Below are 72089 nucleotides of genomic sequence, written 5' to 3'. Positions count from 1 at the left end.
ATGAGAATCGAGGATTTCTACTAGTGCAGCTTTCAGAGAATTCCAGTTATCATCTGAAATATCAGATTCCTTAATCAGGCAGGAATCAACCCAAGCAATGTCTTCTGGAGAACCTACCTTGCCTTTCTGAGTAGACTCGAGGGAATCATTAATGTGAGAAGAAATAGTGTTTTCCATAACTTCATCTCCAGTGTCCATAGCTACAAATATTTGAGGAACAATGTCAGTGGAAATAAGTACAAGTCATAATTGATTGTTGTAAATGCAAAACAATGATCATATATATTAGATGTTCAAAAACAAGTTTTCATCATCCTGTTCCATTCTGTCACGAAAGTTTAGACCAATACATATATACCAAAAGCAACAGACGAAGCTTCTCGTGTGTAATTCTGAGTGAAAACAAGAACCAGTGACAATCAATTTGGACAAATTTCAGTGTGATGACCTGATCTATCTAAGACCCTTTTGAACTGTCACTCCAATACCGGCCAGAAAGCTTCGCACATAGTTTTTACATATTCAAGTATTAACCAAAACTAAAACATAAAGACCAGAAGCTGATACAACAGCCAAGCATGCATACAATGGAATGCTGGGGCACTTGGCCAAACATGTTGATTGGAAAAGAGTACCTTTTGAGTCATATTTTCGAACTAAATATGCCGAGAGGAGTAATGGAAGAGGTATTCAACTTCGTTAATATTCTAACACCAATCATTTACTCATGCTTCAGAAGGACTGTCTAGGTTGAGGGCAAGATACATCAAGTGAATACACTCAGATCAACCGTAAAAGTCCCCAACTTTCCAACATAATCAGCAAAACAACTCGATTATCTAAAGAAAGTTATGACTGGATAAATGCTCATATATCAAATCTCCAACTATCCCAATTGGAACAATATCCCTGTTTCTCATAAGCTTCAACAACAATGCTTGTATCGAAACAACGAAGACTGATATCCAAGTAGATCATTCAAATTTCAACAAATGCAATCATACATACATACAAGTAAGGACCATTTGACTCTTTTTGCTTGTATAAATTTTGGGCTACTGTTCTTTGCAGGAGAATTATTGATATTTCGAATTAACCAATCCTCAGTCCTCATTTCAGACTCAAACGCAGACAATAGAGATCGTACAAACTGTTCCGAATTTAAAATAGTAAACCCTAAACCCTTACGGGGGGAAGTTGCAGGAATATGAAAACTAAACAAAGAAAGAGATGAAGAGAGCTTTTGGGGACGAAAAGCTTAAGCGTACCTTCTGCCATTGGAGACCCTAATTCGGAGCTACAATTTTGGGGAAGAAGAAGACGGAATCTTTGGGAAGGAGAAGAATCAAGAAACCCTGTAAATTGTTCTGATGAAGAATTGAAAATTCAGGAACTGATTAAGTAATTTATCTTGGGTTCTGTTCACTGTAAACGACCCCGTTTTACTCATCTCCTGTGCGACAAAAGCACTACCCGGTCTTCCGTACTTTTTTTTTTTTCCCCTTCTCTCTCTCTTTCTTTCATTCTTTCTTTCTTTAAAGGAACGTGGGTCTCATCTATTAACGAGAGAGTGAAAGTAGATAACGTTACACAATGAGTCATTCATATTTGGGTTACGTCAAAATTGAGTCATGTCTAGAAAATTCTAAAGTAATCTAATGTAACATCACTAAGAGAATAGGCTCAAACTAACCAGTAACATAACACTAGTAAGAAGAGTTCCAAAACAAATCAAGAACAAACTCTAATTTATTCATGTTTATGAAAAACCTCATTGTTTGGATATGAATTTAGCAACTTCAGTATACGGCCATTTTGAGAGTTGACCAAAGAGACGTAGGGTCATACGCTCGAGATGAAGGTGTCGCTCGACCGAGATAATAGCTTTTGAGTCATACGACTGAGAAGAATGTGTCATTTGGTCACTCGGCCAAAGATTAAGATTTTGGGTTGGATGACCCAAATATCAGTGAAGTGGATCATACAGCCATGTATTTGGATAATCCAAGTTCAAATGGGTGAATGGACAAATGGGCTGAGAGAATGACTAAGAGTGTTCCACCAAACCCAAATAATAATTTCGATCGAGGAGTCCGTTCGAGGAAGGAATCCTCACAAGCATAGAGTTCGAGTCAATTAAGGATTTCAATTGTAAAGATTCCGGATATCGGCCAAATCATGACATTTATGGACGAATCAATCCGAAAAGAAAGATAAATCCTACTTAGATTTCACGCTTGGAGAGCAAGTTAGCCTAGATATTTTGATATGTATATTCAAGAGCTTTAAACTCATTGTAAAGGGTACCACACAAACAAATCAATATACAAAACTTTACTCAATTATATTCTCTCATAGGTACTTTGCTTGCAATCTTACTTTCATAAATTTGATTCATTTCTAGCATTTTACTTTTATTTCTGCACTTTACATTCAAGCATTTTACTTTCTTGTTCATTTATTTTATATGCACTTTAATTTCCGCACTTAGGAGTATTTCGTAACTTATTAGAAATCTTCGTTCATCGATCTCCTTTGGCTAGTCCGATTTAGATCGATGCGATTCACTGTTCACACACACATCACTTCACAATGCTTTGAAAATCGAGTCCACTTCACTTTCGTCTTTACCGTGATTTGCGAGTATCTTCACCCGATAGACCTCTCACTTGTCACTTGAACCTTCAAGCTCACTCAAGAAACGTGATAGAATATCCCGGTCAAGATTAACGCCTAATCAGAGTCCTTGTAACAGAGGTATTAGAACCTAGCGGCCAAGACGGTTTCTTCCTCGGCTTATAATCATTTGATAAAAGTCAGAAACAAGCATATAATTCATAACAAACCTCGCTTGCCTATCTAGCCGCCAGTTGGGACGCCCGCGTAATCCAGAAGGACGATTCAACCGCAAGCCTCTCGGCCCTTATTTCTACCATGACAAATTTGGGGCAAACATCTTTTGGCATGTCTAGTGGGACCTAAACACTAAGGCGTCATTGTTTGAATGCACTAGAACCCATACTCAGTGTATGAAGGAAATACTTGCCTTGAGTGCAACCAAATCGGCCATACATTTATCAAGAGTCCGAAAAGAAATTTTACAAAAGTAAATGACTGCAAATCATAAGCATTCTTGCTAATTGGAATATCGTCATTGGTTTGAACATCATCATCTAATGTCTCCAATTCTTCCCTAATAGAGAAGCGATTTGGTTCTGCCTCCTCACTAGAAGGATGAATCTCAATGTATGTTTCCCCTTGTAATTCATTACTTATCCCTGAAGAAGAGCCGAGTGATTCAGGATGAGAATCGAGGATTTCTACTAGTGCAGCTTTCAGAGAATTCCAGTTATCATCTGAAATATCAGATTCCTTAATCAGGCAGGAATCAACCCAAGCAATGTCTTCTGGAGAACCTACCTTGCCTTTCTGAGTAGACTCGAGGGAATCTTTAATGAGAGAAGGAATAGTGTTTTCCATAACTTCATCTCCAATGTCCATAGCTACAACTATGTGAGGAACAATGTCAGTGGAAATAAGTACAAGTCATACTTGATTGTTGTAAATGCAAAACAATGGTCATATATATTAGATGTTCAAAAACAAGTTTTCATCTTCCTGTTCCATTCTGTCACGAAAGTTTAGACCAATACATATATACCAAAGGCAACAGACGAAGCTTCTCGTGCATAATTCTGAGTGAAAACAAGAACCAGTGACAATCAATTTGGACAAATTTCAGTGTGGTGACCTGATCTATCTAAGACCCTTTTGAACTGTCACTCCAATACCGACCAGATAGCTTCGCACATAGTTTTTACATATTCAAGTATTAACCAAAACTAAAACATAAAGACCAGAAGCTGATACAACAACCAAGCAATGCATACAATGGAATGCTGGGGCACTTGGCCAAACATGTTGATTGGAAAAGGGTATCTTTTGAGTCATATTGGAGCGTTAATAAATTTAATAGAAACCCCAAGTAAGCTAATTTCGAACTATATATGCCGAGAGGAGTAATGGAAGAGGTATTCAACTTTCTTAATATTCTAACACCAGTCATATTTACTCATGCTTCAAGAACTGTCTAGATTGAGGGCAGGATACATCAAGTGAATACACTCGGATCAACCGTAAAAGTCCCCAACTTTCCAACTTAATCAGCAAAACAACTCGATTATCTAAAGAAAGTCATGACTGGATAAATGCTCATTTATCAAATCTCCAACTATCCCAATTGGAAGACTAGTCCTGTTTCTCATAAGCTTCAACAACAATGCTTGTATCGCAGCAAAGAAGTAAATCATTCAACAAATGCAATCATTATACACACACAAGTAATGACCATTTGACTCTTTTTGCTTATATAAATTGGGCTACTGTTCTTTGCAGCAGAATTAATGATTCTTCAAATCAACCAATCCTCAGTCCTCGTTTCAGACTCAAACGTAGACAAAAGAGATCACACAAACTGTTCCGAATTTTAAATGGTAAACCCTAAACCCCATTATGATGGGAATTGCAGGAATATGAAATTATATAAAGAAAAAGATGAAGAGAGGTTTTGGGGGACGAAAAGCGTAAGCGTACCTTCAGCCATTGGAGACCCTAATTCGGAGCTACAATTTGAGGAAGAAGAAGACGGAATCTTTGGGAAGGAGAAAAAGCAAGAAAGCACTGAGGGTGGGCGGTTAACGAGGTCCAAATGTAAATAAAAAAATCCTTCATTTCAGAAACAGATTTATTTTGGGCTCTCTTCAGTGCAAACGACTACGTTTTTCTTGTCTCCTGAATATAAAAGAAAAAAAAAAATTGGTTAAGGAGTGCGGGTGAAATGAAAATAGATAATGTTACGGAACAACTCATCAACATTTGAGTCACGACAAGATGCAGCCATGTCTAGTAAACTACTGTAATACAACTCAAGAACTAACCCTAATTTATTCATGTTTCTAAAAGACCCCATACGTAGAGAGTATCTCAAAATCTTAGAAAATTGTCAGATTGAGTAAGTTGCATCGTGACACTAATCACATCATAGAGACTTCGCTTAAGTATATATGAACCCTAGCTAGCAATCTCATCGCTGCTGCCATACTAAACATCAATCCACTATCACTGCCAACATCATGGAGACTAACCCGAGGCTGGATTATATGACCATCAAATCTAATAGTCAGCCACGATTAACAATCTGTTTGTACCTATGTTTTAGAAAATCGCTCATAAAGATAAACCTTTGGCCGATAGATGAGGAAATTTTGGTGTTTTTATTGTTAGTATCTAAAAAAAAAAAATCATTTTTATGAGATTTTATTAGATATTAGTTTTTAGAGAAGAAATTGGAAGGGAAAGAAATAAAGCAATAATTATTTATCAGAATAAACTAATATCGAGATTTTACTGAATTTGAAGGCATTGAAGACAATATTGCATAATTAAGAACACCTCAAGGGAATGGCTTGATTAACAACAATGTAATAACCAATAGTTGTTCAATAATATCGGGACTTTCTCTCTCGCTCTCTCCCTCTCGTGTTTGAGATCATTGTTGTGCGGCGCCTCTTGAATGGCTGTCTATCTTGCTTCAATGACGGCTCGACTCGCGACGAAACTGTCGCTCAAAGACGGCGAAGTGCCGGTGAATCTCGCCAATCTCCACTGCCCTTGCAAAGGGTTTCTGACTCCTCAGTTTTTCCTGGTTGGAAGGTTAAATAATGTCAGGGCGGTGATCTTGGGTTCCTACTGGAGTGCAGTCCAATCCACGTGGCAGCTCTCAGTATCGGTGGATGTGCATGCTCGTGGAGACCTTTTTCTCTTCACGTTCGCAAATGAATCTGATCTCGAAATGGTGAAGAAGGAGGTCCATGGGATTTTCAAAGGGCGACGATTCTTCTCACTGACTATGACGACTTTTCCAAAATTGATGCTATTCCTCTGGATTTTTTGTGGATCTGGGTGGAGATCTTGGGCTTGCCTCTGGTCTTTATGACCACTGTGACCTCTAGCTTGATCGGCGAAACAATTGGCCCGATCTTACAAGTGGATAACCCTGAGATCGGGCGTGGTATAGCACAAGTCTTGGTTATTCTCCCTCTGAATGACCAGGTTCGCTTGGACCGTCATGTGCGAGTCTCTTTGGCGGACGTGTTCACCCTATAGTTCATATGTGAGCGGCTGTTGGGACGCTATAGGGAATGCTCCATGTTTAACCGTTGTGGAGCTCGTTATCCTCGAAGGCATTAGGTGGAAGAACTGGCGGCGACATGTGGATCAGGTTTGACTAACCCGGCAGCTCCTACCCTAGTTTTTAGGGCTAATATTCCACTGACTCTATCGTGGACCCTCTTCCCTCATCTTCATATTCTTAATCTACTGCATGCGCAAGGGGAAGAAAGGAATCACAATTCAAGCTCTCCCTGATGGTTCAGTGAAGCTAATTAGTTTTTTTGGTGTCTGCCGTCAAAGGGAGGACGACAAAGAAGATGATTGCAAGCAAGTCAAGCATAGTTTGGCTCTAGTTCAGGCCACGCTTCAACTTGGGAATCTGGGGTTCATTTGGTCCTCAGAGGGTTTGTTTGAGGTTACAATTACCTAGGAGGAGAAGGGTAGAAACTAGAAAGAAGAAGGGCAAGCCTCGAGGTCCCCGGAGTGACCCTAAGCCAGTGGTGAGCTCGAAGGGAGGTAAGTCGATTGCAACCAGCTCGGTTATGTGGATATGGTGCAGGTTCCCCTTTCCCAGGAGAACTAGGAAGGTAGCTTAATATGCATTATTCTGACCCTTTGCTTACCCTGGGTTGATTTGTAGAGAGCTACACCATGAGGGTCACTAGGCCCCAAGCTTGTCAAAACAGTTACTTAGGGTATGGGTAATGTAATTGCAGTAGGTTAGATTTCTTTTGTTGCATTATTTCTTTTATGGACATTGTCTTTGCATTTTCTTTTCTACGGTGTTGATACCGATGATAACCATGAACTCGGACATGATAGAGGATTAATAGCATTGATTGAAGGAAATGAGGTCAATGAGAATTTAGCTTGGATATGGAACTCCCAAGCATTGGAATCAGGAACCCTTGGTGAAGTTGTAGTTATAAGCTAAATATAGCTATCTTTAATTTCTAGTTTGTATAATTAGTCTTTCTGTTTTCCCTTCCTTATCCTATAAAAGGTAGTTCTCTTTTCGGTTGTAAGGAGACTTGATCATTATCAGAAATAATATTCAAATTGGATAAGAGTTCTTCCCATTTATTGTATTCAAACTCTTATCTCTTACGTGGATTCCTAGATTGGCAAGTTTTGCTCTTATATTCTTGGTGGATTCCTTAGAGTAGCGAGCATCAGTTTCTTCCGCTGTGATTTTCTGGCATCAGTTTTGGTATCAGAACAAGAACCTACAGCAACCTTTCGTGACTACTGGTCGTGGACGAGGTCTACATGGGAGATGAGGTGAAGTGTGTCCGACTCGAGAAAGAGACCTTCGTGATGTTCAAATAGCTAAACTTTAAAGACAAGTACAACAACTGCATGAGCAACTTGCACGGTTTGATACTCGGGAGCAAGAAAGCTCTCATCAAGATTCTTCAAAAGAATCTGCTGATGGTGACAATACAAATCCCTTTTACCATCATTCCAATGAAGTTGAGCGACCTCGGTATAGTGAAAGAAATAATGAATTCCAGCTGCTAGGTTACAATTTCAAAGTAGACATTCTAGAATTTGGTGATAAGCTACATGTTGAAGAGTTCATCATTTGACTCTGAACAGTGAAAGAGTTTTTTATTACAAAAATTTTGCTGAGGAAGGAAAGATAAAGCTAATGGCCATAAAGCTTACCAAGCATATGCTTCAAACTGGTGGGAACACTTGAAGAAGCAAAGGGCTCGCGAAGGCAAAAGTATAATCCTAACTTGGAGCAAGATGAAGAACGAGTGGAAGAAGAAATTTCTGCCCCAAAACTATATGCTAGATTTTTTCCTTTGAATTTTAGAAGTTTAAATAGAGGAATCTGTTCGTAGAAGAGTTCATTGAGGAGTTTGAAAATCTCAAAATGATTGCAATATTGATGAGCCAGAGAAGCAGACCATTGCTAGTTATCTTGGTGGGATGCGTAAGAAAATCTCCAACATTGTTCAATTGCAGCAGTACTGGTCTTTTAATGATGTGGTAAAACTTTTTTTTGAAGGTTGAGAAACAATTTAGGGAGAACTGAAGCAATGAAAATGAAACATGAAATAGAGAGAGCTCTGTGAAATTTGCATGCAATGAGAAGAGAGCTCCAGTTGTGAATTCTAGTTCTAAGCTAGAGGCGGTTCCAAAGTCATTTGGCAATCCCGACTTGACTGACAGTAAAGCTCAACTGCAGTTCGTTGTTTCAAATGTCAAGGATTGGAACATATTGCCTTAGAGTATCCTACTCACAGAATTGTATCACTTGTGGTAGAAATGGAGAAGAGTTCCGAATAAGGCATTTTCGGAAACAATGGACCCATTTTTGATGAAGAAATCACTTAAGGAGATTAAGGAACAAGATTGGTGGTTAGTCGCAGCCTAATTAAACACTGCCCTTACGGAGGAAGACTAGTCGTAGAAAACAACTATGCCTACAAGATGAGGCCTAAAGCAAATGATCATTTTAAAGTACTCTAGCGCATCAACAACAATGCCTACAAGGTATACTCCCTGAAAACTATGGTGCCCAAGCAAATTTTAACGTTGCAGATCTTTCGCCATACTATGAGAATGGTTGTGAAGCAAATGATACCAAGTACGACTCTAAACCAGGACATGACAGAGGATTAGTAGCATTGATTGAAGGAAATGAGTTCCAAGGAGCATTTAACTTGGATATGGAATTCCAATTAAGAACCCTTGGTGAAGCAACAATCAAAAGCTAAATATAGTTATCTTTAATTTCAAGTTTAAATAATTAGTCTTTCTGTTTTTCGTTCCTTATCCTATAAAAGGTTTCGGTTGTAAGCAGACTTGATCATTATCAGTAATAATATTCAAATTGGAGAAGAAGTTCTTCCCATTTGTATTCAAACTATTATCTCTTAGGTGGATTCCTAAAGTGGTGAGTTTCGCTCTTATCTTCTTGGTGGTTTCGTTGGAGTGGTGAGCATCAGTTTCTTCTGTTGTGATTTTTCAGCATCAAATGTACTAATGAATAAATTAAGCAATGGATGTAATTGAAGGATGCTTGGATCCTTTTAGCTTTAACTAGTACAGCCATATGATTTTTATCAATGAACACTATGCCACGAAAGCTATCAGACGACAGAGGAGGTCTGTCGTCTGATAAAAAAAAATTTGTTGTCTAGTACAGTGCCGTCTCTTGGGGGTATCAAATGACAGATTTCCTCTGTTGTCTGATTTTTCAGAAACAGAAAGTTTTCAAGTCATCTGTTGTCTGATTAAACCGAAGACATGTGTTTGATGAATTCTAACGACAATTATCTGTTGTTTTTAATGACTTCCATTAACAATTTGTTGTTGTTTGTTCTGTATTCTAATAACAGTTATCTATTATTTAAACTACCAACACAAGACAATTATTTGTTGTTGTACATTCATTTAAGATACAATTATATGTTGTTATTTTTGTTCTGAGTCAACTAAAGTTATATATGTTTGTCTTTGTTTTTATTGTAAGGCCACAAATTTTTGTTGTTTGAGTGGGAAAATAACTAACAGTTAACTGTTAGTTAAACTACTAACACAAGACAATTATTTGTTGTTCTACATTCATTTAAGATACAATTATATGTCGTCGTTTTTTGTTTTGAATCAACGAAAGTTTATATATTTTTGTCTTTGTTTTTATTGTAAGGCCACAGTTTTCTGTTGTTTGAGTGGAAAAATAACAATAGATTGTTCCTGAATTATGTTGTTCTTAAGTAGCTCCAACAACATATTTTGACTTTGATTTAGTGGTTGCATGGTATTTTAGATGTCACATTTGTATTCCTATTAATTAGGATGTATTCTAGAAACCGCACAATTGGCATATATTATTCAATATGTCATTAATTACAACCAACATATACATTCATAATTGCTTCATACATAAACCTAATGAGCATCAGTTCAAAACATCGAGCAAAAAACTACTGTCTAGAGCAACTATACTAATCTAGAGCGATATGTAGCAAATTAAGCTTTAATTTAGCCAATTACGTAACAGCTTTGATTCTTCAAGCGGATAATCCTCCCGATATATCAGCTAATTGAGGCATCAAAGTTTTGAAAAGAAGACAGCCATTTTTCCATATAATTCTTGCAATCTGTAGACAACATAAACACAGAAATTTAGCAAAGATGACATATTTCAAGAGCGAAACTTAGTATAGAACCATAGATCACATTCAACTGCCTTATGTTCAGAACAAGAATTGACACTTGTTTACATTATAACTATAGACATTCAATTAATAAAGCTAACTGTGTGCACAAAAAGTGAAGCTAGAAATGCCAAATTGCCAAGGATTATCATATTCAATAAAAGAAGCAAAAATACCACGAAGCGCAAAACCATAACCCAGCTACCAAAAACAATGCAACAAGCTTGCAAGCTGGAAATAATTTCTATAGTTACAGAATTTCCAAAATATATGTTCTCTTGTTTAACAAAATCTCAGACTAAGAAATAATCAATGAAATCTTGCAAGTCCTACCTTGACATTAAACACACTAAAAATTTAAGTAACCACAAGTAGGGAAAGAGTAAAAATTCATAGTTAGAGCAAACAAGAGCTGCTAAGGAAATGAAGCCATTAATGGAGCAAGATGTCTGCAACTGCACAATATATTCAAGTTAAGGAACCAAATGACAAAAATTTAACAGCCACATCAACTCACCAAGCACTTAGACAACATCTAGGAGAATTCCATGTTTGTTGACACTGTAAGAACAAGTCTAATAATCAGGTTGGTTCCACAGCAGCCCACTCACTCTGGACTACCCTTGAGCGTCGCCTTGCCAAAACTCATTATTCACAAAACTCAAAAGGGTATGAAGCAAAACTCAATGGAGAAAGAAGGGATTATCAAGATCAATCAAAACTTAAAATGGAATGGCAAATGAACAAATGTATTGGTCATAAAATTCATACCTCATTTCCTTGAGCTTTCTTTCTCGTCTCCTCTTGAACCTTTTCCTTGACAAGTTGACATGAGTCCATATACACATCCGAAACCCACATCAAGGCACCCACATTGGAACGCGGAACTCAGGCCAAGTGACTTTCATCAGGTTTTGATTTTTGATATATATCAAATTTAGAATTCAAACTTAATTCAAATTCAATAGATATAAAATCAAGAAAAGCATAGCATCAGGAAAAAACAAATTTCAAATATAGAAGTCACTCACAGTCCTAAGCAAAAATAGAAAGAAAGGATACACACCAACGCAGCTCAAGGTGTCCAACCCCTTAACAAAATTGGGTGAAGGAGGCAAAGACTCGCGAGGCGGAAGAGAACCTTTTCGAGCGCTGGATTTGAACGATTAGAAACACTTGTTAATTGATAGATTCGGTCAATTGAAAATAAGTGTTATATAACACTTATTAATTGAAGCTAAATAATTAATCGAAAGGAGTAATTTCCAAAAATATATACCTAAATCTATAGATTATTGCACCCTTTCTAGACTTCCCCCGGCCCAATACATATAATTATACATATCCATAGAAAGATAAGAGTTGACTAATTAAAGATGCAAAAAAGGCAACTAATTAAAACTAACTTTTTCAAGCACGTAGGAACTAATACAGTTCTTAATTGCTTCCACTTTCTAGAAGCCTTGGCAAGAATGTGGCAATTTTCTAACTAGCCTCCACCAGAAAATTCTATATTTTATGTAAAAGAAAGTTCAATATTTTATGTAAGAAAGAAAGAAGCAATAAATTTGAAAACAAATAGCAGATATATTATAGTTCCATTATCCAAGGACTTCTTGTTAGATCAAATATGGACTTAACACATATCATTATAAAGTAATTGATGATTAGCTAAATGTCAAACCTAGTTTAACATTGATATAAACTGTAATCAATACTAGTAATATGCTATCACCCGAGCCTGGGAGGCTCACTCGTATGGCTATCATCTTCCCCTACTTCTTATATTATTTTTGACTAGAGGGGCTAATCCGATTTCCCTTAACCAGTGGGGGTAGCTTGTCTTTACGAGGTTCTCGATTTTTAAAAATAAATGTTTTACCATTGTTGCATGCATTGGGTTTTTAAAGAAATAAATGTGGGAAAGTATAAAGTCCCTATTCAAGTAAATCCCTAATTGTGTGTCTAGCCCAAACTCTAGGTTACTTGACCTAGTGGTAATAGGTTTTAATTAGAATAATCTAGATATTCTTATTCAATGTATGATTACCTTTTCTTGTATGATTCGGATTCTGTGCATTGTAATCCTTTATATAAAGAGGCCCCTATTATCAATGAAAATACACAATGATTTTCTCTCAATTCCCGTTTCTCTAAAACAGTCCCTTTGTTTTACAATTATTTATTTTGTCCACTCACGCTTAGGTTTTTATGTACTTTCCCCTGGGCCCTTTGGTTTCTAATGCCCAGTCTGCAGTGTAGATGTTCGGCTTTAGGAGTTGAGGCTTAGCACCACCGCTGCCATCTATCCTTCGTAGGTTACTTGCCAACCTACTTTGTTTATCGTTGTTCTTTTGGTTCTAGGCTACTCGGATTACCATGAGATTGTTGTATTATTATTGTAACCTATAACTTGGTTGTAATATGAGATACCTGGATAATTTTATTTCTCTAAATTGTGAAGTTGTTGAGTTTTGAGAGCAGGATGGCTCCGAGGGGTTGTGTAGGTGATTGTTTAGAAGTGTTGATTGGTTAACAAGTTTTTGGGTTGTCCACTTTGAGGAGAGGTTCTGCAGAATTTTTTGTAGGATTTTCTCGATAAGTGATCCCCGCAGGGCCACCTCGATTTCTGGGGTGAGATATTGGGGTGGGTCCTGATAGTTGGTATCAGAGTATTAGGTTTTCCGATTCCTTTCATTTTTGTTACCTTATGTGCTTGATGACACCTAGTGTCTTCCGAGGACCGCGGCGGTTCCCCATCATGTACTCTTTGATGCTAGTGTGTTAATTAGGTATATAAGGTAGTTCTCATAGTACATCTGATTTGTGAAGTCTACTAAATTATTTGTTTCTCAGGTGCTATGCCTCCTAGACGCCAACGACATGGGGAAACCCCTCCTACTATTGATGGGGGAGAAGCACCGAGGGGTTTTGCGGATGCTTTTGGACAGTTCTTTCGGCAGCTTGCTGTCGCACTCCCTGGTTCACGCACTGACTATACCATGGAGCGTGCTAGGAGACGCGGGGCTGAGACCTTTTCTATTGCCACCACACTTATGGATGCTCAGCGTTGGATTGACAGGATAGAAAGAGTTTTCACTCCGACAGACCTCCCCGAAAATAGGAAGGTAGGTTTGGTTGTGCAGTTTTTAGAGGACTCAGCTTGGCATTGGTGGCATGGTATTACCAGAGAGGTTGGAGATGCCAACCATCTCATATGGGATCAGTTTAAGGCCCATTTTCGTGAGCAGTACTTCAATGATGGCCACCTTAATAGAATGTAGGATCAGTGTATGAATTTAGAGAAGATGAGGGATCAGACAGTCCTGGAGTTTGAGCAGGAATTTACTACATTGGCTTACCACGTACCAGAATTGATACGTAGTGAGCAAAATAAGATCCGCAGATTTGTTATCGGACTCAGAAGTCAGTATAAGGCTATGTTAAGCACACCACACCGGAGTTTTGGAAAGGCAGTCTCCTTTGCTATGGACATCGAGTTGTCCTTACCTTCTGGTTCCCACCCTAGGGATTCTGGTGGCCCTAGCCAGGGTCCGGCTAAGAGAGCTACTTCTATAAATTGCATCAAATTTAAAGGGGCTAAAAAGAAAATTGCATTATAGATAAAGTTCAGAAGGAAAAGAAAGTGATAAAAATTTAAGCGCACTACAGAAAATATACTGCGGAAAAGTTAAAATTGTATTGAATTGTTGCATGAGTTGTGTTGTGTTGGTCTAGGACCCTTTACAATGAACTAGAAGGACCCACTTCAATGAGTTAGAGGGTCGTATTTATACAATGGGTGGTTCTAATTGGACTTCCAAATTTGATATTTGGGTTTCCATCTTTTTTAAATTGTTATTACATTTTGTCTGTAGAAAGAGAGAGGTAAAAAAGAAATAAGGACAAAGAGAGGTAAAAAAAAAAATGCTCTCCTTACCTCCTCCATTAATTAATACTAGAAATTGCCTACACCCAACGGGTGTGGGAGTTGTGGGTATTTTTATTTTGTTTATTATGTTTTGACACTTTTGTCTTAGATGAATAAAATGTTATTTTTGATTTTTTTTAATCTTTAAGGATTAAAAAGGTAAAAAAGAAAAATCAATTTTAGCTAACAAAGTCTCTTCTCTTAATAATAGCATAGATAAGTTTTTCTAAAATAATTAAGTAAAAATAATTAATTTCTATACATGATCCCCTCAGTTTTTTTTGAAGGGAAATACGACAAGCTTTATTAAGTGACACTAAAGAGTATGTGGAGCAATGCAAAAGCATCGAAAGAAAGCAATAAAATAAAACTGGATGCACGGGCGCATCTAAGTTTGAAAAGTAACTAGGGTATGACTAAATGCTTTCCGAAGATGACTAGAAGCGGAAAAGCCAAGAACTGCACTGCATATATCAACTTAGCATCAAAACTGTAGTAATAACTGTAACTAGGATTGGAACCGTAACTTGGGAGATACACCTCAAGAGAGTGAGGTGAGACCCCAAGAGGACAAAGGCAATTAAGGGTGTTGGACGTTAGAAATCGAACTCTCAAGAACAAGAACTAGGGGTGGGCACGGTGCGGTTTGAGGCCCAAATCGCAATCAAACCATTTTTTTCGGTTGGGCTATACATCAAACCACAACTGCATTACAAAAAGGTTGGACCGATTATTTCGGTTACACCATTTTTCGGTGCGGTGCGGGTCGGTTTCGATGTAGACCGGTTATTTATTTCAACTAGAAAGGGAGGCCTAAAGTCAGGCTTATTTTTAACTAACAATTTCAATAAGGTATAAACAAATTTTCAATACATTTAGAGTCCACACAAATCGGCAAATTTCACCCAAATATCAAGCAACTAGCAGAAACACCATGTTTGAACACTTAACAAACCCACACACACGCGCACGCACACACACAAATATATATATATATATATATATATATATATCAATTATCAAGCAAACATAGCAACTTATTACAAACTGAAAACCTAAACAAAAATGGATTTCTTATATATTACAAACCAACATTTCCATTAATGGAGAAATAATAAATAAAATGTAATTAAAATAAGTTCATGCGGGTCGGTTTAAATCAAGTTGTTTATGACCCGAAACCACAACCGAACCGCATAAAAGCGGTTCGGTGTGGTGTGACCATAAAATGATACTGTTTTAGTTTGGTGCGGTTACCGAACCACTTTTTTTGGTACGGTTCGGATCGGTAACCACAATTTCGGTATAAACTGCCCACCTCTAACAAGAACCATGAAACCGAGTCTCTAACCCTAAATTGAACTAGAGCCTGGATTAAACAGCAACAACCACTTGGGTCCTAAACATAGGCCCAAGAGTGCGTAGGCCTAGGATCCAAAGCCCACACACAACCAGCAAGGCCCAACCTACATACCCAGGCACATGGAGAAATTCTTTGGGTACCCAGACCACCTATACCACTCAGATTGGTTTCCCCAACCTTTCGCCGACACCACCCGACCACTGCTGCCAGTACACAGAGCACAAGTGCAATGACCAACTGTCACTAGAGGAAACAGAGGTGCGTCGGAAGAACAAAACAGCAATCCACTCATGAACAACCCATCGAAGACCACCAACTTAAATCACCCTTGCAACCCCGATCAGACCCTGTTGCTAACTAACTTTGGACTTTGTGATCGAGTATCGTCTCAACCTCCACTGTCACCATCTATCACCATCAGGCCTACCTAGTCCCCATCGCACTAACTTCTCCGTCCCAGCGAAAGAGACGATACAATTCTAGGATCCCAAAGTCGGATTTCCTCCCACAAACCATCTTTGGAGAAGAACCTCCTCTGGCGAGAATCCCTCAAGCAAATGATCTCCCAAGCAGATTCCCCACTCGCACTGCCATATAGTTTAGAGCAGCAATCCATTAAGAACCAGGTGCCACAACCTAAAGGTTGAACATAGGATAGACACGACATCAAAGAGGATGACAAACAAGCTTCACGAGGGAAAGGAGACTCATCAGAGGCCAAAGATCTCGACGAGAAAAACCCTAGAACTAGAGTTTGCTGCCGCCAGTAGAGAGAGAAACGAAGAGCTCTCATCAGCTTTTGATTTTGTTATAAATTCAAGTTGTATGAAAATGTAATGTTAAAAGTACATACATGGCGGCCCCCTCAGTTGATATAAACGTATATTCTTTTTTTATTTTTTTAATATAGGGCTGGTGTAGTGTTTTTTTAGAAGGAAAACAAACACTACAACTGAAAACCCCTAGAAATACCACACCCTAACTGATCTAAACTGAAAGCAGAACTGGCCGAGAGAGGAAGTTTGTTTCTCCAGATAGTTGGTTCAAACGCTTGGTGACCCAAGGAAGAACCGCATCTGCCACGAAGTTCGCCTCTCGAGGAACATGAGAGAGACTGATGTCCTCAAAGAAGGACGAGCTAATCTGAATGTCTCTAATCAAAGGTCTCAAACGCCAAGGGGGAGCATGAATCTTCTTGATGCAGTCAATGACCAGCTTTGAATCACCTTCAACAGAAATTTTGGATAAGTTGCTATGCAACGCCTGGAGGAGACCGTCTTTGAGGGCGCTACACTCTGCAACCGGCACAGAAGAGAAACCAATCTTTCTACTTCCTGCCACAATCGGAAAGCCTGAGTGATCTCTGATCACAAACCCGGCAGCTGCCATATTTGAGCCATCAACCGAACCATCAAAATTTAGCTTGATTGAACCTTCCTGAGGAGGGGCCCATTTGATTAGGCCATAATCTCTTACACGAGACATAAGAGGCCATAGGGCTGGTGTAGTTGCTTTGAAACCTTGATTAATGAAACTATCGAATACAAGAGGAGACATTGAGCCTAAACCCCTGATTTACAATAAGCATCTAGAGAATGTCCTGAAATGATATCAGAAGTCTCTACCAAATAAATGTATTCAACCAGGCACCAACTAGCAAAGAGTGCTCTACTGGCTACTCCATTTGCTTTGACATAGTAGTGACATAACGGAAAAATAACTTGATATGTAACTCGATTACAATGTCGCATAATTACCAAAAGCACAAATTTTCTACTATGTTGCCATCGAAGGATGAATCTAACGACACTTAGCATCACCCTACCAATTGGCGGTAGTGACCATTTTACAAAGCAAGGAACTCACCATCTATCTAAAGCAGACAAGGTATTTTGACTGCACAAACAAGCATATACCCCAACTAGCCCTACATGATAAGTATATGGAAATATTACTCGCAAAAAGCACAACCGAGCTAAACAACATAAATAAATAATAACTTTAAATAAACTAAAAACTGTAAAGAAAAAATAGCTAATCTTAGACCTAAAGTGATACCCCAGGCCCAAGACCCATCAAGCCTAGAGCATGCCCACCATTGACAAAGGGCATAGAGGATCCAGCCCAAGGCTAGTTCTGCCCAGGCAGCACCTCTACTATTATCACCCGTCTATCACCGACGCCCCGCCACCATTGTCGGACCCTGCCATCGTCCCCAACCAAGAACTTGCACAAATTATCCCCCATCACCACAATCCCAAGACTACGGAGCCCAAAATCAGAAACAAGATGAGAACTTGTTCCTTCGTTGTCCTCCCCAGATTCTCTGACGCCCTCCAAAAGGAAAATCAACACCAGCATTGTCATCGAACACCTTGTAGCAAGGTCCAACTTCACAATCGGCCTCGCCCCCCACAACCCGTGCATCCACTGCCTTTAAGTGAAAGTACGATGAAAAGAAAACTCTCTGCTCCATTGTCCGACCACAAAAACCACCACGTTTGACAGCCTCCTGTCCAGCCACACCAGACGCATGCCAGCAATGCCAGAGCCCTGCGTTAGTGTCACGGAGCAGCCAGACGAGAACAAACTAGGGAAGCGACAAAGGTTAGGCCAGGGAGCGAGAGAAACCATAGAGAAAAGTAAAATTCAAGACAAACTGATTTAGAATTTTCTTAAACTAAATTCATTGAATATTTTGATGTAGTTATTACTAATTAAGACCAAATGGTCAACTGTTTTTAATTAGATTTAATCAATATATATTTTTATTTGAGAGCCGTTTAAGGAAAACTGAAATTGTGAGAGAATTAGGTCGTGCTTTTATTGATAATATGGCCCTCTTTATATATATGATTACATGACATAGAATCAGAGTTTTACAAGGAAAGTTATCGTACAATTAATCGGATATCTATGAATATCTCCTAGAATATCTCTAATTCCTAACCCCATTACAACTAGGTTCAATAACCTAGAGTTTGGGCCAGACACATATTCTGGATTTACTTGAACACTCCCCCTTGTGTCGCCCAAACGTGGTGCTCCTCTCGTTGCCTCATTAAAAACCTTGCCGAGTAACAAAAACCCTGTGGGACAAAAACAACCTCAGTTGAAGGGGAAAAAGAGCACAACACACCCTTCAAGTTTTGAGACCCTACATGTAGACATCTTCCCTTGATGTCTGCATCTCCCCCTGATAACTACAGTCATAGGAGTTCGAATAACTTCCCCGCAAACGATGTTACCAACATGTTTCTCGAAAGTGGAATTTAGCCAATGACTTAGTGAGCAAGTCTGCCACACTATCCTCAGATTGAACCTAGTTCACTTTGATTTTAGGAGAGTCTGTTGTTACTGATTATCCTTAGTGTTGTCACTTTTGATGTAGCCTTGCTTCATTTGTTCAAAATAAGCAACATTATCCTAAATGCTCGTAGGCTCATCTATGGTAGACTTCAAACCACAATTGTTCGAACATGCATAATTATGGATCCAACCCATATACATTCACGAACCACTTCGTGAAGAGCAATGATCTCTGCATGGTTCGAAGATATATCGACTGGGGTCTTTTATGTAGACCTCCAAGATATCATGGTCTTTACCCATGGTGAACACTTAACTAGTTTAGGAACGACCTTTGTGTGGGTCAGAGAGATACTCAACATCAGCAAAACCTTCCAAAACACTTATGTCGTTTTGGGATGGGGATAGAGGACGCAGGCCGGTGTTGGCGGCGTTCCAAGTGTGTGATGGGTCAGAATCCATCGTCTCTCTGTAGGGATAGAACAAGCCCATATAAATCATACATCTCAAGTACCGAAAGATATCTTTTACACCAATCTAATGGGGTCACATTGGCGCAGAGATATACCTTAGCTAACAAGTTCACTGCAAATGAGATGTCCGGTCTTGTGCATTGAGCTAAGTACAATAATGCGCCTATTGTACTTAAGTAAGGCACTTCTGCCTCTAGCACATCTTCGTCATCATCCTTTGGACGAAGAGGATCCTTTTCAGGATCAAGACTATGGACGATCATGGGGGTGCTTGAAGGTTTGAGCTTGTCAAAATGCCTAAGCATCTATCAACACGATGCTCAAGTTACAAATTGAGACATAATCATGTTATCCCAAAATCTTTCATCTCAAACTTGGATTTCAAGTGTTCAGCGGTTTCCCTTAACTCTTTAAGGGCTTCTAATGAAGATCATGTCCAACATAAACCGCAATAGAATCTGAAACTTGTTATGGAAATGCACGAGCTATCCCTTCCCAATCAAATAGTCACTTTAGTGAGCGTTTCAACCTTATTGTAAACGCTCTCCGTGGTCTAGAGCCACTAGACTTGGGTAAATGAAGTTCACCATGAACCTTAATGTATATTCTGTATCTAGATCTTTATAGAGATATGTAGTGACCACATTCGTAAGCTGCATGTTCAGTTATTCGGAAACTACCAAACTGACAAGGTAGTGGAGTGCAATGACATTCATTACAAGAGAATATGTCTCATCATAGTCGATTCCATGGCGTTTTGTGAGAAGCCTTGCTCCATAAGGCGAGATTACTATCTCTTTTTCTCAACACGATTTCTAACGAAGACCCATTAGTCAATAGGTTTTATGTTAGGAGGTGTTGGCATCACTGGCTCAAAAACCTTCCTCTTCGTTAGAGAATCCATCTTAACCTGGTTCGCATCTTTCCATTTAGGCCAAATTTCTCTACGTTGGCATTCATTCATCAGCGGAGCATGGTTCAATATCATCGGACTCAACAGACTCATGCGCAACGAAATGAGCAATTACATCATCAATTATAATGGAGTTTCTATCCCACGTCTCATGTACACTAGTGTAATTTTCAAAGAGCTCTATCTTCTCAGGAATAGGATCTGATGTTGAGGCGTCCCCCGACAATAACCATAACCCAGAAGATTCTCATAAGACGGATTTTGAGTCTTGATGATCAAAGGATAGGAATATGCCAATGTATCCTTCGAATCCACGGGCGTCCCACACATCCTAGCTGGGGCCAAGGCCTATAATGCCAGAGTGCCACTTTTTTTGGCGTTGGCGCAATGCCTACCTCCATGTAGGGTGGCGCTACGTCCTCTTGTATGGACATCCTTCCTTGCAGACATGTTTGCAACATATATGTATGATCTCGTCACTTTATTGGGGATCAAGATTAGACATAGTGGGGACAGGCCACGACAATTCATGACGTTCCTGCTGAACATCCGTGTTCTTATCTCCCCCTAACGATGAGAAGACTGTCTCATCAAAGTGACAATGGGCAAATGTTGCCGTAAGGAGATCACCTTGCAAAGGCATTAAGTGGTGGACGATTGTTAGAGTCACAAATCCAACGTAGATTCGCATTCGTCTGTAAGGACCCATTATAGAGCGCTGTGGCGACGCAATTGGCACATAAATGGCACACTCAAAGATGGGTAAGTACGATACTTGTACCCAGTCACTAGCTGTAACGCAGAGGTAGATTGAGTGGCAGTGGGTCGTAGACAAATTAGCATAGCTGCATGTGATATTGCATCACCCCAAGCGGATATAAGGAGATTGGTGCACATTACCAATGTCCGGGCTAGCATCGTAGTCATTACTGCGAGACCATTGGGTGTGTTCATGGGAATATGATGTCCAACATTAGTCCTAATGTAATAACTATCAAAAGTCTTTGATGTAAACTCTCTAGCATTGTCAATTCCAATTGACTGAATAAGATGATCCGGGGAGTGAGCCTGTTGTTATATGGTATGTGCTAGGAGTGTAGTATAAGCAGCATTTACAAGTGGACAATGGCACAACACGTGACCTGCGTGTTTGCTTGTCAACTAACATCATGAGATATTTAAACGTCCGCAAGTTGGTTAAACTAGTCCTCAGAATCCCTACGGATTCTATGTAAGAACATAATGAGTATTTTCATATCATTTGCATAGGACGGTCTCATTCCTAACTTCCCTAAGGAACAGGCTTTGTAAAATGAGCGCGAGGCTTTAGAAGCAATCAATGAGGATTTTGATTGGGCCTGAGCGTCTGAAACGCTATTTGAAGCAAAGTTGGGTAAGAGATTTGGAGGTTCCAAGGGATTTCAAGGTGATAGTATTATAAGGTGAAGAGATTATGAGGTGATGGGATCTTAAAATGAAGGGACATAAGTAGTGGATTGTTTAAATGACTTGTTTGGGTAATTTTTTTGAGTGAATTGATTTAATTATGAGATTTTGTAAACATATTTATTTTTTAACAAAATTAATCTTTTTTTATATTTTGCTATATGTTTTAGGGAATCAGAAATTGAGAGAAATTTGCTGTGTGTACTCATTGATAATAGGGGCCTCTTTATATAGAGGATTACAATACATAGAATCTCAATCATACAAGGAAAGTAATCGTACATTGATTAGGAATCTAGATCCTTCTAATTGATCCCTATTACCACTAGGTCAAGTAACCTAGAGTTTGGGCCAAACAAAAATAGAGATATCCTTAAACACTCCCCCTTGTGTTGTCCAAACGCGGTGCTTCTTTCGTTGCCTCGTTAAAAACCTTGCCGAGTAACAAAAACCTAGTGGGACAAAAATAACCTCGGTCGAAGGGGAAAAAGAGCACAACACACCCTTCACGATTTGAGACGAACATGTAGACATCTGCCCCTGATGTCTGTGCCTCCCCCTGATGATGATCATGGGAGTTCAAATAATTTCCGCAAGCCAATTCTTGCCACATGTTTCTCGAATGTGGATTTGGGCAATGACTTAGTAAACAAGTCTGCCGCATTGTCCTCATATCGAACCTGGTTCACTTTGATCTTGAGGAGCATCTGTTGTTGCTGATTGTAGAAGAATTTACGCGATATGTGCTTGGTGTTGTCGCCTTTGATGTAGCTTTGCTTCATTTGTTCAATGCAAGCAGCATTATCCTCATAAATGCGCGTTGGCTCATCTGTGGTAGACTTCAAACCACAATTGCTTCGAACATGCGTAACTATGGATCGAAGCCATATACATTCACGAACTGCTTCATGAAGAGCAATAATCTCTGCATGATTCGAAGAGGTAGCGACTAAGGTCTGCTTTGTAGACCTCCAAGATATCGCGGTCTTTCCCATGGTGAAAACATAGCTAGTTTGGGAGCGACTTTTGTGCGGGTCAGAGAGATACCCAGCATCAACAAAACCTTCCAAAACACTTATATCGTTTTAGGTTGGGGAGAGGGAACGCAGTCCACCATGTGTGGTGTCCCTGGCACTTGATGGATCCGAATCCATCTTCTCTCTGTAGGGATAGAACAAGCCCATATCGATCGTACCACTTAGGTATCGAAAGATATCTTTAACACCAGTCCAATGGCGTCGTGTTGGCGCAGAGCTATATCTAGCTAGCAAGTTCACAGTGAATGAGTTATCTGGTCTTGTGCATTGTGCTAAGTACAATAATGCGCTTATTGCACTTAGGTAGGGCACTTCTGCCTCTAGCACTTCTTCGTCGTCATCTTTTGGACGAAATAGATCCTTCTTTGGATCAAGACTATGGACGACCATTGGGGGTGCTTGAAGGCTTAATCTTGTCAGTGTTGAAGCGCCTAAGCATCTTTTGGGTATAAGCTGATTGATGAATCAGGATACCATCTTTACGGTGCTCAAGTTCTAAACCGAGGCAAAACCGTGTTTTCCCAAGATCTTTCATCTCAAACTCGGATTTCAAGTGTTCAGCGGTTTCCCTTAACTCTTTAAGGGTGCCAATTATGTTCATGTCATCAACATAAACCGCTACTATTGTAAATCCGGAACTTGTCCTTTTTATGAACACACATGGGCATAGTTCATCGTTGACATATCCCTTTCCAATCAAGTAGTCACTTAGACGGTTATACCACATCCGTCCGGATTGTTTCAATCCATATAGTGAGCGTTTCAATCTAATCGCAAACGCGCTTCGTGGTTTAGAGCCACTTGATTTGGGTAACTGAATTCCATCTGGAATCTTCATGTATATTTCCGTATCTAGATCCCCACATAGATACGCAGTAACCACATCCATAAGCTGCATGTTCAGTTTTTCAGAAACTACCAAACTGACAAGGTAGCGGAACATAATGACGTCCATTATAGGAGAATAGGTCTCCTCGTAGTCGATTCCAGGGCGTTGTGAGAAGCCTTGAGCCACAAGGCGAGCTTTGTATCTTACAATCTCGTTTTTCTCATTACGCTTTCTAACGAATACCCATTTGTGACCAACTGGTTTGGTGTTGGGCGGTATTGGTACAATTTTGCCAAATACCTTTCTTTTCTCTAGAGAATCAAGTTCTGCCTGGATCGCATCTTTCCATTTTGGCCAATCAGCTCTACGTTGGCATTCATCAACGAAGCGTGGTTCGATGTCATCGGTCTCAATAATCTCACGCGCCACTGAATATGCGAATACATCATCAATGATGATGGAGTTTCTTTCCCACGTCCCATGTACACTAGTGTAGTTTATAGAGATCTCTACGTTCTCAGGGATAGGTTCTGACATTAAGGCGTCCCCCAATGATGTCTCTTGGACATAACCATAATCTGGAACATTCTCAAGGGATGGATGTTGAGTATCGATGATCAAAGGATTTGTCTGTGCCTCATTCACTTTCTTTCTAGGGCGAGTATCCTTCGAACCAATTGGTCTACCGCGCTTCCTTGCGGAACCTGCGGCCATAGATGCCACATCATTGCCATGCTGGGCAATGGTGCCATCTCCTGATGTCACAGGAGTGGCGTGATGTCCACTATTTGGGACATCGATCCTTGCAGGCACGTTGGCAGCAGGTATGTGTGATCTCGTCACTTTGGCAACATCAGAAAACGCATCAGGCAGAGTGTCTGCTTCGGACTGTGCGGTACGGGGATCGAGATGAGACATAGTGGGGACAGACCACGACAATTCATGTCGTTCCTGTTGAACATCTATGTTCTTATCTCCCCCTAACGATGGGAAGACTGTCTCATCAAAGTGACAATCAGCAAATCTAGCGGTAAAGAGATCGCCTGTCAAGGGTTCAAGATAGCGGACAATAGTTGGAGATTCATAGTCAACATAGATGCCCATTCGTCGTTGTGGACCCATCTTAGTACGCTGTGGCGGTGTAATAGGCACATAGATGGCACACCCAAAAATGCATAGATGCGAGTATCAGGCTCGTATCTAGTCACTAGCTGTAACGCAGAGTAAGATTGGGTTGCAGTGGGTCGTAGACGAATCAACGTTGCTGCATGCAATATTGCATATCCTCAAGCAGAAACAGGGAGATTGGTGTGCATAACCAATGTCTACGCTATCATTTGTAGTCGTTTGATAGCGGCTTCTGCGAGACCATTTTGGGTATGAACATGGGGAACTGGATGCTCTACATCAATCCCCAGTGACATGCAATAGTCATCGAACGTTTTCGATGTAAACTCCCCAGCATTATCAAGCCGAATGGACTTAATAGGATGGTCAGGGTAGAGAGCCCGTAGACTGATAATCTGGGCGTGGAGTTTAGCATAAGCAGCATTTCGAGTGGACAATAGCGCGACATGTGACCAGCGTGTCGACGCATCAACCAATACCATAAAGTATTTAAAAGGTCCGCATGATGGTTGAATTGGTCCACAGATATCCCCTTGGATTCTCTGTAAGAACGGAATGAGTATTTTTGGATCATTTGCGTAGGACGGTCTCAGTCCTAATTTCCCGAAGGAACAGGCTTTGCAAAATGAGCGAGGGGCCTTAGAAGCAACCAATGAGGATTTTGGTTGGGCCTGAGCGTGTGTAGCGCTAGTAGAAGCAAAGTGTGTGACTACATCTCCCATTATGGCAATAGAGCCATGGAAATTGGTTTGTGTGGCGTCATGGCCATTAGGAGGAGCAACCATGGCGTCATGCTCATGGTTGGCGCCTTTTATGGCGTCATCACTAGGGACAGGGGCGGCCTTTCGGCTGCCCAAGACAGCAGCAGCTCCAGAAGCTGCAATTTTTGCTGTCATGCTAAGTCTTGGAATCAATTTTTGATTCTTGCTTCTTCTCACTCTGAAGAAAGGATGCCCGTGTGAAGTCTTAAGTATACGGAGCATCATATCACGACCAGGATGTCCTAGTCGGTCATGCCAAAGCCAATATGTGTCAGAATCCAAGAGATCTTCTCTGATGATATTATTGGATTCAATTGGTCGAATTGTAGTGACATAAAGTCCACTAGATTGACACATAAGCTTCTCTAAGATGCGCTTCCGTCCGCAATCATTAGAGGTAATGCAAAGGAATTCTATGCCGTTCTCACTATGCGTTTCCGCATGGAATCCGTTGGCTCTTATATCTTTAAAGTTTAATAAGGTTCGATTTGCCTTAGGAGCGTAGAGAGCTTCAGTGACTTTAATCAAGGTGCCATTGGGCAAAAGGAATTGAGCCATTCCATGTCCTTGAACTAAACTGGATGGTCCAGCCATCGTAGTCACAGAGGAATATGTAGGCAACATCTCTAAGAATAATTGCCTATGTCGTAGAATGGTGTGCGTAGTCATACTATCCGCAAGACATTGAAGTTCATCCATTCCTAAAAGAAAAGCTCGTAATTAAAAAGGAGTCATAGAGAAAAGAACTCAACTTTTATTAATAAGCCAAACGGAATTACATCATCGTTTCTTTAACCAAAGAAAATCTAATCCAATAAACTAGTTAATGCAAAACAATGGTAGTCGTCTAACTTCTTTCGGTAATTCCAATGTAAATGTGACCAGGTGAGTAGTGAGATGTCGGTGGAGCAAAGTTCGCTTAAGTACCACTTATCTTAAAACTTTTCTAGACATCACACTTACATTGAGTACGCCTACTTTGAAGAAAGACTAATATCATTGGCATCTACTACAAAAGTAATATGGCAATTGCCTACATCTCTTGGAAAATAAAAAGACTTAATCAAAATCGCCAGTTTCTGGGTCTTGATCCTTGTAGTCTTCCACCCTTAGATCGAGATCGCCATCTTGATATTCTTGTTCCATGTAATTTGCTTCCCTTGCTTCACGATACGTCTTGTATGCGTTTGCAACGTTCTGGGGTGCTGTACATGCTTTTGCCCAATGTCCACTTGATCCACATCGAAGACAAACATCTTTATGGTCAGGCTCCCTTGATCGAGATGCTTTTGGTGCATGATTCGGATGACTATTACTCTTGGTGGCGTTACCATCATAGCCGGAGCCTCCGCCTCTCTCTCTCTTCACACGTTGACCCCCACGGTTCTGTGCACGCCTCTCTTGGCGATTTCCTTCCTCGTTAGGGCGAGAATATGGAGCAGAACGTCCAAAATTGTCCCTACTCTTAGGGTTTCGCTCCTTGCGTCCTCCCTTGGGGGCGCGACTATAGTTAGACTCCGGAATAGACTTGGTTCCCACGGGTCTAGCGTTATAGTTCTTCACAAGAATGTTGTCGTGCTTTTCAGCTACGTTTATGGCGCCAATAAGCTCATGAAACCTTGTGATACGTACTGCTTTCACATCAATCCGATAATTCTTTGAAATCATCAGGGCAGAGACGGGGAAGGTAGAGAGAGTCTTCTCGATCAACATCGTATCAGTTATGGCTTGGCCACAAAACTCCATCAGAGACTTGATACGAAGGGCTTCCGAGTTATAATCAAGCACAGACTTGAAATCAAAAAAGCGGAGGCTATGCCATCGCACTTCTAAATCAGGAAGCAGAGAGTCATGAACGTTGCCAAATTGCTGTTCAAGTTCAACCCATAGCTTTCTTGGGTCTTTCTCATTGAGGTATTCACTTTGGTGCACGTCATTCATGTGCCTTGTCATGAGAATGATGGCTTTAGCTTGATTTGCTTCAAAAGCAGTAGCTTGTTCAATGGAGAGCACGTTCTGACTAGGCTCTTAGATGACTTCCAGAAGTCCATCAGCCTTAAGATGTTAGCGCACATCTCGGACCCACCTATGGTATCCCGCGCCCGTTGTCTCTAGTGGAACAAAGTTCAACTTGTTCAGGTAACTCATCCTGAAAAACAACACAAGATTAGGGTTAGTTTCGGAGCGAAAAAGGCTATCATGAAAAACTATTAAATTTCTGAGCGTAGTCGCTTCCAAGAAAATCCGATTCCAAGAGGGGTTTTGGATTAGATCGAAACGACGATGTATGTGGTCGATCGTTTTTCTTCTCAACAAACTCTAAGTTTGGAGGACTCTACAAGCTCCAAGCTTGGAGTGAGCACGAACCCCCATAGTTCGGCTTTTGGTCTCCCCTATGAAGAAGAAAGGGGGGGGGGGGGGGGGGGAGGGGGGTAGAAGAAGGGATGCTGGAAGTCCCCGAGAAAAGAAGAAAAGAATGAAAACTTCAAAAACAGGAACTTTTAGAAAAGTTTACCTCTTAGGATTGCAGAGCGAGCTTTAGTCCTAGGCGAACAGGCTAGAGAGATGGTCGCAGGGTAGTGGGGTCGCGGGAGTGTCGCGGGTGTCGCGGATGTGTCGTAGGGTCTCAAGAATGCAGAGCCGCGAGAATGCGGGGCATCGAGGATGCGGAGCCGCGAAGAAGAGAAGTCACGAGGGCAGGCGAGCGTTCGGGGGAGAAGCGAGCGCAGGGGCTTGTAGGAGCTGCTGGGGCAGCGGGTGAGCGTAGGGTTGCGGGGGCAACAAGAGAGCGTAGAGCTGCGAGGACAGCAAATGCAGGGCGCGCTCACGGGGACAGCAAGTGCAAGGCGCGTAGTAGCTGCGGTGGTGGCGCGGTCGCGGGCGAGTCACTGGAATGCAGAGTCGCGGGGGTTGCTGCAGGTATGCTGTGGGAATGCCGAGAGACCGCTGCGGGGTCTCTGGTGAGTCACGGTCGTGAGGGTAGGCGAGCGCGCGCGAAGGTAGAATGCGAGCAAGGCTTGCGGGCGCTACAGGGGCAGCGAGGCTAACCTGGTAGGGTTAGCATTGAGTTGCAACGCGGGGGCTGCGGGGGCAGTAGTAGCGTAGGCAAGGCAAATCCGGTGGAGCTTGATCAATTTATGGGGTTTTGGTTTCTAAAGCTAGGGTTAGGGCTCGTGCTGATAACATGTTTTAGGGAATCAGAAATTGAGAGAAATTTGCTGTGTGTACTTATTGATAATAGGGGCTTGTTTATATAGAGGATTACAATACATAGAATCTCAATCATACAAGGAAAGTAATCGTACATTGATTAGGAATCTAGATCCTTCTAATTGAACCCTATTACCACTAGGTCAAGTAACCTAGAGTTTGGGCCAAACGCAAATAGAGATATCCTTAAACACTATAGAACTATTGTAGTTAATTGCAATTTTTTTTTAACCAAATAGATGTAAAACAAGAAAAATCTTTGCTTCACCAATTAATTCCAAAACTTCAATTAAAATAAAAAAAATTCATGCAAAACACTAGAAATTTAAAAAATGAAACAAATGAAATTTCACAATCACAATCACATTTTGGTCTTGTTTGAATTCATAGACTTCAAATGTCGAACATTCTACAGCAAATCTCATTCGCATAACTTTGCATTTCGAGTTGGTTGAGGTAGGAACCCCTTCACATGTCTTGTCTTCTGCGTGATTGATTTGCAACCTCGATGTGATCCTTCTTAGACTTGTAATTTGTCTACCAGTAATTTCTACGGTCTTTCAGAGTATTTGTCTAATCGGTCAAAACCGATCAAGGAGAAAACAAAAACTGATCAAGGTAAAACCATAAAAACTAGTCAATGCAATAACAAAAGGAAATCAATCTGCAAATACGTCTATCTTTGAGTGAAGAATGATATGTAATTATAGCTCTGCTTTTATAGAAAGCTACACTTCCGATACAATCATGAATTTACAGGCTGCATGTTATCCCATACAGCAGAAACAACACAAGCAGCCTCCACAACTATATGGAAGGCAGCTGCAGGTAACCAGTCCCACTCTCAATGGGAGTAGATATGAAATCAAAGCGAAAACTATAACACAACAAAATATGACTGCAGCCAAGCTAAAATGTAATGCAGCTAACTCAACAATTATTCGGGGTTCAAATAAAAATTTACCCATATACCCAAAAAAAAAAAGGGCAGGGGCATTCCTATCAGTCCCCCATTTCCAAAGTCCAACAAATAAACAGATTTGCCGTTATCTTATCCATAAGCCTTCTCCCAGTCATCTACCACTTCAGATGTTTCTGCAATAGTTCCTCCAAGCTGCCCCGCTAAAGTCGAATCGCTTGCATTTGATGAAGTTGAACATTGACCCTTGTATTGACTGTTAGCTAGTTAGTTTTTCTCAGCATCAACAAACTAAATCTATCACATGATCTCAGATTCTGATGGGATATGCCTTCTAATCCAACTAGTTATACAAAAATGAATCAAATAGCTAGCTAGGAATTTAGAATCTAGAACTGGTTCCAATTCCACAACCACATCCGAGAAATTCCCGTACTCAAAATTAGATCAAAAGGGTACTTGTATTGCAAAAGAATCATATTCACTTCAAATTTAAAAATACAGCATCAAGTTTGATACGCTAATATGAACAGTGAAACAGGAACAATAAGATCAAATTAAGCTTGTAGTCAATCTAATCCCAGGTCTAACAAAAACCGCAGACAAGGGTCTCACCTTTAATTTGATATTGAGCAACCAAAGACAAGCATAGTTAAACTGAACCTTAACTTGTTGCTTAATTGCTACCGAGATTATTGATTAACACAACTGCAAATATATTTACTGCAGAAAAACCTTGTGCCCTGCATGTATTCTGTTTTCAACTAATGCATATAAAATTGACATCCTAAAATTTCACATTGAGTAAAGAGACCTACAAACCAAACCACATTGAGTAAAGAGAGGTTGCAGAGATAATATCAGTGACTGAATAATAGAAAGCTCTTAATTAGAATCCTAGATCTCTACTAGCAAAACTTTCACATTAAAAAGTATTGGTACATACCGTTTTATAAATACTAGTAACTGGAATTATATTGTGGTGTTCCCGACATATTCATGCTTCAACTTCCACTAGAACAATTCAAATCACAGATATCTATATTTGTTTTAAGACTTTGATTGAATCTTCTAGACCATAATAACTTTCCTTTCTCGTTTGAACTATAAGATTAAGACTTGCAGAACAGTTTCATTATATACAATGTGCTCTGGCAGCATCTTTCTCTATCATACTCTTATCTTCAATAACATACACTATCTAATAGGAGAGTGAAAACCACCATACATATGCATAATGAAATTGAAAATCCAAAGAGATATGCTCTGCATTTTAAACAAGATATGTTAGCTGTTCATGGAGTCTTATCACAAGAATCTGAGGTACTTGCAGCTAACCCAGTTGTAGAAATTACAGAACCCATAATTCAAATGAAAGAAACACAAGCCAGCAGCCAATGGAATCAAATTAGATAACAAAACCATAACACACATGTGAAGAATTATCAAGTATACTAATACCTAACCATGGATCAATCAAATTAGAGATGCAAAGTTCCAAAACTCAACAATCAAACCCTAGAATACAAAGAAAAACTAAAGCCCAAGGTGGAGATCAAACCTGAAGATGAGCGATGCAAGAAGAAGAGAGAGCGAGAAATCGATCGTCGTTCTTCGCTTTCTGGAATTTCAGTAATTTAAGTCCCCTTTCTCTTTTATTTACCAAATAAGGGAGTTTCCACGAGGGACTTTTAATCCCATTTAAAAGTCATCTCCCTCCTTTATATCCCTCATCCAAACACTAGATTGATCAAATCCTCCAACCCAATTTTCCACTGATATAATAAGTGAATTGCAATGCTTTTCATTTTCTTGTAGTTTAGTACTTTAGTGCATGCTTTTGTATCCAAAAGACAGAGAGTATGTCTAGTGTAAAGTATTTGATCTTTGTTTTTTTATTTTTCTCTTGAGGTTTCTTGTTAAAGAGGGTGTTAGGGAACTTCTTTTTTTTTTTTTTTTTTTCTGAATCAAACCCAAAGGAATATCAATATATTCATCACAAGACATAATATGCCATTACCTATCCTTTCATTGCCATTTCATTAGACATTCAAATACATAGACATAGCGGGACTTCTCATTTAATACTATTCCAGATGTACTAGAAATACATACAGTGCACGCAAGTGCTTAGTTTCATAAGAATTATTGTAATTAGACAAAACTAAAAACATAGGGAAAAAAACACTAAATAGAAGCCCAAAAGCGCCCAAGGAAATCTTGCCCTAGGCCAAGTAGCAGCCCAACCCACATCCTTTCGCCACATCCCTGTGCATAGCCGCCTAGATACCATGACCGCTGTCGCCAAGATACCTCGACTACAACTGCCACAAAACAAGAGATGAGCAAGCCAAGAACAAGGCCATCGACCACATCTGTTAGCCGTCGTGCAGATCTCTCATTGCAACCCAGAGCAAGCCTTAGAAACAACCACCCATCCAGCAGCGGCACCACAACATCGAGTGACTAGAGCTGAGGTGTTGGACCATCGTAAGACGAGCATCAACGATAATGTCGGAGAAGACACTTCAGGTTTGGGGAGAAAACCTTTTCTCTTAGGCCATGTTTTGGTTCACAGATTTGAGGAATCAAGAAAGGAAAGTCATTCCTTTCCTTTATTTGGTAGACACAAACTTTGGAAGTATTTTCCTGATATGGGAAAATAGGGGGAAGATCATTCTTTTCAGACCCATGGGATTGATTTTCCCCTATCCTTTTACAGCATTTATTACTACAATTTTGAACCACAATATCTCTGTTCAAATGTGCTATTACCAAATTGGTGTATTTTTGAATTTTCATGATGTTATTTTTATTTTAAAATAGAATGGTACTATTGAAACGTTGATTTATTTTTGCTTTTCTTTCCTGCACCAACCAAATACTGGAAGGGAAATTAAATTGTCTTCACCAATGACTAAAAAATTGAAAAAACTAGAAAAGTTGCCCGCGCTTTGCCGCGGGTTTGTTTTCTTCTTAAATTCTATGAGTGATAAAGTAGCAAATATAATTCACAAAATATCGGTTTATTTTCATGCTAGATATGTAATGTAACTGAAGCCGTTTTTATTTTACAGATTGCAAAAACTGGTGTTCTAACTAGACTTGTGTACTTACAAATTTCAAAATAGTCGAAAATTACAAATTTGGTACTAAATTTGGCTAACTAATGTGAGGAAAACTGGAGCACAATAATTTATAGTTTTGGAAGTACAGAGATTGAATAGGTAGCTCAATTTTCATAGTTTTGGAAGTACACCTACAACATCCAAGGCATAAACTTTCCTGCAAATGCAAATCATGATCATTGCATGGGTTTGATATTGAAGGTAAAGTATGGTTCTTCAGCGTGACATTGAAGTAAAAACATTGACAGTAAGAGGCTAAATGACATAACAGTCACATTTGATGAAGGGGTTGTAATCGCCATTGTCGAATGCGGTGGAGTCATTGGCAGCTCCACTACATGGGTCTCGAGTTATATTCGATTGCTTCATATTGGCCTCAATACTCCACTGCCCAAAGATTAAATTCAAAGCTTTCACTATATCATCAAATTGTAAGGAATTAATATGTCATTTACATAAACAAATGGGTTTCTTTTTCCTGAAGTTGGGAAACATATATGTGCCCTAATGATTTAGTAACTGAATAGGTTGAATACCTGAAATTAACTTTCTTTGTGTAACAGGGATCAAAATTCAACCTTGCAGATGAGCCATTTGCAAGTGATACAGAACCAATGGAACTCCAAAATCTTCTGTGACAATCAAATTGATGTTCTCATAGAGGTTCAATTCAAAAAGGGCCAAAACAGCAAACAAAATTAGAAATTGACACCTGCATCTAATTATCAAAATGCATACTGAAACTTTAGAGGATTATTAAATACCTAGCTTCTTAAATTTTGATTGCTTGCATTATAATATATCCTCATTGTAGCCCTTACACTTTTCATTAATACATTAAAAGCCTGCTTGCATTATAAGATATATTCATGTAATGACTCCATTACATTAAAATAAAAAGGGCTAATTACTAGTTAGTACCTTGTGATTTAGGTCCAAAATCAATTCAGTCTCTAGACTTCTAATTTCATCAAAAACACCTCTGCACTTTCAATTTTGATCTAATAGGTCCAATTCGTTAATATTCTGTTATGGGTTCAAGTTATAGTTGGATTATTTGTTGAAAAACTATTTATTTTTAATAGTAGGACTCACTCCTAAATTGACCATGCAGACCACCTCGACACCACATCATAAAACATAGGCCATATATGAGCCACATTAACAAATTAAATAACTCAATTGTCAGAAAACTAACAAATTGGACCTATTAGATCAAAATTGAAAGTGCAGGGGTGTTTTTGATGAAATTAGAAGTTCAGGGACTGAATATATTTTGAACCTAAACCACAGGGTAGTAATTTGTATTTAGCCCAAATAAAAAACACATCACTTTATAATGCCCTATTTCTATATTCTATAAGCCTAGATCATCATCCAATTGACTTAATGTGATAAATCAACATTTATCTGCTAAAGAGTTTCTGAATACAAAATATCCAAAGTTTCTAAGAATACAAACCCAATGGTGGTATGAAGCTGGTTGTGAAGGAGCCATCAGAGAATCGTAAAAGCAGGCAACTCTTTCCAATGCCTGAATTTAGGTAATAGTGTTAGTATTCAGAAACCAAAAGCTTCATAGGTGAGAATAAGCGTACAAAAGAAAATTGGAAGTACTTAATTCCTGATACTTCACAATTACACCAAAGCCAAACTTCGTATCATTCTTATCCATCTCAGATAATTTTCATAATGAAGCCTCTCATAGCATTAAACCTCCTTTGATGCCAAAACCACGACCTCTCACGGTGAGTCATACATTACTCATCGCGAGCTTCATAATGGGGCAAAACCCAGATCAAAAAGTCTATGCACAATTGTATTTAAGCTACAATTTGGACTCATATACTCAACAACCATACCCAAAATCTTCAGAAATTCAGATCAGAAATAGGAAACAGTTAATGTTAATATTACTTCTTTGCTCCATTTTTTTGCAATTTCTCATCCTAGTTGTTTTTTTTTTTGTTCTTCCACCAAAATAAATAGATATGTGAAGTACTACATATATATACCAATCTTTCTTATCATATGGAGCTAGTTACTATATATGAATGTTGAGGAAAGTCACTGCTCATGAGTGATACAATTTGAATATTGATTACGAATGTGAGCAAAAAGGATTCACAGAAGGTACCTTCAACCGGTAGCTATAACCCTTGAGTTTAAGCTCACCAGCAAACTGAACTTCATTGTTCTTATGTCTTCACTGCAGTAAATTAAACCAATCAAAGCAATTAACAAAGAACACTTATAACCAGACATAACTACAATAAGCAGAAGCTGCAAAAGAGTGATAAACAAATAAAGGAATTACCCTTGTGAAGTTTGGAATTACACTTAACAAAAACCTGGTTGTGCCCTGTAAAATAAACATTAAAAATTACAATTTTTATAAATAAAATTAGAGGGGGGGAGAAAAGGAGAAGAGTGATTGAGAAAGAGGGAGTACATTTTTCAGCGCGGTGCATACAGAGGCTTTTGATTATCAAATTCCAATAATCCCAACTCAAAACTCAGTAATATTTGCAGTACAGTCTGCTAATCCTGAACATGTTCACCATCATGAATTGCATTTTTCCATTCTTCCACCTTACCATCCGCCCATTGTTGTTCACATTGAGTTTCAACTTGCCACAGAACCACCATAATCATTTAGGGTTAAATACTTGTTACTCCTCAAACTTTTCCCTGAAAAACAGTTTAGTCCCTCGCCTTTTAAATTAAACTGGATAGTCCTTATTCTCTCTAATTCTCACACAACAAGTCCACAACATGTCTAAAATGACTATTATACCCCTCACTTCCTTTTTTTTTTAAGTTAATTTTCCTCTTTTTTTTTCTTTCTCTTTTTTATTTATTTTTTATTGTTTTTCTGGCTCTCTCTCTCTCTCTCTCTCTCTCTAAGTTCGTATCCGACCACAAGTTCATCCACTCGATCCACTCCTCATGGAAGCTCCTCCGTCGCAATTCCATCTCCACCTTCGTCGTCGTCCCCATCAAGCTCATCCACCTCTCCTTCTCCTCATCCTCCACCACTCCCACCAATAAGCCCGCCGTAACTGCAGCTTCCCAACCTAAAAACGACGCTGTGACCCCACTCCATCGGCCATCGCAGCTCGACCTAGATCTTTTGTCCCTCAAGAGCTCTGAGTCCTACACCTCCCTCAAGGACCTCCTCCCCTCTTCCTCCTTCGCCACTGACCAGTCCCCGACACCCAACTTCGCCACGAACTCCTGCTACGAGATCTCCATCCGCAACCTCCTCGTCAAGCAGGCTGCCTGGGCCTACCTCCAGCCTATATCCTTCACCTGTGACCCACACTTTCTCTACTGCCTCTGGCTCAAGTGCAACCCCTGCCTCTCCTTCATCACCCACCGCCTCTTCCCCTTTCTCTCTCAAACCCACCATCGCTTACTTCCTTGCTTCCAGCTCTCTTAACATCTATTTCACTTTTCACTTTTTCGTTGTGTGTATAACCTGGAGCTCAAACCCAGTTCGTTACTTTATGGTTCGCACACAGTCAACAACACATTGCCCAGTCTCTCGAACTCATGTTAGGGCTCCACCGTGTCGTCGGTCTTTAGGCGCGCCACCGCCATCAGTTTGGGAATTTCATTTAGAGAGAGAGAGAGAGAGAGAGAGAGAGAGAGAGAGAGAGAGAGAGAGAGAGAGAGAGAGAGATAGAGAGAGAGAAAGAGAGAAAGAGAGAGAGAGAGAGAGAGAGAGAGAGAGAGAGAGAGAGAGAGGCAGGAAAACTAAATAAAGAAAGAGAGAAACTTAAAAAAAAATAGAGAAATAATAAATAAAAAAAGGAACTGAGGGGTATAATAGTCATTTTGGATATATTGTATGAGAATTAGATAGATTAAGGACTATCCAGTTTAATTTAAGAGGCGAGGGACTAAACTGTTTTTTAGGGAAAAGTTTGAGGAGTAACAAGTATTTAATCCATTTAAATATTTTGAAATCCATGCCTAGCATTTGAAGAAAGTGATTCATTTAGTTACATATAAACCCTTGCTAAAATAAAGATCAGCCTAAACCTACAGCTTCAATCAAGGTTGGTGAAATAAAACAATATACTACTTGCTTATGGGATTCAAAAAGCTAGCTTCTTTATCATAATAATAGCCCAAAAAATGTAAAGACATTAGCTCTAAATCAAAATTAGCTTCAGCATGTTTTAAAAGTATATATACCTGAAACAATCCAATTCATCATTCAGCAATACTCGAACGAAGAAATTCAACAATGTTATGAATATCAAAGAAAGCAAGAAAGATGGGCAAGTAGCAACCATTGTTTCCAGTCCAAACCTCTCCCTTATAATGTCAAACAACTTGATTTTCAGAGAAGGGCAATGATATAGGGCCTCAATGAGGCCTAAGATTTGTGGCCTTAATCCTAGGTGTCAAGCCATGTCACCTATACACCTCACTAATTTGTCAAATCATGTCATGTCATTCTTGAATAAAAAGACTATCTTATCCTTTCAAAATCTAATGGCTCTAAATTATTTTAGTTTTATTCTAGAAAAGATACATTATTTTATTATTTTTCTTTTTTTTATTATATATATATATAATTCGTCTAAAAAAAATTTATATTTATATATTTTTGTGAATATATATATATATATATTTATCTATAATTCATCAAAAAATATATATATATATATATATATATGTTGTTGAATATATAACGGCTCTAAATTATTTTGACTTTCTTTTAAAAAAAATATTGTTTGGTTTTTTTTCCTTTCTTTCTTTTTCATTATACATATTCAAAAAAAAGTATGGGTGTGTGTATATATATATATAATTCGTCCAAAAAATTTATATATTTTCGATGGAGAATCAATGTGGTGTGTATATATAAATATATATTAATATCGTAATTATAATCCATGAAATCTGGTAAATTGAAGTAATTTTTAAATCTTTTAATAAATAAATTTAATAAAATTAATGGAAGATTAGTTACCTTAGATTAACAAGTTAATTTGAAAAGTCAAAAATTAAATTGGATTCACAAAAATGGAAAGAAAATGTATTTAAATCGTAATTTTAACTCATAAAATCTGGTGAGAAAACCTAGATATCTAAATTGATTGGGAAGTTGATATCTAAAAAGAAATTGCTTAATATGGAATACAATATATTGCACATGAGGAAATTAATTTTTGAAAGTATACTTGTTTTGTTGATCCCAAATTTTTCAATAGACAATAATGATTTTTAAATGTGAATGATAGCTTCTATTTTAGTGTAAATATGTCATTAGAAAAAAGTTCCAGTTAACTCTACTTGTTCATTATTAGCTACTTAGTACTTTTTTGTTCGTATAAGACATGTTAGTACTTAGCTGACTTTCAATTTCAATGTGAATGATATATGGCTTCAATTTTAGTGTGAATATGTTATTAGGGAAAGATTCCCCGTTGACCTTTACTATTTGCGACTTAGTACTTGTTCGTGCAAGACACACTAGCTTATTTTAAGTTTCAATGGATGATGGCTTCTATTTTAGTGTGAATATGCCATTCGGGAAAGGTCTCCAGTAAACTTTACTGGCTCATTATTAGCTACCTAGTACTTATTGTTCGTGTAAGACATGCTAGCTAACTTTAAATTTCAGTATGGATGATGACTTCTATTTTAGTGTAATTATGTCATTAGGAAAAGGTCCCTAGTGAACTTTACTAGCTCATTATTGGCTACTTAGTACTTATTTGTTACTGCAAGACAATGTGGATGATGACTTCTATTTTAGTGTAATTATGCCATTAGAAAAAGATCCTCAGTAAACTTGACCATCTCATCATTGGCTACTTAATACTTACTTGTTCGTGCAAGACATGTTAGCTCTTTCAGTTTCAGTAGATAATGACTTCTATTTAAGTGTGAATATGCCATTAGGTAAAGGTCTCCAGTGAACTCTACTAGCTCATCATTGGCTACTTAATACTTACTTGTTCGTGCAAGACATGTTAGTTTTTTCAGTTTCAGTAGATGATTGCTTCTATTTAAGTGTGAATATGTCATTAGGTAAAGGTCTCCAGTGAACTCTACTGGCTCGTCATTGGCTACTTAGTACTTATTTGTTACTGTAAGACATGTTAACTGACTTTAAATTTCAGTGTGGATGATGATTTCTATTTCAGTGTAAATATGCCATTAGGGAAAAGTCCCCAGTAAACTTTATTGGCTCATTATTAGCTACTTATTACTTATTTGTTCGTGTAAAACATGTTAGCTGACTTTAATATTAATGTGGAAGATGACTTCTATTTTACATCTTCCGTAATTGCACTTTTTCTTTGATTATTGCTGTGTTATACACCTATTGTTTATTGAATTTCTACATAGTATTAATAATATAATAAATGGAACCAGGAGTGGGGCTGAGCCTCCCAGCTAGGCTGGGTTCCAAACCCCTTTCAAAAAAAAAAAAAAAAATAACGTTATGATTGTTTTTTCATGTAAAAATAAACGAACAGTTGTATGAATGAAGTCTCACTTGACCTTTAAGGAACACTTCTTAATGTTGCGTTTGGATGAGACAATATGAAATTATTGAGAAATTTTGAAGTGATGGAATCTAGAATTTTATTAATTCAATTTATTAATGATATTTTCTTACCTCTTCAATTACCAGATTTCATAGATTTTAATTACGATTTCAATACATTTTCTTTCCATTTTTGTGGATCCAATTTAATTTTTGACTTTTCTAATTAACTTGTTAGTGTAAGGTAAACTAATCATCCATTAATTTTATTAAATTCATTTATTAAAAGAGTTGAATATTACTTCAATTTATCAAATTTGATGGGTTATAATTAAGATATTAATATATTTTCTTTCCATTTTTGTGGAATCAATTTTAAATTTGACTTTTTTTTTAATCAAATATTTTTTTTAAAAAAAATTTGTGGGTTAGAACTATTACATTAATATATATATATATATATATATTTATACCATATTAATTCTACATCGAATATACATATATAAATTTCTGTACGAATTATATATATACATATATAATATAATTATATATATATATATATATTTGTGAATATATATATATATATATATATATTTTTACACACAAGCACATTTGTATATAATTTTTTTTTGACGAATTATATATATATATATATATATATTCACAAACATATATATATATAAATATAATTATATATATAACGAAAAAAAAAAACTAAAATAATATATTTTATTTTTAGATGAAAACCAAAATAATTTAGAGCCATTAGTTTTTGGAAGGATAAGATAGTCTTTTTACTCAAGAATTACACGGCATGATTTGGCTAATAGGTGATGTGTGTAGGTGACATGGTATGACACATAGGATTGAGGCCACAAATCATTTTCCTTCAGGGATAGCCCTTACATCCATATATAGAAACTCAAATCCGAATTCGTTGTACAAAATTGGAAAATCGATCAGAGCATTTGAAGACATGAAAAAAAAAATTACCAATTAAACCAAAAACTTGATAAGAAGAAACCCAAAAAAAAAAAAAAAAAAACAGGAATGGAAAACCAACTAACTAGATAAGTTTTCAGCTTCCTCAAATCAAAATCCAATCACTGAGTTAATAACGAAGAGGAGCGTTAATAACGATACTAAAAATGATTGAGTTTTCTATTGGAACCTCCAAATTTACTCACTTGACCTCTATACTTTTTACACCTCTTATCAAATTTTCAAATACTAAATTTACTCACTAAACCTCAATAAACTTCATCAAATAACCTCACTCATATAATTTGCAAACAAATTATTATCTTTAAAATAAAAATTTAATTAGTCATTTCAATGATTTAATCACTCTATAACTCTTAACTAAATATACATTTCTTAATCAAACTTGAGTTTCAAAAATTAATGTCTAATCAATAAGAAAATGTCATGAACTATTCTGTTTTTTTTTTTCTATTTTAGCGGTGCAAAAAAAAAATTTGAAGAAATCATTTGTTTTTATTCTAAAAAAAAAAATCATTTGTTTTTTAATGTTTATTTGTTTCTGTATTTTTTGTAACAGATGATTAATTATTTAAATATTATTATTATTATTATTATTATTATTATTATTATTATTATTTACAAATATTATGGATTGACTTAAATTTAGATCATAAATCATAAGAGGATTTATTTTGTAAACCTTACCAATATGCGTTGCACATATATATCATACATTTTTATGTCACATGATCTTAATCATATTTTTAAATCTTATTAAATATATATATATGAATGTTTTAATGAGTATGTAGTGAAATTGGAAAATGAAAATAGATAAGGAAAATAATAAGAAATACAATCTAATATTATTGAATTAGAAAGTCTACATAAAATAAATATTGTTTTAGTGAATCAGAAACTGAGAGAAATTTTCTGTGTATTCTCATTGATAATAGGGGCCTCTTTATATAGAGGATTACAATGCATAGAGTTAGAATCATATAAGAAAAGATAATCTCTAGATTCTTCTAATTTAAACTCTATTACCAGTAGGTCAAGTAACCTAGAGTTTGGGCCAAACACAAATAGAGATATCCTTAAACAAATATAATATTTTTTGGTATAATTATTGTCCTTAATTGTCATTTTATAATAGGTTATATATGTCATTCAATAATTCATAATAGAGTGAGGTCAAGTAAACAGATTTGGAGGTCCCAATAGAATTCTCAAAATGATTAAAGAAGAAAGAAGGAAACGGCAAAAGTCAATCACAAAACAGCAATCATGTCCCTCACAACCTATAATCTGAGAACCGAACCAATAGGAAATCATAAACAGCAAAGCTTTTGATTATTGTAAGCTACAAAACTGGTAAAGTTCATCGATTTTCATAGTCACTCAAAAGATCACAATCTGTATCAGTCAAAAGGCAAAGTCCAGAACATGATCCTAAACTCAAAACTATATATAAACAAAATTGGAGAAACCAAAACCTAAACTCAAATTCAACTTAGAAGACGTGACTTGAATGAATAACATGACTAAACGTGACAAAGATTGCCTCTTTGGAAACACATTCCTAATAAAAGTTTTGACACACTGTAGATTGCAGATCGTGAAAATCTTTGCTTCTTACAGTAGTAACAATTAATATGCTGCTGCTGCTTAGAATATCATATTACCAAATATCATATTAACAATTTTGGATGCCTTAATGATCACCAATTTGGCTGAAATTTTGCAGAGGTGATCTATACATTAGGACCTAAAAACTGAACGGTTAAGATGTGAAAATGTGATCGGAAAGTGGGTGAAAACCGGAAATTCGTACCTAAGAAAAACTAAGGACATCCTTAGTGTAGCCGGACTGTATATATATATATATATATATATATATATATATATATATATATATATATATAATCCCACCATCACATCCCTATACGTTCTCATTATGATCGTCATATAACACCAAAGTTGATAAAAAGTTCTGAAGTTACCAAAATTGATAAAACCATTTCACTCAAATACCTATATCTCTAACCCCAGCACAAACAAAACTAAAAGAAGAAGAACACAACAGCAAAAAACACAAATTTCCGAACCTGCAATCCCTACTCTCCAAACCAAACTCATATCTATTACTCCTCTCCTTCCTCTACCATTTGAACATAGCACTGAACCACATTTGGAAAAAAATTATATTGTTATTACAATACTTAAAGGCCTCGATAGATACTAAATCTTAGCCAACTCTTCAATTAAGCATAAACAGAACAAACTCAGAATCAAAACTCTGAAATTACAGAATCAAATTCAATCACCCAAAAAAAACCCCAATTCAGTAACCCTAACCGTAAAAGCTAATCAAACTCAACACAATAAAAATCAATTCCCAATTTCCGAAACCCAGAGTCAATAACATGAATCAAAAGAGAAAACAAAAACGAAAAAAACATAGAAAGTCTATCCTTTACCTCAGTCACGGTGGCTTCTTCCAATCATTTTCAATTAACTAACTGGAGCTCTTCTATTTGTGGCCTGAAGCTAGAACCCTATTAGAACGGACACAATTTTCAACTGATCAATTAAACAAAGATAAAAGCAAAGATGGTATATATTTGCCACTGGCACAAGTTGCAGTACATCATGCTCAAGGCATTCCATTAGCTTTGGTGGTTTTAGGTTCATGTCTGTATGGTGAAAGTTGGTACGTATGATTGGACAGATGTATTAGATGATTTAAAAAGAGTAGTTGATCGTAAACAAGTTACTCAAGAAATTCTCAAAATATGTTATAATGCACTAGAAGTTTTCCTTCAAATTGTATGTTCTTTTGATGGACAAAAACAGATAAATCTGATGAAGGAACTAGCACGTAGTCCCTAATCTTATGCATGGTATCCAAGTTCTGACAGAGAAGGCCTTCATAAATACTGGAGCAAGTCGTGTGCCCATCATGCATGAATTGCTAAAAGAAATGGCTACAGAGTTAGTCCTGCAAAAGTCTGCAAATAAGCTTTGGGATAGCAAATTTTGGATCCTCAGGGATTTTTGCGTTTATCTTCCGAAATACTCTGTAAGTATATTTGGAAAAAAGTTAGAATTCGGAAAACGTAAGTTTTATATAACTTAGAACTTGCTTTCTTAATGTTATTGGTTTTGCATATTAGGCAGTACGTATGGCTAAAGACATCATGAAGAAGTGATCTAAACCACATGAGATACCATTCAGTACTACCGAGTTGGCTGAATTCTGGTCTAAAATCAGTATGCATGGAACTCTTATGTTGGATTCAAGGTATTCTGAAATATTGCATCACGGTCATTTTCACAGTACTTTTTTTTTTTAATCATAATACTTTGATTCATATTGTTCTTTTTCAACTTTCATACAGATTTTCAGAAACTTGACTCCTATAAATTTTGAAGTGGTTCCAAAAGTGGTTCGACTGTCAAATGGATTTCAAGGGGTTTCGACTGTTTGGATTCTCTATTCAAATTCTTCAAAATTTCAAATGGGAGAACACAAAATTGGCTCTTTGTGCTTCTGTCGATTCTTCTACCGGTTGCTCTTTCCAGGTCTTTATTCACTTAAATGAAGTAGTTATTTCACGTCTCTTCACACAGCTTGTTAGAAGTGTAGCTGCAATACATACCCTTCCTTGAAATGTGGCGATTTGGTTATAGGTGCTGTTCCCACCTTTTACGTGTTGAGTCACTATTTTTCAATCTAGTTAATCTGGTGCGCCCTTAAAAAGCTGTGATGTCCACCTCGTAATGCCACCCAATGAATGAAGTTTGTATGAAGCTAATCCATGCAGAAAACCTGAACAGTGAACTTTCTGATGACTTTGACGAGGTATTTTACTATTTTTTTAACCAGTACAAATGATACATGTAGTATGCATTAATAAGGACTCTCCTTTATTTGCCTTAATATGAATTTGTGTTTGTTGGTACCCTTTCCTTTTTTAAAACTCCTCATTTTTGCTTCAGTAGTTTCAGAGATAATAACAGACATTTGTAGCAAAACAGAGGATTGACATCAGAACGATTATGGTGTTGCAGGAGAAAGTTATCGTCCCAAACAGTGACCGACTGCAAAGTAATATATACTGATGCACATCTGGAGAATGAAAAGCTGTAATTAGTACTAATGCAGCAATGTTGGTAAAGCATTGTCTATGGACCAATGTGATGAATACAGGTTACATTTTAGATTCTCCCTTTTTTTGATATCTTTTCCCTTGTAGTGTAATATTGTATTACTAGTCCTGAACTATCATAAAATCTCGGACTCTATCCATTCTGTACAACTTGCTATTCGCTCATTCAAATGAAGTTGAGTTCATCCTCAACCATGCTGAAATTTCATTAGCTTTTGTTACTAGAACAAAATCCTTGGTGTGAGTTATCTTATAAACTTTTTGACATTATCTTAATTAGTTAGATGCTTAAAGGCAGTGTTGTCTTATATCGTGGTACTAGGATCTTCATAATTTAATTTCATTGTACTAAACATGATATATGTGCAAAGACTGATTTGCCTTGTATATTTTTACTGTTCTTACAGTTGTCACTTCCGTTTTTATAAAAGTTATTTCCTTCTCCTTTTCTTGTTTTATATTATCACGTGGTATTCTTCCTGCATATTTTATCTTACCTACCAAACTGTTCTGCACATTTAAAAAGTAGGTAATAAGCTATTTGGTTGAATACTTGATGTTTGAGGTGCAAGTTGTTAGGATTGTGTATAAGTTGACTGCATATCATAATTAATATATACTTGAGTCAGTTTAAATCATAATGAAGATTCAGGAAATTAAACAAGGTTAAGTATTTAACTCAACGTGCTTTCCCACCTTAATTTATGATATATGTGTTTGGCCTATGAGATGTCAAGTATGAATGCTTTTGTAGTGTCTCTTCTTACAAAAGCGTAGAACAAGAAAAAGGCTGGGAAAGTGTTCTTTTACTGCATCAGGCCACAGTTTGTGACGGCTACCTTGGCGTAAGGGCGGTTGAATCCTCTTTCTGCCACAACAGCTCTCTTATCTCCTGTCTGCGTGATTGGCTAAGACCTTCAGATGCTGTGTTCTTTCAGATTTGGGAGCTTGTCATGTTTCGAAAGAAGATGGAGACTGAGAGACATCATGATTAGAAGAAGAGGAAGAGGAAGAAGTTTGTTTTCCATCATCCGTGATAGCTTCAATTTGGTTGAATAAATTATAAAATGCATGAGTTCCTCTGATTTTCCTGAGTCCTTGATGCTTTGTTTTTTTTTTTTTTTTTTTTTGAAACTTGGAAATTGAGTACCTTATTATGAGAGTTGCTAGGTCTGAAGAGCACTAAATGCTGAAGAATGGAGTGGATTTATATATGTTATTTTGCATATATATGGTCAAATAATGTTCAAATGTAGTGTTATGAACCTTGATTCCAGGTTGTTGTCAGATAGCACTGGTCGTAGTATATATATCAAGTTCACTGATTTAGTTTAATTTTGAGACATTGAACTGTAAGAGTCGGTATGACATATTAGAATCTGCTTCTTCTTGGCCCCGTGGCTGGTATGCTTAAATAGATTCAGCCGTGTATGCTTGAGCTGTTAGTTAATTTTATGCATCTGATGATGTTTTTCTGTTTAAAAAGGCATATAATTAAGTTAGATTTTGGTAAATGCAGAAGTGATAGGTGTATTGTTTTGTTGTGTTACTAAATTGTCCTTGCAATTCAATAGAAGTGGTCATTATATGTTTTATCTGTCGGAGGATTCAAGGCTATTTGTATAAGACTGCTGCACATTAAAGTTTTGTTATGCCTGCAGATTTAAGTTTTTGTCTTTTTGCAATAAACAATAATGTTGAATGCAGAAGAACATGTATAGCGTTTGTGTAGATCGAGCTCGATTAAATTAAAGCTGAGCTTGAAAAGCTCAGGACTGAATACAATAGCAAAGAAGAACTATCTGATAACTTGATGAAAGCAAACTGAGCAGCTCGGCAAGGTCCAGGAGGCAAGTTTGAACAACCTTGTGATGGCTACTTACTTATGTATAAATAACCTTCTATTTGTTTATCTATTATTCTTTCTCTACAAGATAAGGTTAATATCTTTCTCTACAAGATAAGGTTAATATTCCTAAAATCTAAACAACCTTCTTTCTTTATTCTGTACCACAAAATCAAGAGCTGGTTGGTCGGTCACTTCCACCCATGGTCAATGTGAAATGCTCTTTTCGGTGGTCACGTAAAATTGATAAAATTGATAAAATTGATAAAATTGATAAAATTTATTGATAAAATTGTTAAAGAGATTACCGCACAAGTAAAAGAACCTATCTATTTGGATATGCCAGAGTGCCAAGTTGGGCTAGACTCTCGGGTAGGACATATACTTGAAATGTTAGATGTTGGCGGAAGTGATGTACACATGGTAGGAATATGGGGAATTGGCGGAATAGGGAAGACAACAATTGCTAAAGCTATTCACAATACAATTGCCCATAAGTTTGATGGTAGCTGCTTTTTGGCAAATGTTAGAGAAGGTTCAGAGCAACAGGGAGGTTTAGTCAACCTACAAAATATTCTTTTTTCAAAGATTGTGGGACAGAAAGAAATGAAAATATACAACATTCATGAAGGAATCACTTTGTTGCGTGAAAGGTTGAGAAATAAAAGGATTCTCTTAATTGTTGACGATGTGGATAATTTGGACCAGTTAAAGAAATTAGCTGGGAGAACTGATTGGTTTGGTCACGGCAGCAGAGTTATCATAACAACAAGAGATAAGCATTTGTTGATTGCTCATCAAGTGAAACCAATATACAAGGTTCATGAACTAGGTCATTATGAATCTCTTGAGCTCTTCAGTTCAAATGCCTTCAAGGATAATAAGAATTTAAATGATAATGAGAAACTGTCAGTTACTACTGTTGTTAAATATGCTCAAGGCATTCCACTTGCACTGGAAGTTTTAGGTTCATATCTATGTGATACCTCTATACATAAATGGCAAGCTATGTTAGATGGTTTTAAAAAGAATCCTCCTAGGCACATTCAAGATATTCTCATAATCAGTTATGATAGACTGCAAGATACAGTGCAAAAAGTTTTCCTCGACATTGCTTGTTTCTTCAAAGGTTGGAATACAAATGATGTGATACAAATACTTAAAGGTTGTGACCGCATTAACCCCGAGCATAGTATTAAAGTTCTCGAAGAAAAGGCTCTCATATGTGTTGATGTATATGGTCAAATTTGCATGCATGATTTGTTGGAAGAGATGGGGAAAGATAAAGTTTTGCAAGAGTCTACAGAGCCCGGTGAGCGAAGTAGACTGTGGCATCACAAGGATGTGCAGGACGTTCTAACAGAAAATACAGTAAGTAGTTCTCATATGCTCATATTCACACACACACACACACACACACACACACACACCACACACACACATATGGCTGGGTCGGATCGGTTCGGTCCGAAAAGTTTGAAAACTGAGTCCGAAACCGACATTGTCTGTTCGATCCGGATCGGTTTTTACAGAATGAAGAGACCAATGATAAACCGACCCGAAAAACAGTCGGTTCGGTCTATCGGTTTTTTGGGCCAAGAAATCTGTTTGTCCAGAATCTCCAGATTGACTCATTAACTCACTGCATTCTGCATCATTGCTAAGTGCAAACTGAAGCAAAGTAACAAACTATACAAACTATGCAAAGTGATTGCAAACTGAAGCAAAATAACAAACTATGCAAACTAAAGCATCCAAATGGACCAAATCTGCAAACAAAAGCCAACAAAAGATAAACTCAAGTAACTCATAAACACAATCACAATGTCACAATATGCTCAACTCAAGTACTTAGTTCATTACTCCATTATTTAGTACAACCATAAACTGATAAACTATACTACTAAAGCCATAAACAATGCAAAGCTGCAAATCACAGTAGTAGACTAGCAGAATTATAAATAGTCAAAGCAGTAGCAGACTAGTAATTCATTATTTCAACCAACAACAACAACAGTTATTCAATTATTATAAAATATAAATAGCCATGTCTTGAAGTCTTGAACCCTCAACGACAAGGCAGAAACCAGAAAGCAAGAACTTCATGACATTGACGCCATTGAGGCATTGACTCATTGAGTCCACCTCCACCCTGCAAAAAAAAAAAGGGACATTCCAACCCAAATAAATAATATGTGGAAGCAATATTTGCTGAACAGTAGCTACATATATTCAAATGAAGGTTCAATACTCGAATTACTTGAATCAAATAATCCACATTAAATTAACCCGGATTACAATACACTTTATATACACTACAATAACAATAGTAGATAGTATGGTAGAAAGAATCAGATATTTCTTTCTTGGACACTGGCTAGCTATATTCAGCTTATTTTATTTCTTCATTTTTTGGCCTCTTTGAACTGCCAGCAGGCCCAGCAACGTTTAGTCCCTTCCCTTCCCTTTTCATTGTTGCCGAAGCTCCTTACTTGTTCATTGCTGCAACAACTTCTTGGTTTTTCGTTCCTTTCCCTTTGACAGCTTTGGCTTGCGCACTATCAACTATGTCTCAAAGCACGGTCTACGAAAGAACAAATTGACATTATCACTTCTTGTGCAAAGTCATTAAACACATAAATCAAGTATTCAAATGATTTAAAAATTGTACCTCTCTCAACTTCTTCATAGAAGTTCATATCCTCAAGTGTTGGAACATATTCGATGCTTTGAATGCTTTCTGACCTCAACCAATTTTGGAAGCATATCAACACTTCAACTGTTTTTGAAGATAGGGAACTCCTTAATGGATTGATTACCCTCCTCCCTGTGCTGAAACAACTTTCACTAGCAACTGTGCTTACTTGAATTGAAAGCACATCCTTGGCGACTAATGCAAGATTGGGGTACTTAGAACCATTCATTTTCCACCATGCAAGAGGCTTCCAATCTTCATGTTCTGGAGGGTCTTCAATAGGGTCTAGCAAGTACCTATCCACCTCGTGTGAAACTACAATCTGATTTGAGTCTTCCAACTCTTGTTTCCAATCAGCGTGCATGGCAGCCATCTTCCCACTCATTTGGGTTCTTGAACTTCTTGTGCTAGAGCTGCCGGTACCACTTGCTGCAGCTTTCTCAGCCTCATTGTCACTTGGTCTCGACTTTTGGGTGGTCAAAGACGATGAATACAAGTCTGTGAGGTTCACCGCCAATTCCTTAAGCTCGGCAGACCTATGCTTGATTGTTGCAGCATCAAGTTTAAGCCATATTCTACATACCCTCTCAAAATTGCGAAGCTTGTATCGAGGATCTAAAACCAAAGCCACAGTGATTCATGTCATCGAGGCTTGCAAAATATTTTTTAAACTTGCTCCTCATCGATCTTCACTGCCATCTCAAACAAGATCTTTTCTGTATTGCTTCCAGCACATATTTCAGGTCTGTCAAACAAGTCATCGATCTCAGCTTCAATTGCCACGATATTGTGGAACGCTTTTCTGAGTTGTGGGACTGTTAGTGGTCGAAATCCTCATTGTGACATCATAGAATACCTGTATATATAAGAGTATAAAACAGAAATTGTAAAGCAAGTAGAAAATGCAGAAACTATAAAGCTTGCAAAAAATGCAGAAACTTTAAAGGAAGTAGAAAATGCAGAAACTGTAAAGCAAATAGAAAATGCAGAAAAACTGTTTCCAGAAAATGCAGAATTGTAGAAATGCAGCAAAACTGTAAAGTACAAATGGCCTAATTGCAGAAAATGCATAAACTAAACAGAAAACTGTCGAAAGTAAAACTAAATAAGTAGAAATGCAGAAAAGCATAAATAAGCAAGCTACCATTAAAGTAGTTTATAAAAGTAGCCAATTACCTTGAGGAAGTTCACAAAAACAGTGGCTCTTTCCCAATCAATTTCAACTGGTGGCCCTACCCTTTTCACCTTCTCTATTGGCTTTTTTTTTTTTTTTTTCAAGTTCTATTTCTGGCACTTCTAACCACTCATCATCCTCAACTTCATCCTCATCAAAATAACCAGTGTATCTCGTGTCTTCCTCTTCTGTCGTGCGATCAAACGCTTTCCAAAGCTCAAGGGCTACATCTAACATTGAGAAGGTGGAATTCCACTGAGTTGGCACATCCAATATGCACACCTTCTTGCAATCCAATTGTTCGTTGATAAAACATTGCTTAAAAACATCAAGCCTTGCAGACAAACTCCTAACATAATGAACTACGTTTCTAATCGAAACCACAGATTTATCCATCATTAATTCTTAACCTTGATTTCACAATCAAGTTGAGAATGTGAGCTAAACACGTCACATGTAGCCACTTACCTTCTAAAACAAGCTTTTTTTTTCAAGTTAGCATCTTTTTCCTATCGTGCTCTATAGCAACTTTATTTGCGGATGCAGTATCCACTGAAACAATCAACACTCTCTCGATTCCCCAATCAAGTAGGCATGTTTCCAGCAGCTTCCCTATGGTGTTCCCTTGATGATTAGGAATTACACAAAAGTTAAGAATCCTTTTGTGTAAATTCCAGTCACCATCTATGAAATGAGCTGTAACCACCATGTAATTTTTGTTTTGCACCGATGTCCACGTATCGGTGGTTAAATTAACACAGTGGCTAGCTAGCTCCTGCTTCAATTTCAGTTTGTCAACATCATACAATTTCCAAAATGTGCTTACAACTAATCTTCTAGAAGGAACCTTGAACCTAGGACAAGCAACTTTACAAAATCTTTGAAACCCTTCCTTCTCCGGGTGACTAAATGGCAGCTCATCTATTACTATCATCTCAACACAAGTTCTTAGGCAAGCATCTTGATTAAAGGCCCTCATAGTTAAGGAAGGTTCATTCAACTTCCCACCAGCTATAAACACTTGCTGAAACTCCTCCAAGTCTATCCTACCAGGATATTTTTTACACACAACGTCTATAACCCTCTTTAAACTACTGATACCATTATCGTATGGATTACATGCAAGGTCTATGGAGCAATACCTGCATTTGGCGTGCTTGGTACTGCCAACTTGGACCTTCTTTCCATCTTTGAACTCATAGAGAGGTTTATCAATCTTCTCATAGTGCTCCCATACCATTGAACGGTCCCTCGACCCTGTGGATGTACTTGTCCTCGCTCTCTTTTTCAGTTTTGGTGGTCGTGACGATGTCATCGTAGATGGAGCTGCTGCAGAAGATGGTTGGTTTGTGCCAGTTGTAGGGACGACAACATTCTCCGCAACTTCAGTGTCGGAATCGGAATTGGGGTTTGCATGATTTGAATCAGTATTTGAATTGGGCTCGGATTGGGAAAGGGATTCGGTTTGTGGTGTGTTTGAGGTGTTTCCAGTGGAGGAATCCATGGGTGATTTCGTGATTGATCGAGAAAATCACCGTGAAACTGTGATCGCGGAAATGTGAAGAAGAAGATAAGAATTAAGAACTGAAGGTAGTGAAGTGAACTGACTGAACTCACAGTCGACTTCGTTTAGGATTTAGGTCGATGAAATTGGGTGATTTCCTGCACCCAAGTCCATGGTACTCTCTATAAGCTTGACTGAGAGCCAATGGTTATGCTACACGTATATATACAGGTTCATTTACCGGTCCAGATCGGTTTTATTCGGTTCTGTAACTTAGTGAAACCGCAACCGAAACAGATGTCAATTTAATCAGTTCGGTTTAGCCCGAACCGAGGATTTCTGTCTTCAAATCCGACCCGAATGGTCGATTCAGGTCCGAATCGTCTCGGTTTCTCTGTCCCTCGGGTCAAACCGCCCAGCCCTACACACACACACACATGAAATCAGGTCTGGGTGATTCTCTATATGTGTTGTTTATTTTAATTTGACAACCAATATTTGGATAATATGTACTGTGATTTTCTTTTCAATTGTTAAAGAAAGATTAAAAATCAAACAGTTGCAATTTATTATTTGAGTACTTGTTTAGCTAATACAATTGCCTTTTCCATACTAGGGAACAATTAAAATTGAAGGCATGATGGTAAAGATGCCCAAAGAAGATGAGATACGCTTGAGTCCTAAATGCTTCGAAAAGATGAGAAATCTTAAAATTTTTATAAACGTCAATGGACGGTTTTGTGGAAATGTTGATTATTATCCGAATCAGTTGCGGTTACTTGATTGGCCTGACTGTCCACTGAAATCTTTGCCCTTCAATTTTAATATGAAGAATCTAGTTCGACTTAGTATGTCTTGTAGCCGCATCTCACGTTTTGGAGAAAGATTCAAGGTATTTATGAATTTTCAGGAGTTTACTTTACTAAAATCTTTATGCCTTACCAATTTTCCATTTGATTTTTTCTATGACAGAATATGGAAAATCTGAAATCCTTAAATCTGAAGAGATGTGAATTCCTAGCATCAAGCCCAGACCTGTCTGGAAGCCCAAACTTAGAGTTTCTGGATTTAAGTTTCTGTACAAGTTTAAAGAAGATTCATTCGTCGGTTGGATCCCTCAAAAAGCTTGTTCACCTGGATCTTCAAGGATGCTCTAAACTTCGGATGCTACCTGGCATAGTTAACTGGAGATCCCTCCAAACCATTAATCTTAACTATTGCAGAATGGTGGAGAGTTTTCCTGAAATTGTGGGAGAGATGAAATACATGACATCCTTGCGTCTGTTCAGCACTGGCATCAAAGCATTGCCTTCATCCATTGGATATCTAATTAACCTTGAATGGTTGGAGTTAGATAATTGTGGAAACCTCACAGATCTACCTTGCAGCATCTATGAATTCCAAAATCTGGAGGAGGTTCTTTTGAACGACTGCCCAAAACTCGTAAGATTCCCAAATAAGGGGGACTCTGAAGTGCTTCCAACTTACTCAAAGGTTTCACATGACAAAGGATGCAGTTCAATGGAGCCGGACAATTTGGTTCTACGTGGATTCACCGCAAGAGGATGCGCTACTTTATCTAATACTGATTTCCTCGCGTCCCTTGATTGGGCACTTGAAATTGATTTATCAGGAAGCGCCATTGTTATTCTTTCCGAATGCATCAACAAAATTGGCTACTTGAGGGAACTCAATTTGAGCGGCTGCAGGAGGCTCGTAGAAATTCCAGAGCTTCCACCAAGTATTCGCCGCTTGGATGTGAGTGATTGTATATCATTGGAAAGAATTTCGAAGTTGTCAAACGTTTTGGAGCGTAAAGAATCACAAATGATTGAGGAGATGGACTTGACTAATTGCTGGAGACTCTGTCAAAATTTGGTTCAGATGGCAAACAAGGATGATGATGAGGTGGGCGCTGATCTCTTCTTTCCACTCCTATCTTCTCAGCAATCCAAATTCACAATTACATTTCCAGTTCCAAGAAGTGAGGTTCCAAAGTGGTTCAGCTGTCAAATGGATTTCTATCGACGGTTTGAATTTTGTATTGAAACACTTGCAAATTTCAAATGGGACAACACAGGACTGGCTCTCTGTGTTGCTGTTGATCAAAAGCTGCAATATACCGATTTTGTGGTCTATATTCACATCAATGAAGTACGTGTTTCATATCTCCCCGAACAGTTGGTTAATTCAGCAGAGTTGGATCATGTGTGGCTGCACTATGTTCCCTTCCTTGAAATGTGGCGAGTTGGTTATATGCGTCCATTGCCTCCTTTTACGTGTCGAGTCATTATGCTTCAATACTTCTATAAGTCAGCCTCCATAAAAAGCTGTGGGGTCCACCTTGTAATGCCACCCAATGAAAACGTTTGTATGAAGCTAATCCATGCAGAGAACCTCACCAGTAAACTTTCTGATGATGAAGTTTATAAGGTATCTTTTCCTTTTGTGAAAATTTCCTCATTTCAGAGATTTGTAGCAAAACGGAGGACTGACATCTGAACAAAAATGCTATTGCAGGAGTTCTAGGACAATTATCGTCCCAAACAGAGGACTGACTGCAAAGAATTATATACTTATGCACAACTGGAAAATGAAAAGCTGTAATTATTAGTAATGCAGCATAGCATTGTCTATGGACCAGTGTGACAAATACAGGTTTACATTTTCAAATTCTCCCTTTCTTTGATATCTCTGGAGTTTCATAATTGCTTTGTAATATCAAATCTTTGTAGGCATTCTCCATATGTGTGGATAGAGTTTATCAAATTCATCCTGTGAAAGGTGTTTATTAGCAGATTTATTTTATAGTTTATATTTTTATCAAAGTAACTTTGTTGAAGTATTACTAATACATGGCTAACGTTTATATGGCAGCAAGTTGGCAAATCTGCAGAAGGGCCTAACAAAAGCAAAAGCGGCACCTCTCTTGGACAAGCTTGTTTTTCACAAGGTCAATTATTATTCCTTCACATGTCTATTCTTGAAATATCTGGTTTTACATTTGAACGCATTACTTCTATCTTATGCGTTACATTCTAACAAACTGTGTTATTTGCGGTAGATAAAACAAGAGCTAGGAGGACCAGTTCGTATAATGTTTGTCTGGTGCTGCACCTTTGCCCAGGCATGTGGAGGAATTTATCAGAAGGATATGGTATGGTTGACTGCATAACCTAATGAATAGATACATATTATACTTGAATCAGTTAAATCATAGTGAAGATCAAGAAAATTGTACAAGGTTAAGTATTCATGGTATTTGTGTTTGACCTATGAGATGTCAGTATGAATGCTTTTCTGGTACTCATTCAAATGACCTCAAGTACTTTCTAAATCAGCTACCACAACACATCAGAACCAGATATATATGAAACGGAGAGAACTACATTTCATCAGTTTGTTAAATCGTGTAGGTCTTACTGAAAACTGTGGTGGGTGTTTTGTAAATTAATAATGGACCTTATCCCAAGTTTATTACAGACATAGCAACTATTAACGTATTTACAAGAAGTAACTGGTATACGTATAGGACTCTAATCTTGATTTTTTATCTATATTGATTCTGATAAGATAAAGCTATAGAAGATTATTCATGTTTATCACATAAACAGTTAAGATATGTATATAGAGAAGAGTTTGAGTTATAACACGGTTGTTCTTTTGGGCAGAAGGCTGTGGACTCAATCCTCTATAAAAGCATAGGTCCCTGCACTCTCACTAACACACTGGTTAGAGAATCTCGCCCCATAGAGAATACTAAATACTGAGTGAGCAGTGCAGAAGATCTTGCTTCTACATTTCTACGTTTCATTGCTGAAGCTCCTGCTTCCAACATTCACAATGGCCTCAGGTTGGTAATATGATCATATGTAATGATCTTATGCAATTCCAATTGTATGTACGGTTGTATATTCTCCATTAAATGTATCTATGTGTTATTTGTGTTCAACATGATGTTGCATTTATATCTGGTTTCAGTTTACATTTGGTATCAGAGCCACACCACAAAAACCATAGATAATTTTCATTGTTTTAGAGTTTTCTCAAACAAAAGTTTTTTTATACATACATGCCTGGCCCGTGACGTTTTTTCTCTTAAGGCCTGCCTTCTTGGGCCTAACCCACTCTTATGCATTCAGTCCAAGCCGTTTTAATTAAACAAAACAAGAAGAATTGATAATTCAAAGCATATCAAAACGAAGGTTTCCAGAAATTAAAATGGGTTTTTCCGCTGCGATTTCAAACTTGCTCTTGTCTGCATAATCCTCGAAATTGGTTAGAGTTCTGACTTGAGATCATTCAAATAGACTACCATTTATGTTTGTATACACGAATTTGTTCCATTTAATTGATTTTTGCAGCGCGGGAGCATCCGGGTAAGTTTTCAAAATACCTTGAAACCTTACATTTTCATCAGTTTGATCAAATGCATGGGAACCTTAGAGCACGCCTGGGGTGCACATAAGCTATTAGGTTGGTGCCCAGATGGAATTTACTTTTATGTAATGTCGTGGTGGATTGTTTGATGTTTGCTGCATTCATGAATATGATATCGATGGGATAATTATCTTATGAGTATGCAATGATTTCAGCAATACCATATGATCATCTGATTATCTTGATTACATGATTATACCTGTGTTGATTTTAACAATTAAGACTCCCACTAAAGACTTGTTAAAATTTTCTGCAGGTAAAATTGGTGTTTTCTTTTATTCTACAGCTGAAAACATTAGGAACCAATTATCGGTTCTGGATTATGAGGGTTTCTACGGTGAATTTTGCATACAGCAAACCATCGCTGAGATTTTCACTGATCATTGAGTTACAGAACTGAGAGTTTGTGTATTTTGCTTTAAAACATGACTGTGTCTCCCACAGGAGGATAAACTTTATTACATGTTTTAGAATAAAATGCAGTACATTACAGTAACATTGGGATATATTCAGTTTTGCTTGTTCTTTTCTTGCCACACAGGTACTGACTGAACATACAAATAACATTGCTTGGTTTTACTGGTTTTGTAATTTAGAACTTAATAACATTGATGTTTTCTGATGATGATGATGAATTATCGTCCCAAACAGAGGACTGACTGCAAAGAATTATATACTGATGCACAACTGGAAAACAAAAAGCAGCATAGCATTGTCTATGGACCAGTGTGACGAATACAGGTTTACATTTTCAAATTCTCCCTTTCTTTGATATCTTTGGAGTTTCAAAATTGCTTTGTAATATCAAATCTTTGTAGGCATTCTCCATATGTGTGGATAGAGTTGAACTAGTTTACCATGCCCAATTCCATGTAACTAATAAATGCAAAATTGCATCAGTGAAAGAAATATTTAGAAGCTTGATCTAATGCACTAAATCTACTTCACTAAACTCATCGATGAACTTGTATACGTTTTCTCGTCCGATAGCCACTTTCAAGGCTTTTCTGATTATATGGCATCGTTTTCTGAATTTATTTCTTCATCTAAAGGTATGCTACTCTATTAATACGCAGCTGCTCTTTTGATATCAGATTGAACTGCTAATATATACATTCGCTTATGGGGCTTAGAATTGTTGGCGAGAAAGAATAAACGCCCTTACTTTGGCTTTATTAGTTTGGTTTCCTGGATTGCTAATCTTAGTGTCAGGTTATGCTGCTGTTGCAGTATGGCATTACTTCAGTTTACTAGATTCTCTAAATGTCAGGTTTCACATGGTTGATTGATTTTAGTATATGCCATGTAAATTTGTACTAGATGCAAAGACTCATTGGAGGAAGTTTGATTAGGTTTTGGTTTAGAGATATTCACGCCATGAATATTTGAAACTTTAGATGATTCTGTCATTACAACAGTTTTTCTGTTGACCTGACGGAATCATGTAATAATGTACATCAGATAGGTGGTTTGAGTGTTCCTGCTAAAGGAAATGAATTTTTTTTTGAAACCTTTCTTTCATTAATGAGTTAAAAGAAGGACAGGTTAATTCATTATAATCTTTACTTGGCTCCCTTACTGTCATTGCAGGGACTGCCCGGAGGAATCTAAGGAAGCCGTTGCATCACTAATGGTTACTGCAGCTAGATTTTCTGATTTACCAGAGTTTTGTGACATTAGGCCACTATTTCAAGAGAGATAAGTGAACTCTGGATTATTATGTGGATCAAAAGGTAATTATTTATTGACCTGCACTTGATGGAATTTTATGAATCCCTAACTGCTTTGAAACTGACTAACTGAATTCCTAAATGATAGTTTGTTGAGAACATAGCTTCAAAGCCTCCCACATTGGAGAAGAAGGTTCAGTTGACATAGCATTGGAATTTTCAATAAAGTGGGACTCCAAGGCCTTTGAACAAAGAATGTCTAAACCTCCTGCATTTATACAGGTCTGGCCTACTGTGCTGCTGTAATAACACCTGTATCAGATATTTACATAAATTACAAAATCCTGGGATGTCAAAGTTTGGTGAATTTCTTATTTGGGAAAAAAGTATTGCTCTTTTGAATTCTAAGGCAGTTGCAATTTCGCAGCGCAAGCCATGAAATCTTGGATATGTATAGGGTTTCAGGCACAAGCATCAATCTGTGTAAGCAAAGCTATGAAATGGTGGGAGAAAACCCTAAAACTGAACACGGTTGAGATCCATTCTGCTAAGAACTCATTGATTCTTTGCATAATGCTGGTGATAGATTGGTTGTAGTGGATTTTTACTCACCTGGTTGTGGAGATAGTAGAGGTCTCCATCCCAAGGTATATTTCATATTTCATTTTTGGGTATCGAGTCATATTTCATTGCTGTTTTTGTTCGCATACTCATAATCAGAGTAATTTTGTCTCTGACCAGATTAGAATACAAGCTTTCCTTCTACTGGGTTTCCGCCGCCCCCCCCCCCCCCCCCCCCCCCAATCCCATTTTCATTTTACAATGTTCCTACTATGCTATCTCAGCAGAAAAACCCACCTATAGATTTGCAACCTCTGCCGCCGCAGCCACAATTAGCTTCCAACCCATCTATTTCATAATTTTTGTTATGTTTTGTTGTATGTTGTCATGTGTAATTGGATAATTGTAGAGTTAATGATCACAGCCCCATTTCATTCTGATATGGAAGAACTTCTAAATACGTTATTAAGCACATCCATATGATTTTGATTGATTTACATGGAGATTATCTGAAATTTACAGTTAACTTTGAAATCTTATGGTAGTTAGGCATAATTTCTTTTCTGTTGAGATGTTATATCAGAGGGTCTCATAAAATCAAAGTATGGCAGAAATTGGTCGTACTGTATCTGCCTATATTATGAGGACATGAAATACAAGCCTTGTTCTGTAAAGTTTGCTCCAAACAATGAGCAATGCACTTAAAATCATAACCATCATTCTCCCACTCATACCCCACTGACTTCATTCACATATCCTTCTATTTTTCCTGCCCTGCCAAGCAAAACTCCCTACCTCACTATTCCTCTTACCTGCCAAGAAAGAGCTACACTATTCTGTTCTCAATGACATGGTCTTCCACCTTAATATGACTTCCTTTCACCTAACTATGCACTAATATATACCCTCCACCTTCTTCGCCTTATGCTCAACTTCTCCACCTTAGTACCTTACTCTCTCTTACTAAATCAATCCACAAACACATCAACAGTAAAACAATGACACCCCAATACCTCTTCTCATTATTCTTTTTCGTGATCTTCTTCTTCCATTTGCACATTATTTCTGCTCAATCTCCAGCAGTTGCATATTTGCTTCAGAATGCCTATAGCTGCATATTTACTATTCCTTTTGGATTACTATTAATTTGAAATAGCAAGCAGCTGTAGTATAACCCCGTAAGCGTTCATTTAGTATTAATAGACGAGATGCTAAGCCTATAGCCCTAGCTGCCCTCTTTAGATCTTTAAAGCAGACTCCTTGTAATTCGCTTTTTGTATATTCAATAAAAAGCTATTTCTTTTCAAATAAAAAAAAAAAACAAGAGGCAGGACAGCTCCTGTAACTTGGCATGAGTTATTTGGGGTGCAATCTGGTGATGGATTTTCACCAGGTCTGTCCATATGTTTGGTCTATTGCACAGTTTTAAAGCATAAATGTACCTCATTTTTGTGTAAGAGGCAAATAAACTTGCAAGGAACATTTTTGGCCATGGAGACTTGGTAGTTTTGTTACTGAAAAGGCCAATACAAGACTATTTTCGTTTTGAATTTTGTAGCATTATCAATATGAAATAATTTTTTCATTCTCAAATGAAATTTGCCATCCTTAATCTGTTTCCATACATATATTCTCTGCCTGTTTAAAATGCTAGGTTTTCCAAGGAAAAAATTTAAATCATGTGGATACAATCCAATTTAGCAAGCACTTTAGTTTATTCTTCAGGATTTGTTGATTTTGCCAAGAAAACATGTGAGGACGTCATTCTGCATGAAGCTGGTGAGACCAATTGGTTGCTTTCTATTTGGTGATGTTAGTGGTAACTGATGAGGGGTTCAAACTGCATCTTCCACATATCTTAATTTTATCAGATTGATTAAAGTTGGGGCTTGTACCGTAACCCTCCACTAGAGGGGAAATTTATATTTTCATATTGGCAGAAGTTGGATCCCATATTATATCAAATTATGCTGAAATCTTTGTGGTTGGCCATCAAATTACAGATTTTCTACCAACTAATTAAACTAAGGGTACTAATACAATTTTGAGTAAATTCATCCTGTGAAAGGTGCATATTTGCAGATTTATTTTACAGTTTATACTTTTATCAAAGTAACTTTGTTGAAGTAAGATCAAGAAAATTGTACAAGGTCAAGTATTCATGGTATATGTGTTTGACCTATGAGATGTCAGTATGAATGCTCTTTTTGTACTCGTTCAAATGACCTCAAGTTTCTAAATCAGCTACCACAATGTCAACCAGATATATATGAAACGGAGAGAACTACATTTCATCAGTTTGTTAAATCGTGTAGGCCTTACTGAAAGCTGTGGTGGGTGTTTTACGTCCCTTGGCAATGTTCATCCTATGATTGGAACTGTTGGTGCTCCCCTGACAACTATTGAAGCGCGGCTTGGGTCGGTCCCAGAACTGGGATATGATGCACTTTCTAGTGTGCCATGTAGAGAGATTTTCCTACGAGGAAAAAATCTTGTTTTCTGGTTACCACAATTGAACGTGGAAATAAATAAACTTAAACTGAATGAAGAGAAAAGTGCACGGAAGTAGCAACAAAATCCATCACCACTCATTGATTTTGGTTTCATGGGTACTTTGCTAAATTTGATTACCTTTGCTTGATTAAATTTGTCTCAATTCTGATATTTGGAGGTCTACAGGCTAAGCTTTTTCTAGATGAAAAAATAAAGGCGGAAGGTATGCACCCATATATTGATATATGAATCAAGTAAGAAACCCAGCAGTAGACGATCTCAGTAAAATCGTACATTAGTTCGAGGTAGAGACTAGTATGGAGTTCAGGGCGGAACCAGGGGACTAGGTATTGCTGCAGCCCCCCTCTTAGTATCAAATATATATGTATTATGATTGCAAACAAATCTTGTTAGGGTAAATTTAGCACCTCAAACTTAAATTCCTGGTTATGTGCCTGATAGAGCTGGTCTATTTTTATATCAAATTGATTTTATTGATACATTAATGGGTCATTGACCCTAAGTTGTCTCGAAAATTCAATAAAAATAGAAGATGTGTTTAAGGAAAACCTAATTTGTGTTTAGCCCAAACTCTAGGTTACTTGACCTAGTGGTAATAGGGTTTAATTAGAAGAATCTAGAGATTATCTTTCCTTGTATGATTCTAACTCTATGCATTGTAATCCTCTAAGAGACTCCTATTATCAATGAGAATACACAGCAAATTTCTATTGATTCTCGTTTCCCTAAAACACGTTATCAGCACGAAGTCCTAACCCTGAAATCTTAAAAATCCAAAACCCTTGAAAAAAATGTGTGCCTGCACCCAGCGTCTGCAAACCTCCCTGCTACACCCAGCAACTGCCTAGCGCCTCTACTACATCAAAAAGAAAAAAGAAAAAATACCAGAAGGTGAAGGAAGTACACTCTCGGTCAATGGCAGAAGAGAAAAGAAAGAAAAAAAAAAAAGGCACCAAAAGAAGAAGATGAAGTGAGCCACGTGCTGCCACAAGAAAAAAAAAAACAGAGAGAGAGAGAGAGAGGAAGGAAGCACGGCACCCACCAGAAGAAGAAGAAAAGAATAAAAAAAAATAGGGGAACGGCCCCACTGTTAGAAGAGAAAAGAGAGAAAGGAGAAGAAAAAAGAGAGAGAGAAAGAAGGAAAAAAAAAAGGAGAGGCCCACGTGCTGGGCAGAAGAAGGAGAAGAAAAAAGGGAGAGAAGAAGAAGAAAAAAAAGAATAGGGGACGCGGCCCACGCAGAAAAAGAAAAGAAAAAGAAAGAAGCAGATGCCCAAATCACATCAGTCCAGAGCCTGATTCACATCAGCACTGCCATGTCAGCTCCCCCGGTCAACCCTCCGGTCAACTCTCAGTCAACTCCAGGTCAACCATTTTCTGGCGACATTTTCCGGAGAGACCAAATTAAGCCGAACTGTGGGGGTTCGTGCTCACTCCAAGCTTAGAGCTTGTTGAGATCTCCAAACTTAGAGTTTGTAGAGAATTTATGATCGACCACTTACATCATTGTTTCAATCCAATCCAATATCTCTTGGAATCGAATTTCTTGGAAGCGACTACGCTCGGAAATTCCTAATTTCTTGGAAGCGATTACGCTCAGAAATTTCATATGTTTTCGTGGTAGCCTACTTCGCTCCGAAACTAACCCTAATTTCTTGTTCTCTTTCAGGATGAGTAACCTGAACAAATTGGACTTTGCTCTATTGGGAACAACTGGCTCTGGATATCACAGGTGGGTTCGTGATATCCGCCAGCATCTCAAGGCTGTAGGAATCCTGGATATGATTCTCGAGCCTAGCCAGGACGTGATAACTGTTGAGCAAGCTCAAGCTTTGGAAGCAAATAGAGCAGCTTTAGAGGTAAATAAGGCGAAAGCCATCATCCTAATGACTCGTCATATGGATGATTCGCTCCAGTACGAGTATATGAATGAAGAAGACCCCAGAAGACTGTGGGTCTCACTCGAAGAAAGATTTGGCAACGTCCGTGACTCCTTGCTTCCTGACCTAGAAGTGAGATGGCATAGCCTCCGCTTCTGTGATTTCAAGTCAGTTCTTGACTATAACTCAGAAGCACTTCGCATTAAATCCTTAATGGAATTCTGTGGTAAAGAGATCACAGATGCGATGTTGATTGAGAAGACTCTCTCTACCTTCCCCGTCTCTGCATTGATGGTTGCTAAGAACTATCGAATCGATGTAAATGCAAGACGGATCACAAGGTTTTGTGAGCTCATTGGAGCTATGAATGTCACTGAAAAACATGACAATATCCTTGTGAAGAACTATAATTCGAGATCCGTGGAAACAGAACATATTCCGGAATCCAATTATAGTCGCACCTCTAAGAGAGGGCGCCAAGAGCGAAACCCTAATCTTAGGTATACTTCTGGACATTCTGATCCATATAATCGCTCTACTTGGGAAGGTAACCGCCAAAATAGGTGAACACGGAACCGAAGAGGTAAACGTGGAAAGAGAGAGGGAGGCAACGCCTCTGGCCATGTTGGTGGCGCCACCAACACTAAGAGCCATCTAAACGACACTTTCAAAGCGCCTCAATCAATGGAGTTCGAGCAAAGAGATATATGTTCTTTGATGTGGAGTGTCTGAGCATTGGGCACACATTTGTAGAGCTCGTGAAGAACTTGTCACCGCCTACAAAGCATATTGTGAAGGAAGAGAAGCTCACTATGTGGAACAAGAAAATCAAGAAGAGAAGCTCACTATGTGGAACAAGAAAATCAAGAAGATGATCTAGAGTGAAGGGTTGAAGACTACAAATCTGGCTGGGATCAATAGATCGCTAATTCTGTTTAAGTCTTTATTTTTCCAAGAGATGTAATAGGCAATTGCCATATACTTTGTAGTAATGGTTTAGTCTTTCTTCAAAGTAGGCTCACCCAAAGTAAGTGTGATGTCTAGGAAGGTTCTGAGATTAGTGGTACTTAAGCGAGCCTTGCTCCACCGACATCTCTCTACTCACCTGGTCACATTTATTTTGGAATTATCAAAAGAAGTTAGACGACTACCATTGTTTTTGCATTAACTAACATTTGGATTAGATTCTCCTAATGGTTAAGAGACAATGATGTACTCTGTTGGCTTATGAATAAAATTTTGAGTTCTTTTCATTATGACTCAATTTTGATTCTGAGCATATGACTTTGTGACTACGATGGCTGGGCCATCAGTATTAATTAAAGGACATGGAATAGCCCAAGTTCCACTTGCCAAATGGCACCTTGATTACTGCTGTCACAGAAACTCTCTATGCTCTTAGGGCAAATCGTACCCTATGGATAGCCAACGAATTCCATGCGAAAATGCATGTAGAGAACGGAAATGAGTTCCTTTGCAATACCTCTAATGATTGCGAACAAAGACGCATCTTAGAGAAGTTTATGTGTCTCAGAGAAGTTTATGTCTCTCTCTAGTGGACTCTATGTCACTATTCGAGCTATTAATCCAATAAAAGTTATGAGAGAAGATTTCTTGGATTTAGACACATATTGGCTTTGTCACGACAGGATAGGTCATCCTGGTCATGATATGATGATCCGTCTACTAAAGACTTCACATGGACATCTTTTATCTCAAGCGAAATGAAGCATGAATCAAAACTTGATTCCTAGATTATGTGTGATCGACGCTGCTGCCTAGGGCACCGCCTCTGTCCACCACCAGCCTAGGGCTGGCGTAGTCCCTATCCATGATGTCATGGATGGCATTCCATGGCGTCCATCATGGTGATGGCGCCCCAGGTGATGCTGCAATCACCAACTTGCTTCAAATAGCGTTTTAGACGCTCATGCCCAACCAAAATCCTCATTGGTTGCTTCTAAAGCCTCTCGCTCGTTTTTACAAAGCCCCTTCCTTAGGGAACTTAGGAATGAGACTGTTCTCTGCAAAGGTTATGAAAATACTCATTATGTTCTTACATAGAATCCTTAGGGATTCTGTGGACTAGTCCAACCAACTTGCGGACGTTTAAATATCTCATGATGTTGGTTGACACGCAAACACGCTGGTCACGTGTTGTGCCATTGTCCACTTGAAATGCTGCTTATGCTACACTCCTAGCACGTATCATCTGACAACGGGCTCACTCCCCAGATCATCCTATTCAGTCAATTGGATTTGACTATGTTAGAGAGTTTACTTCGAAAGACTTTCGATGGATATTGTAATGGGACTGATGTTGGACATCACATTCTCATGTACACCCAAATGGTCTTGCGGAAACTTCTACGATGGTAGTCCGAACATTGGTAATGCGCACCAATCTTCTTACATCCGCTTGAGGTGATGCAATATCGCATGCAGCTATGCTAATTCGTCTACGACCTACCGCCACTCAATGTCCCTCTGCGTTACAGCTAGTGACTGGGTACACGTATTTTGTACTTACGCACATTTGAGTGAGCCATTTATGTGCCAATTGCGCCGCCACAGCGCTCTATGATGGGTCATTACAGACGAATGGGCCACTACGTTGGATTTGAGACTCCAACAATCGTCCGCCACTTAATGCCCTTGCACGGCGATCTCATTACCGCTAGCTTTGCGGGTTGTCACTTTGATGAGACAGTCTTCCCGTCGTTCGGGGGAGATAAGGATACAGATGTTCAACAGGAACGACAGGAATTGTCGTGGTCTGTCCCCACTATGTCTCATCTTGATCCCTATTAAAGTGACGAGATCACACAAATATGCTGCAAACAAACCTGCAAGGAAGGACGTCCCTACGAGAGGACGTAGCGCCACCCCACACGGAGGTGGATATGGCGCCAACGCCAAAGAGAGTGGCACTCTGGTGTTATAGGCCATGGCCCCAGCTAGGATGCGTGGGAAGCCCGTGGGTTCGAAGGATACTTTGGCACATTCCAATCCTTTGATCATCAAGACTCAAAATCCGTCTCATGAGTATCTTCCGGGTTATGGTTATCGTTGGGGGACGCCTCAACGTCAGAACCTATTCCTGAGAATATAGAGCTCTATGAAAATTACACTAGTGTACATGAGACGTGGGATAAAAACTCCATCATAATTGATGATGTAGTTGCGCATGAGTTTGTTGAGTCAGATGATATCGAACCACGCTCCGTTGATGAATGAATGCCAACGTAAAGAAATTTGGCCTAAATGGAAAGATGCGATCCAGGTTAAGATGGATTCTCTAACGAAGAGGAAGGTTTTCGAGCTAGAGATGCCAACACCTCCTAACATAAAACCTGTTGACTAATGGGGTCTTTGTTAGAAAGCGTAGTGAGAAAAAGATATGGTAATCTCGCCTTATGGCGCAAGGCTTCTCACTAAACGCCCTGGAATTGACAACGATGAGACATATTCTCTTGTAATGGATGTCATTGCACTCCACTACCCTGTTAGTTTGGTAGTTTTCGAATAACTGAACATGCAGCTTACAAATATGGTCACTACGTATCTCTATAGGGATCTAGATACGGAATATACATGAAAGGTTCATGGTGAACTTCATTTACCCAAGTCAAGTGGCTCTAGACCATGGAGCGCGTTTACAATAAGGTTGAAACGCTCACTAAAGTGACTACTTGATTGGGAAGGGATATGCCCACGCGTTTCTATGACAAGTTTCGGATTCTATCGCGGTTCATGTTGGACATGATCTTCATTAGAAGCCCTTAAAGAGTTAAGGGAAACCGCTGAACACTTGAAATCCGAGTTTGAGATGAAGGATTTTGGGAGAACACGATTATGTCTCGGTTTGGAACTTGAGCATCGTGTCGATAGATGCTTAGGCATTTTGACAAGGTCAAGCCTTCAAGCACCCCCATGATCATCCATAGTCTTGATCCTGAAAAGGATCCTCTTCGTCGAAAGGATGATGACGAAGGTGTGCTAGAGGCAGAAGTGCCTTACTTAGTACAATAGGCGCATTATTGTACCTGGCTCAATGCACAAGACCGGACATCTCATTTACCATGAACTTGTTAGCTAAGATATAGCTCTGCGCCAACGCAACGCCATTGGATTAGTGTAAAAGATATCTTTCGATACTTGAGATGTAGAAGTGATATGGGCTTGTTCTATCCCTACAAAGAGATGACGGATTCGGACCCATCACACACCAGGAATGCCGCCAACACTGGCCTGCGTCCACTATCCCCATCCCAAAACGACATGTGTTTTGGAAGGTTTTGCTGATGTTGGGTATCTCTCTGACCCACACAATGGTCATTCTCAATCCGGTTAAGTGTTCACCATAGGAAAAGACCGTGACATCTTGGAGGTCTACATAATAGACCCTAGTCGCTATATCTTCGAACAATGCAGAGATCATTGCTCTTCACGAAGTGGTTCGTGAATGTATATGGATTGGATCCATAATTACGCATGTTCGAACAATTGTGGTTTGAAGTCTACCACAGATGAGCCTACGAGCATTTAGGATAATGCTACTTGTTTTGAACAAATGAGGCAAGGCTACATCAAAAGCGATAACACCAACCATAATCAGCAACAACAGACTCTCCTTGAGATCAAAGTGAACTAGGTTCGATCTGAGGACAGTGAGGCAGACTTGTTTACTAAGTCATTGCCCAAATCCACGTTCGAGAAACATGTGGCAAGAATTGGCTTGCGGAAATTATCTGAACTCCCATGAACGTAGTCATCAGGGGGAGGCACAGACATCAGGGGGAGATTTCTACATGTTCACCTCGAAACGTGAAGGGTGTGTTGTGCTCTTTTTCCCCTTCGACCGAGGTTATTTTTGTCCCACTGGGTTTTTGTTACTCGGCAAGGTTTTTAATGAGGCAACGAGAGAAGCACTGCGTTTGGGCAACACAAGGGGGAGTGTTTAAGGAAAACCTAATTTGTATTTAGCCCAAACTCTAGGTTACTTGACCTAGTGGTAATAGGGTTTAATTAGAAGAATCTAGAGATTATCTTTCCTTGTATGATTCTAACTCTATGCATTGTAATCCTCTATATAAAGAGGCTCCTATTATCAATGAGAATACACAGCAAATTTCTATCGATTCTCGTTTCCCTAAAACAAGATACTAGGTTTTAAGGTAGGTGCACTTGGTGAAACATGTGGAATTGTTAGATAACTTGTGCAACAAGTATTCAGAAACGAATTATCAATCCCAAAGAACTACCTAATTCTCAACCCCCCACTTACCACTTTAAAGGGGGTATGAAGCACACGTATAATTTAAGAAAACTAATCAATTAATAAAGTGAAAATCATGCTTTATGTTGATTGATTGGTGTCAAGTTCTCTTGTCCTATGCTCCAAACACTTCGAAAACTCTCTAAAAACATGACCAGTGTATTGTTCACAAGACTCATATATAGGAGCTTTCATGTACAAGCTGAGTCGGACAATTAAGCACCTGATCGATCTGAACCAAGATAAAAATTTCATCATCTGAGCCAACAGCATGTAAATATGAAGATTCTTAATTCATGTGCATTTTTTTCTGGTCATCTTGTCGATCCAATTTTCAAATATTCCACATGTAGCTGTACTGTGCTTGTCTAGGGAACTATATGTAATTGAATTGTCTTAATTTGGAACATTGAATGATGAAAGTATATAAAATATACACATGAACAGGCAATTTAGGAAAGTTTGTAATATTCCTAGATTAAGAATCAAACATTTCCCGCGTTTAATAGTTTAGTAAAGAACACTAATCAGCCATGCATGATAAATGTTAAAATTCAAATCGTTCATTTTATTGTCTCAAAACTAGAACAAGAATATAAAGGAACTCTTTTTTATTATCTGTAAAAAGTCACAAAGAAATTACTTCTGTGACCTATAACATATGAGTATGGAACTCTCAATAACACGCCTCTTCACTCTTGGCTCTCAAGATGAGAGACATTCATTTTCTTTCCCTATGTTTCAAATCATGATGTGGTTTATTTACAAAATTGATCTGTGTTTGACCAGTATCAATTTCTGCTAGTTTGGACTGGGATTAGCCACAAAGTATGCCAAAACACCAACAAATGGTGCATTAATGTATGTGGTCGGTTCAGACTTCCTAAAATAAGCGCGATCATCCTCATAGACATCATCTTCTCCAGGTCCTCCTACTAGGGCTCCCACAAGGGGATTAAGGTTAGGGCTTGACGAATTGAAGTACACTGAGCCTTCCTTGCAAGCAATGGGTTGGGGATGATCCTTGATAGATGGTAAAGAAGATCCACGGTGGTGAATTCGCTGTGGATAATGGTCGCTGTATCCGACCATGTATGACAAACCCATTGGATTATCACCCAAAATGTAATCAACCTGCTTTTTGGCGATTTGGCGAAGCGTTGTCGGACTGACATCTATGTTTCCACAGTTGAGGGATCGCGAGGTTCGTGCAAGGTAATTGGCGTAAACTAGTAGTAGGCCGGAATGAAATGGAAGTTACATGTTGCAGATTGCTGCCTCCTGGCTTGTAGATGAGACCGGCTGGAGTGTACTCGATGTGGGAGGATGATGATTCCGGTATTAATGTGCACATGAAGCTATCAGCCGATGATTTGTGGGATTCAAGGTTGCACATGTTGCCTTCCAGGACTTCCTGGAAAATAAAGGGAAAAGGTTCATCATGAAATCACATCATTTATATCGTAGAGATTCCTATAATAATCTGGGAAGCTTGACCTAACCTTGGAGATTAGAACACTGAGGCCAGCATGCTTGTTGTCCCAACCAAATTCGTTTATATTGTCCTCTGCACCAAGAGTTTTGCCATTGTTTTGTATGTAGTCAAGGTAACCACCATCCTGAGTGACACTCCTCAGCCAGGCTGCACTCCATAGCAATTCGTCCTGTCAAACGTTACGCAAAATTTTTTGTCAAGCGATAGTTGAAGACTAGGGGGTTCAAGCTGGACGTTTTCTTGTGTAGACATACAAGCTGTCACAAATTTTTTCTAACACAACCCAGTGAAAGATTATAAAGACTGTGATATTTGGATGCGTTGCATGTAATTTAAGATGTATGAAAGAGAAACTGAGATTGGGGGAATGGAAAAAGGGTGATTGGAAACATGTAGTTATCTCATTATATTATGCTTCATCATCATTAAACAAAGGTTGTGATTGACAAAGTGATTTGTTAACAATATTATTAAGCATAGAGTAATTAATTAATATCCTATTTGGAGTTGAGTAAGGTCATGTATTGAGATTTTTGTACTTACTTGGTAACCATCGAAATCACAGTAAAATGGGCAGACACCATCTCTAACATTGGCATTATCACTGTAAGCTCCTCTGTAAGTATCAGCAAACTCGAAGGTCTTCATGGCATTTCGCAACAATGTGTCTGTGTAACCAGGGTCATAGGATCGGAATGCCATTGAGGAAGCTGACAGCGCCGCAGCTGTCTCACCGGCAACATCAGAAGCTGGATTCGGTGAGTCCACGGCATATACAGTCCTGGCTGTGTCCATGTCTTCTGGTCTTTCCCAGCAATTGTGGTCTATAATTGGATCCCCGACCTATTATTCCATGGAAACAAGGTTAAGACCCTAAAAATAAAAAAATAAAAATAAATAAATAAACATCAATGTCATTACTTGGTACATATTACCTAACACGGAGAGGATTCCATGCACCGTCGGGTCACTTGCACCAGCAGTGTGCAAGTCACGTGCGCTGTTAGTTCGTAGGCTCCGTTAGTTGGTCGTTCATCGGTGAAGAAAAGTCAAACGAAGACCAAAGAAAGCGAAGTGCAGTAGAAATAAAATTTACCACAACCTGATAGCTGACTAGCTGAGGCCCCCCTAAAACCTAATTGACAAACCCGAACCTTCAACCCATCCTCGGAGTGGAATCGTCGAGGTCGCGATAGAGCAGAGGTCGTGGTAATCGAATTCCGGCAATCTGGTTTCGTAGTGAGTATCGGATTTTAGACAGAAGATTGGAGGTGTGACGGAGAGGAAGATTCCGATGGCGGGCGGGGAAAACTAAATTGGGCACGGCGTGCGAGAAACGAACCAAGTCTGATCGATTAAGTCCAGTTACCAGATCATCTTCATTGCGAGAGCAGAGAGCTGGGTCATCTTCATGCCTCAAAGTGCTGCAGTCAGCTGCGCCTCACCTTGCCCGATCGGATCTCCACCTCCCTCCCTCCCGACAAGAGCAAGGGATAGGGGCTATGCCGACTGCGGATAAGTATTACATACCTTGTATCTGTAGTCTTAAATTTCTGGCTAAAAGTTTATCCTAACTTCAACTCGATCAAGAAAATGGTTACTGCTGAGGAAATGTAAACGTAGAAGGTTGTTGCTAGATAATCTGGTATGTGTTAACAACTTACTGACTTGGTTTGATTGGATGCATGTATATGAGCATGTTTGATTTTGAGGATTTAGTTCATTTTGCTTGCTTCACATATAACAATTGTAGGAGATTAATCTGCTGGAAGTACAATGGAGGTTTTGCTGATATGGGACCAGCCATTAAGGCAAATACAACCTTATATATAGAGGCTGCAATTTCAGCATTATCAAGGGGTTAAGCAAACTGCAATTTCTGTCATTAAGCAGATAGCGGCTGTTTTAGTCATGGATTCACCTTATCAACTAATCCGTTTGATCCAAATGTAATGTAACTGTGCTCAATTCTTTTGCTGGTTTTTGTTTTCTTCTCCATCAGCATGTGAGCTTGTTTTAAGTTATGATTCGGAGATTGATAAATCTTTAGTCAGACTTTGTTTTTGATGTACTTAATTGTTTCTTTATATATGAACATGCATCAATCATATTCTTATGCACGTTTATGTCCTAATATTTCGTAATTGCAATGCATATTTATGTCCCAATATCTAGTAATATTAGAAATTATGTTAAATCTCCAGTTTCTTGGTCTCTATTTTTGGCAATCTCATGAAGAAATGTAACTTTACTCATCTGGTATTGAGATTTTAATAAACGTTTTTCCTGATATGTTAGTAACCATTATTATGTTCTAATCTTCGTTTGAATAGATTCTTAGTTTCTTTTATGGGCAATGGATAAAGTGTCAAAGTTGTATTCATGCTACCTGAGAACAAATTACAAGTTAACTGTTCTTCAAGTAATATAATGCATTTCATTGCTCATTGGTTTTTCAAATGGTTACATATTCCAGGTTGATAAAAAGCAGAGGATTTATGCAGGCAAAGAAAGAGACTGCTGGATGTTAAAAGGTGGTAGTTTGCGTATGTAACTTGATTTCTGGAAGAC

The 72089-nt window shown here is 38.2% G+C and overlaps 5 protein-coding genes and 2 long non-coding RNA genes across 23 annotated transcripts in view; 3 read left to right on the top strand and 4 right to left on the bottom strand.

The window, feature by feature from the left end:
* LOC112171104 overlaps positions 1–1523 on the bottom strand; it is a 2239-nt gene extending 716 nt beyond the window's left edge. The window contains exons 1-2 of the mRNA XM_040508748.1: positions 1269–1523; positions 1–200 (exon numbers count right to left, since the gene is read on the bottom strand). The exon at positions 1–200 is cut by the window's left edge and continues 716 nt beyond it. Coding sequence (XP_040364682.1) covers positions 1–200; positions 1269–1278 — 210 coding nt within the window. The 5' untranslated portion in view covers positions 1279–1523. The remainder of the gene's footprint in view (positions 201–1268) is intronic.
* A 1486-nt stretch (positions 1524–3009) lies between these two features.
* On the bottom strand, positions 3010–3952 carry LOC121049986. The gene has a single exon (XM_040508496.1). It carries the CDS (start codon positions 3499–3501, stop codon positions 3010–3012), a length of 492 nt encoding a protein of 163 aa, XP_040364430.1. The 5' UTR covers positions 3502–3952.
* A 25475-nt stretch (positions 3953–29427) lies between these two features.
* Positions 29428–31482, bottom strand: LOC112174702. The gene is made up of 2 exons (XR_002926142.2): positions 31227–31482; positions 29428–29921 (listed from the first exon to the last, which is right to left on the bottom strand). It is a non-coding gene; the product is annotated as an uncharacterized LOC112174702 (long non-coding RNA).
* Positions 31483–46689: 15207 nt separating this feature from the next.
* Positions 46690–47716, top strand: LOC112171103 (TMV resistance protein N-like; the record flags this gene model as incomplete). The annotated part of the gene is made up of 1 exon (XM_024308337.2): positions 46690–47716. A coding segment is annotated over exon 1 (1017 nt), but the record flags the coding sequence as incomplete, so codon positions are not given.
* A 4425-nt stretch (positions 47717–52141) lies between these two features.
* Positions 52142–60957, top strand: LOC112169538 (disease resistance protein RPV1-like). Of its 17 annotated transcripts, none has more exons than XM_040509355.1 (11): positions 52142–54115; positions 54203–54340; positions 54418–54466; positions 54560–54635; positions 54747–54839; positions 55354–55535; positions 56379–56863; positions 57713–57855; positions 57941–58074; positions 58220–58439; positions 58638–58850. In XM_040509355.1, exons 1-2 carry the CDS (start codon positions 52658–52660, stop codon positions 54209–54211), a joined length of 1467 nt encoding a protein of 488 aa, XP_040365289.1. In that variant the 5' UTR covers positions 52142–52657; the 3' UTR covers positions 54212–54340; positions 54418–54466; positions 54560–54635; positions 54747–54839; positions 55354–55535; positions 56379–56863; positions 57713–57855; positions 57941–58074; positions 58220–58439; positions 58638–58850. The 17 variants fall into 17 exon arrangements, 8 of the variants coding, with proteins under 8 accessions (XP_040365289.1, XP_040365287.1, XP_040365288.1 ...); XM_040509353.1 differs by lacking the exon at positions 58638–58850 and having other exon boundaries at positions 56379–56663; positions 56774–56863; XM_040509354.1 differs by lacking the exon at positions 58638–58850 and having other exon boundaries at positions 56774–56863.
* Positions 60958–68782: 7825 nt separating this feature from the next.
* LOC112173516 (endoglucanase 24-like) lies at positions 68783–70358 on the bottom strand. The gene is made up of 3 exons (XM_040509361.1): positions 70062–70358; positions 69526–69687; positions 68783–69437 (listed from the first exon to the last, which is right to left on the bottom strand). The coding sequence occupies exons 1-3, from the start codon at positions 70311–70313 to the stop codon at positions 69153–69155; spliced, it is 699 nt and encodes a 232-aa protein (XP_040365295.1). The 5' UTR covers positions 70314–70358; the 3' UTR covers positions 68783–69152.
* Positions 70359–70651: 293 nt separating this feature from the next.
* LOC112173518 overlaps positions 70652–72089 on the top strand; it is a 1632-nt gene continuing 194 nt past the window's right edge. The window contains exons 1-3 of the long non-coding RNA XR_002925591.2: positions 70652–71163; positions 71272–71467; positions 71995–72089. The exon at positions 71995–72089 is cut by the window's right edge and continues 194 nt beyond it. This is a non-coding gene — a long non-coding RNA (uncharacterized LOC112173518). The remainder of the gene's footprint in view (positions 71164–71271; positions 71468–71994) is intronic.

The sequence above is a fragment of the Rosa chinensis genome, chromosome 6 (genome assembly GCF_002994745.2).
Source record: "Rosa chinensis cultivar Old Blush chromosome 6, RchiOBHm-V2, whole genome shotgun sequence".
NCBI classification, from domain to species: Eukaryota; Viridiplantae; Streptophyta; class Magnoliopsida; order Rosales; family Rosaceae; genus Rosa; species Rosa chinensis.
This window is presented reverse-complemented; position numbering and strand designations above follow the sequence as displayed.

Coding starts and splice junctions, on each gene's coding strand:
- LOC121049986 (XM_040508496.1), bottom strand. CDS start 3,501: ATGGACATTGGAGATGAAGTTATGGAAAACACTATTCCTTCTCTCATT.
- LOC112169538 (XM_040509358.1), top strand. CDS start 52,658: ATGGAAAATCTGAAATCCTTAAATCTGAAGAGATGTGAATTCCTAGCA.
- LOC112173516 (XM_040509361.1), bottom strand. CDS start 70,313: ATGGACACAGCCAGGACTGTATATGCCGTGGACTCACCGAATCCAGCT. Junction 69,688..70,061: donor GTGATTTCGATGGTTACCAA/GTAAGTACAAAA, acceptor AACGTTTGACAG/GACGAATTGCTATGGAGTGC. Junction 69,438..69,525: donor TCAGTGTTCTAATCTCCAAG/GTTAGGTCAAGC, acceptor TTTATTTTCCAG/GAAGTCCTGGAAGGCAACAT.